The following is a 62,757-nucleotide window of genomic DNA, read 5'->3' as shown; positions in this document are numbered from 1 at the left end:
AGTCGGGCCTCTGCTTATTCATTCCTCTCTTTTCATTTCTAGGTATGGGAATAGTATCCCATTAATTTCATTTGAGTAAAAGTTTCAATTTAGGTGCTTCACTGCCAATGTTTTGTTAATGGGTTTAGAGTTTGATTTGGCTCATATTATAGGATGATATTCAGGTTGTTAAGGTCTTTCTAAATGAAGGGGAAACAATAGGCAATTATGTCTCCTGCACCTATTTTTGTTTTATCCTTTTTCTTTTACAATCTAAAGACGGTCTTCCAATGGTTAGATTGTTTAACTAAAAATAGACTCTTCCCATATTCTTGTATTTGCTTACATCAAATGCTTCTGATATAGATTTTCAACATGCTATTTCCTTTGGTACAAGTAATTTATATAGTTGGAATGGATCTCCAATTTCAAAATACTATCGTTGCAAAAACTACACCTTTGATGATTGCTCCTGCCATTGTTTGTCTGCCTTTTAGAATTTTATGTGGCTTATTGGTTGGGGAGCATCGTTCTATGTTATGCCTTGATCCATAACAATATGTTGTCTCCAATGTTTAAATGCTTGAGAATTTTCATTCGTGGTTATTCCTGCTTATATAACTGTTATGTTTACTTGCTGCAAAAGTACTTGTTAATAGCATGCCTACAAGTGCCAGTGAGATTGTGAGAAGGCACATGTTTTATCTAAAATTCTTGCTTAAGATGCGATTTGTTAAGCATCAAATATACTAAAGCATGATTTCTAAAGCATAATCTTAGACACGACTAAGATTTCCAACTTGTATTTGAAACAAAACTTGTAGGTGGCATTCTCTATGGACCCAAAACCAGATTGTGTAGTTGAATATCAAGAAATTATTGCAATGAGAAATCACCTCCAAGGTACAATATCTCTATGTCTTAAAATGCAATACCATTTGAACCCAATCCTTCCTCCCTATGTTTTGTTTATCTATTGGACAATCCATGAATTTTGTAATGGAAGATTTTGTAGCCTAATGGATAAAGCACCAATTTAATTGGAGAATCAAGGTTCAGTTCCTAATAAAGTCATTTATTTTCTTTGCTCTTCTATGAAAATGGCATCTTGGTGTTTATCTGTATGTTCCGGGTTTCTTACAAAATATATTATTACATGAGAAAATGTCTTGAAATTTTATATATGTTGAAAGACATTAGCAAGCTTGAGTGACATTATTGTAATATTCTTAGGGTGAGGGCATACTTATAATTTATGTATCTTTTTATTTATAAATAAAGGTTAAGGGGGAGGGTTGAGGTATCTTCCACAACCTTTATTCTCCCCTCAATTCTCTCCTCTCACCTAGCCATCGTTCCCTTCTTCTTCCTCTTCTTCTTTTTCTTCTTGTCTTCTCTTTCTTCCCTTTCTTTTCATTATCTTATGTTGAAGACCTTATAGAATGGAATCAACATGATATCATAGTAGTGATTTCAAGATTCCAATTATTTGTTTGGAGGAGCTAAAAAATTTTTTTGAGGATGCCCGAATCGAAGGATGGTCACTTCTTTTGTTGTTGCTAATCTACTGCTCATATTTGTTACTTTTGTTCACTGCTACGCATACTCATTTGCTACCCAAGTTCCATTTTTTCCCATATCATATGCTCATCATCTGCTAATCTACTCATCTACTCACCTATTATCATGCACAGAAGTACTGCACGAATTATACTGCCATTTTCATACTCGGTTGTCCATGATTTCGGATGCCTTCCATTGGAAACGTTCTTGGCAACAAAATTGTTTACATTGTCAAGAATAATGACTCATCGTTCTGGTCGTTTAAATTGGAAAAGAAGAACTTGAAGTAACAGGGCACTTGGTTATTTCCAAGCTGACACCCAAAGATCCAAACTAGATCAGTAACCATTTTAGCTCCAAGCCTACCAGCCTTGATTCGGAATTACTTCTGTGGCATCTAGGTCTCGTTCTACAACTGTAGTCGGAACCATAGGTGGCCTTGCCATTGGTATTTTGTACTTTGTATTTTGTTGATGTTGTCGTCGGAGCTTACAATAGAGCTTTCTGTTTCTGCTTCCTGGCTCTACTCTCACAGTAGTTTACCACATGCATCTCCGCTCTATCATCAGTCATCAACTTGACCCCAGTTAAGGATCCAAGACAGTTGTTCCAATTGTGTTACACAGCTAAAGCCGATGCAAAGCTTCCATACTTGAACTATGATCTCCGCATATCTTGATTGTTGTGTGATTTGTAGTTTCTAGATTTTGTTTCAATTGCAACAACCATCTTGACTTCTGGATTTAGTAGTACTCTACGGCAGTATCTTGCTATCTTCGTCGCTACATATACCAGGAGAGTTTCCGAAAGTTGTTGATTCTTGCAGTTGTTGAACCAATCCCCTTGCTGCCAAATCGTATTCCTTTTTAGTAGTAGATTCTTGGTGGACATCTCCAGCTATTTTTGTTGTTGCTTCTCCGGTATCTACTGTTGCTGCTTGCTCACAATCTTTCCATTATCACGTAGCATCTTTGTAGTTGTCCCATAACGGGTATCTCCGATTGCTTGTTTACTGGTGTTGATGGGAAGATTTCATCTTAAGATGGAAGTCGTCATTATTTTACGATGTCGACTGGCTTTAGTGGATGATGTGAAATTTAATTACATCGGCTTTTATACCTCGCAAACATACGAATCGTTTATGTAATCTAGCGGGAAACGAGGGTCATATCCACAGGGAGGACTGAATCTTGTGTATTCTTCAATCAACTAGCCTAACCAAATATGATGAATTAATATGAATTAAACACTAATTATATCATAAATTATCAAGCAATAATCTGATTAACTACTTGCACAACAGGAAACGTCAACTCTGGATTTTACCGTGATTCGTGCCTCTCTCGAGCGCCACATAACCACGAATCCGGATTCTCAATCCTTGCGTCTAGCCCCTCTCGGGCGCCTAGAGTTAATGACAGAGATCGGATTACAATAGAATGCAGATAATCAATTTTCTATTGTGATGATGTTAAAATTATCAACTCTAGATTTTACCGTGATTCGTGCCTCTCTCGAGCGCCACGTAACCACGAATCCGATTTCTCAATCCTTGCGTCTAGCCCCTCTCGGGCGCATAAAGTGAAAAACAGAAATCAGATTAAAATACCAAAATCCAACCTAAATTACAATCCTACCCTAATTATCTAATTTAATCAAATATCCAGAAAACAAATATTCGATAAACATTAATTGTCAAATCAAATTTAATAAACATTCAAAACCTAAGTTCAAACTATAAGAAAATTAAATTAAAAAATGACGGATTACTCCCCTTCTCCTTCCTCTCGCTCGGGCAGCAAAGGCTCGTTCTCACAGGTGCTGCAATTTCCAGAAATTGATGGCTTCAGGTTGCAAGAGCGAGTGGCTAGAGGTAGAGACGACGCTGGCGAAGAAGGATAGAAACCCACAGATGGAGGTGGTGCGGCAGACGACGGAATGGAGCTGAAGTCCTCTAACGGACTCTCTCAAGTCTCGGTCGGAGTCGGAATAGTTCCGGAAATGGTCAGAAATGGGTAATCGACGCCAGAGGATGGCCGGAATGTGGAATCGGCACCGGAGGAGCGCTCTTGGGTCACCTCTCGGTCTGGCAAGTAAAAAATGGCAGCGTCGAACTCGTCGCGACGGAGACTCTCTCGAGCTCTCCTCGGTCTGTTCTCGGTTGTCGGATGGTAGTGGACGATGGTGACGAACGGCGTTCGGAGGGAGCCCTCTCTGGTCTTCCCTCCGAACGGTCGGCGGCTGGCGGGAGACTCTTTCGAGCTTTCCTCTCCTCCCGGTCGGCGGCCTCCCCTGTTTTCCCCCTCCAGCTCCCTTTTCTTTCAAAACGATTTTACCCTAAAAATCCATCTCCCTTTCACTAATGGCATTTTGGTAAATATCTCCTTCTCCACCAAACTTCTCCTGGAATTCCATAATTGAATCCATAAAAATCATTTCAGGAAAAAATATAAAAGCAATGAAATATAATTCAGGGAGAAAAATATGCAATTTAAGCAGTGATTAATGCCAAATTCAATAAATGTACGTTTCATGTGAAAACCAATAAATAACCACCTATAACACAATGATAAGGCTTATTCAATTATAATTAACCTAGTTCTCATATCAGAATCTGGCATCTATCACACCCCCAAACCTAAGTCTTTGCTAGTCCCTAGCAAAACAACAATAGAACCAAAATTAAGCTTAGGAAAACAAAATGCCACTTTCGTATGGAACACGATTGCATTTAGCGCATGCAACAAGCCGTTAAACCCCTACTTTATTATAGTGGACGAGTTGTGTATTGTGAGGGTTTGCATGGAATTTACCCACAAAATTCATCTAAATCAACAATATAAAAAGAAAACTGAAGAAAATCTACTCCTCATTAACATATGACTAACACTTAGTATCATAAAATATCTGAAAATCATTTGAAACCCTGCTCAATTTGAAAACCTGTGTAAAATATAGCACATTATCAATCCAAATACACTCATTGTTACTCCACCTGAACCAATGTGACCCATAAGCAATTACTTCAACAAAACAAAGAGGCAACAAATAACAATAAAATCCTGGTCACATCACAATTAAGAGAAAATAGTAGAATAAACCTATTGTCTGACAATCTCACAAAAGAAGTATACAAATTTCAATCTTGACCTGCAACTTCTTTCAACTTACAATTTATCATCAAAGTTAAGGAAACTCATTGCTTCCAGATTTAAACCCATTTTTCGCTATTACCAGCGCATTTTCGCTATTACCAGAGTAATTTTTGTTTCACTGAATACTTTTGGTATTACCACCATTTTGTATTCTTCTTCACTGCACATGCACTTATTTTTAAGTAACCGACTGTTCCGGTGCATGTCCCTGGGTTTGCCCAAGCTATTTCTGAGGTTATCTGTCTTTTGCAAGCAAGAGCATTTCCATTTGCATTCATACATTACAACAAAGAATTTCACTGAGATATAAAAAAGAATAAGATCAAATAGGCATACAAGACTATTCAGACTAACATAGATCAACACTAGATTTACATGTTCTTTTTTGCAACTAAGTTCCAAGTCTAATGCAATAGTAAGTTATCCCACTGAATTCTCATGGATCACAACAAATGATATCAAATTTCTAATAGGCATATTCTACACAGTTTTACACAAAATTTTAATTTTGAAACACATTTGAGCAACTTATTTTAACTCTACTAAAGTTAACCACATACTAAGAGGAGTAATTTGAAAACCACAAACAAAAATCAAAAGAAAATCATTGCTAAGACATAAAAGAGTCGTCCCCCCCCCCCCCCCCCCCCCCCCCCCCAAACCTAAACCTGACATTATCCTAAACGGGGAAAAGTTAAAACACTAGAATGACTACAAAAAAGAATAACAGCTAAAGAATAATAAAACTCATGAAAACCATATGCTCCATTGGCACACAAGAAGTAAAGCAAAGCCAAAACAGTGCAAGGAAAAAAGATATCAGCAAACACCCCCAAACCTAGAGCATGACACATCACCAAACAACCCAACTAACAATCACTAAAATATCTGATTTATTAGACGATTTATTGTTGGCCTTAACGTCGGTTTTGGTGCCAGTCTTCTCGTCTAGTAGCTACTAGTCCAGTTGACTCACAGCGTAGCTAGTGATACCCCAACAGAGTAAGGGTTAAGCTCCCTCAGGGCTCCTAAATCCAAGGTGGGACCATATGTTTTTGGTCATCAACAATAATACCGAAGAGTCAATAAAGATCCCCAGGAATGATACATAGTCTCCCTTGAAGAAGGTTTACTCGTATCAGTCGTACCCAGAGGTAATCATCCGTAGATAAAATCGTTATCTCACATCACACTTTGAAGAAATCTCCGTGTGATTGGCCATTGAAGGCAGTAGGAATCACTCGCTGAACACAAGTCCTTGAGTTACTCACCATAAGGTTTTAATTCAATACTTCAAGTTCGAACTGGTCAATCCCAGAACGGTTGTTTCAGTACAGACCTCTCAAACTAGGGACCAAAAGTCTGGTCATTGACTACCGGAACCATTTATGTTCTCAACCAGCAAGAGAGTACCCCGAGTCCATGACGGGGCCAGCATCGCCGGGGGACCTCCAATCAATCAAGACCAGAGTACACCAAAGGTTATCCCAATATGAATGAATAAGCCAAAAATAAAAATTGTAATGTACAAAGGGATAGAAACGTGGGGATTGCCCACAATGTGCTAAGTTTATAGTCGTAAACAAGACTTTGACGCACTCAAGATGAAAAGACAGGTTCCTCTAAGAAAATCACCATCACCTCCTCCGGTGTGGGGACATTCTCAAGATACGGTTGAGTCGTTGACTGTTAACGTTGAAGACCGACCCGTTGACCACCTGGATCTCAACCTAACTGGAAACAAATGCAATCGTGAGTTATAAAGTAAAACATTCTGCCCAACAGTAAAAGATTTGTGAAAAATAGATTTATCATATAAAAGTTTTGTTCGCTCCTTATACAATTTGGCATTCTCATAAGCATCATGACTTATCTCCTCCAACTTATTCAATTGCAATTTCCTCTCCTCACCTGTTTGAGCCAAATCAAAATTCAAAGCCTTATTGGCCTAATAAGCTCTATGCTCAAGCTCAACAGGTAGATAACATGTTTTGCCGAACACAAGGCGAAATGGAGACATCCCAATAAAAGTCATAAGTATATTGTTTTTTTTTTTTTTTTTTTTTTTTTTTTATTATTCCTAATCTATGACCATGGAGAACAAAGAAATACACTTAATACGTGCCTCCCCGGCAACGACGCTAAAAACTTGATGTAAAATTTAATTACATCGGCTTTTATACCCACAAGCGTACGTCGTTCATGTAATCTAGCAGGAAGCGAGGGTCATATCCACAGGGAGTACTGAATTTTGTGTATTCTTCAGTCAACTAACCTAACCAAACATGATGAATTAATCTAAACTAAACACTAATTATATCCTAAATTATCAAATAATAATCTGATTAACTACTTGCATAACAGGAAACGTCAACTCTGGATGTTACCGTGATTCATGCCTCTCGAGTGCCACGTAACCATGAATCCGGATTCTCAATCCTTGCGTCTAGCCCCTCTCGGGCACCTAGAGATAATGACAGAGATCGGATTACAATAAAATGCAGATAAGCAATTTCCTATTGTGATGATGCTAAAATTATCAACTTTGGATTTTACCGTGATTCGTGCCTCTCGAGCGCCACGTAACCACGAATCCGATTTCTCAATCTTTACGTCTAGCCCCTCTCGGGCGCATAGAGTGAAAGACAGAAATCGGATTAAAATACCAAAATCCAACCTAAATTACAATCCTACCCTAACTATCTAATTTAATCAAATATCCGGAAAACAAATATTCGATAAACATTAATTCTCCAAATCAAATTTAATAAACATTCAAAACCTAAGTTCAAACTATAGGAAAATTAAATTACAAAATGACGGATTACTCTCCTTCTCTTTCCTCTCGCTCGGGCAGCAAAGGCTCGTTCTCACGGGTGTTGTAATTTCCAGAAATTGATGGCTTCAGGTTGCAAGAGCGAGTGGCAGGAGGTAGAGACGACGCCGGCAAAGAAGGATAGAAACCCACGGATGGAGGTGGTGCGGCGAACGACGGAATGAAGCTGAAGTCCTCTAACCGGCTCTCTCGAGTATCGATCAGAGTCGGAATAGCTCCGAAAATGGTCGGAATAGCTCTGAAAATGGTCGGAAATGAGTAATCGACGCCGGATGATGGTTGGAATGCAGAATCGGCGTCGAAGGAGCCCTCTCAGGCCACCTCTCGACCTGGTGAGTAGAAAATGGCAGCGTCGAACTCGCCGCGACGGAGACTCTCTTGAGCTCTCCTCGGTCTGTTCTCGATTGCCAGATGGTGGTGGACAAAGGTGACGAACGGCGTTCGGAGGGAGCCCTCTCGGGTCTTCCCTCCGAACGGTCGGCGGTTGGCGGGAGACTCTCTCGAACTCTCCTCTCCTCCCGGTCGGTGGCCTCCCATGTTTTCCCCCTCTAGCTCCCTTTTCTTTCAAAACGATTTTACCCTAAAAATCTATCTCCCTTTCACTAATGGTATTTTGGTAAATATCTCCTTCTCCACCAAAATTCTCTTGAACACAATTGAATCCATAAAAAAAATTTCAGGAAAAAATAAACCCTAAAAGCATTGAAATATAATTCAGGAGAGAAAAATATGTAATTTAAGCAATGATTAATGCCAAATTCAATAAATGCACGTTTCATGTGAAAACCGATAAATAACCACCTATAACACAATTATAAGGGTTATTCAATTATAATTAACTTAGTTCTCATGTCAGAATCTGGCATCTATCAGTGGAAATCATTGATTTCATCAAGCAAGTTACCCTCTTTTGTGCTGGTTACAAGACATCATATTCTTCTTTTTTTCTTGGTGATAAGCTACTTTCTCTCTCTTTGAGAGTTTTTGGATGTACCTATTTTGTATATAACGTTTCCCCCACAAACTACTAAATTAGATCCCAGTGCAATTAAATGTATTTTTTTGGGGCACTCTCAGACTCAAAAAGGTTATATCTATTATAATCCACTTCTTTGAAAAATATTCATTTCTAGTGATGTCACATTCTTTGAGGACCAACCATTTTATGCCTCCACCGGTGTCCCACCTGGTTTTTCTACAATTAATGATTTCCCAAAACCTATTGTGCCCATTGATGACTCTACACTTCATGGGCATCTTGACACGCCCCCTAATGCACTAATCAATACCATACGTATGGAATCTCTAAATTCTTCTGAGGTAAGCTCTCTTTCTTCACCTCCTATATTTTGTCATTCATTTGATACTCGACCCATTTCGAAAAGAACCTCGGGCTTGCACCCGACCTTCTACCTCTTACCCTATTGCTCAATTTTTATCTACCCATCGAGTATCTTGTTGTCAGTTTCTTGCCTCCATTTTTTCTATTGTTATTTTTCACTCTTATCAGGAGGCCCTTCAAAATCCATGATATAAAATAGCCATGGATGAAAAAATGGCAGCTCTTTACAAGAATCAAACATGGCACCTTGTTTCATTACCAACTGGTAAAAAGCCAATAGGTTGTGAATGGGTCTTCATTGTTAAACAAAATCCGGATGGCACAATGGCCCGCCTTAAAGCCTCAGTTGTGGCTAAAGGCTATACCCAGTATTATGGGATTGATTATGAGAAAACTATTACCCCTATTGCCAAAGTCAACTCGGTGCATCTCTTATTATCTCTAGTTGCTAATTCTTGATGGTTTGTCTTTCAGTTAAGAGTAAAAAAAGTTTTCCTCAATGGTGATATTAAAGAGGAAATTTATATGCAACAACCACTTGGATATGTGGTTGAGGGGGAGTTAGTGTGTCATCTTATAAAATCATTACATCGTCTGAAACAATCTCCACGAGCCTAGCTTAACAAGTTTAGTCGAGTAATGATTCGTTTTGGGTTCACAATGTGCCTCGAGGACCATTTTGTATTTATCAAGCATACTGACAAAGGAGTTGTACTACTAGTTGTATATGTGTATCATATTATTCTGATGGGTAGTGACTCCGATAGCATCTGTCAAGTAAAATCCAATATATGCAATAAGTTCAAGACGAAAGATTTGGCATTTCTCAAGTATTTTCTTGGTATTGAGGTTCTTCAGTCTAAGCATGATATTATATTATCCCAACGAAAATATGTCCTTGACATGCTTGAAGAAATGGGAATTAGGGATTATAAAGTGAAAAAAAAACTTTTTCCTTAAACTCTCCTTCGCTCTCGAAGAAATTGAAAATACATTTTAATAGAAATAAGTTTCTAGGGACTATTAGTTTCTAATGTTTTTTGTAAACATTTTTCTAATTGAAAATTCTTATTAAAAAAATTATATAATTTTCTAAGTAAGATTTTCCTGCCAAGATGGGCTAGAAAACAGTATAAAAAATTTTTGAATAAGTATTTGATAATTGATGTTGTAATACTTTTAGCATAACACAATTTTCATTGCAATTTGTGTTTGACATTTTATTTGATTAAAAATTTATCTATAAGTATAGTAATATATTAGATTGATTATTAATTTTTATTTATTTCCCTAGAAGAGGCAATTAGAGGTCTATTTAACTTTTCTAAGAAAATTTTAAAATATTTCTTGTAATTTTCTAATAAGTCACTAATAGTAATAGGATTTTATTTAAAGGTTTTTTTGGAAATATGTATCATAGAAAAAACATTTCTAGAATATAAATTTTTAACCAAGGACACTAGGAGGCCATAGTAAATTTATGGTCAGATTCAAAAATTACAAAACAAGCTAGACAACATTTGGAGTAAAAAAAATTAATATTTTTGCGTTTTAATCCATTATTGAAATTCAATCCTGAACCTCCCCTATCATTCTTTTTTTAAAATATATGCATAATTTTATATATAATTTATTTGACATAAGCTCGAACTCAGTTAAAATTATTAGGCTCGAGTTCGATTACAATTAAGGTTCGAGGCTAGGGTAGGCTCGAGCTCGAGTTCAAAATATTTAAATCAAACTCGGTATGAACAATGTTCGGACTCACTTCTTCAAAAAAAAAACAATGTTCGGACTCAGCTGGATTCTACGCCACCCTTATACCCAATTTTATGTAAAATGTATGCATAATTTTATATATAATTTATTTGACATGTATTTTTTGAAAGTTTTAAATGTATATTGGAACTCGAACTAGAGACATGTATTTTTTGAAAAGTTTTAAATGAATTTTGAAGTTCGAGTTCGGCTTGAACTCTGTTAAAATTATTAGGCTCGAGCTCGATAACAATTTTAGGCTCAAGCTTAGGCTAGGCACGAGTTCGAGTTCGAAATATTTAAATAAAACTCGGCTCGAACATAGGTAGGTTCGGGCTCGGCTCGGCTCGATGCCACCCCTAACGGGAATGATGGGATATCGTCCCATTGACACCCCCATGGAGACAAATACAAAACTATGGGCTAGATCGGGAGAAAATGTTGATATGGGCAAGTACCCAGATGCTAGTTGTCAAACTTATCTATCTCACTATGACTAGACCAGATATTTCTTTTGTTGTCAGTATGGTCAATCAATATACGCATAAACCTCATATGTCTCATTAGTAAGCATTGGAAAGAATTCTCATGTACATAAAAAAGGCACTAAGACAAGGACGCTTATAAAGTATCATGGCCATTTCAAAATTAAAAGTTTTGCCGATGTAAGTTGGGTTAGATCACTAGATGATAGAAAAGCTACTTCAATATATTACACTCTAGTTGGATGCAACCTTGTTGCATGGAGGAATAAATAACAAAATGTGATTGTTAGGTCTAGTGAAGAAGCAGAATACAGAGTCATGACACATGCAGTAAGTGAACTGCTATGGATTAAGTCCCTTTTAACCGAAGTAGGATTCCATAAAGCCATATGGAACTCTATTGAGATAATCAACCAGCAATCTACATTACCTCTAACATAGTGTTTCATGCGAGAACTAAGTTAACCTACATGTTGTATATTATCTTCTATTATTCTTGACATTTTGTCCTTTTTTTCTTAGGCAAAGTGTCAGGCAACAACCAAGCACTCATGTGCAGCCTCGTTTGGACCACTGTCATTTGGCCATAAAAGTTGAACCTATTGGTTCTATCCAAGAGGATTACCATCCTTCCAGGTGTAATGAAACATCTTCTTTAACTCGTGAAATAGAAAAGTCATTTTCAACTCGTGGAATAGCAAAGTCATTTTCTGCATGCACTGGTAAGGCACTCATGAGCTTGTCAAGAAATGGGGATGAGAATAATTTGGCCATGGGTTCAAATTCTCACCAAGTTGTAAAAACCAAAATTAACAAGATAGATAAATTCATTTTTTCCAACTAAATTAGTCTTACAAGTCATTTGTGTCAAAAATCCTTGTAAATAACTACCCTTTGGAGGTTGAACAACAAAAATACAAGAAACAATATGTAAAAAAAAAAAAAACAACCCTATGGTTTAAAGCTCAAACCAATATCACCAAATAGTTGGCTAAGAAAATTAAAAGAGTTTAATACACAATAAGAATAATATGACTCTGCTGGGATTTGAACCCAGATCTCTAGTTGACTGGTGCCATATCGTTAGGCTACAGAGTCTTCTCAATATAATTGAAACAATACAACTGGTATACAAGTCAACACAGCTAGTTATATATACACCTAACACCTCAAGACATTTGCAAAGAAAATGGTCATCTCTAAGCCTTGTAAAAGTATCAGACACTTGTGAAAAAAATAAGTACTGCAAATCATAGCAATTCTAAGAAAATCTATTTATTATCCTAAGAAAAACATAAACCTAGACCTAGCAAGAATATCAACATAAGCAAAAAAATCATAAAGCAATTTTAGAATTATTCATAAGTATATGATGTAAAAGCTTACTTTCTCAATCTTATGCAATAAGCTCCCATTTCACCGGGGTTTCCATTGGCCTCAAACCTGCACATACACGATGAAAAGCCAGATAAAAGTCTAGACCCTGCAATAGCATTAGATACTTGTGATAAAATTAAGTATTGTCAATCAGCTGCTTTAAAATAGCTTCAGTTCCCAAGGCGATAGCTAACTCTTCCTAAAGCTCATTTTGCTGAAGAATTCTATTATGCGATCATAAAATTGTGAATTTAATATATTAACACTCTACATAATGAAACCCAAAATCTGAAGTACTTGAAGTAGTACCTTCTTATTCTCCTTGCTGGGAACCGCACTTTGAAATAAGGTCTTCTAATTCATTTATGATGGCTGCATAGCAAAAGCTAATTTGGTCCTGATAACATTTAGGCAGTCCAAATAAGAGTACTGATGACCATTAACAGGTTTCTTCACTATTAAATTCTCATAGATCTTGCATGTACACAATTAAAATTTTTGAACCCCCCAAGGTTTTATTCCAATAGATAGTGGACCTGACAGAAATTCAAATAGCAATGAAACATGAAATGTATCAGGAATTTAAGTTATTTTCACAAAAATAAGATTCAGGGACCCATACCAAGCTATTGCTCTTCTCTATTAGATCCTTGTTTTTCCAATTAAAGCATCCTAAATGGGTATACGCTTGAATAAAGAATAACAGTTTTAAAATAAAAATATATTTAAATTGCATTAAAACATTAATAGTAGCTAATATTCACATTAATTAAAGAGTTTTAAAACACTAATCAATAAATATTTACGCGTTAAAACACATTAATCAGAACAATACATGAAAATATCTGTTTAATAAAGAATACGTTATAATTTTCAATTCATTAAATGACATTTTAAAGAATTATTTTTTTGAAAAAAATGATTCCAAGTCGGTTCAATGTGGTCCAACTCGGTTCGTGACTCGGTAAGAGCACAAAACAGCCCTGAGTCAGATCCTTGATTACTTAAATATAGAACGAAGTCAGTTCCACCCGGAAAGTTAAAAACCTGACTGAACTTGACCAGTCCTAAATCCATGCTGTGCGATTCCATAATCTGCCTCATGAATGCTAAAATAAAAGATCATACAAGCGTCCTGCACTGAGTTACTCAACCTGACAATGGAACTACCATGGTTGCCACTATTCTGTAAAGATCTACAGAAATTCAAGTTCTATTGCCTGTGTCCCTAAATAAAATTGATTAAAACATGCAATCCAACTTGAGCTTTTGGCATAAGAAATCACTGTAAAAGAGTTTGTTATAGAGGTTCCATTGTTTCATTCTGTTCAAATATAGAAAATTTAACATCAAAGTAGCAAATAACTTGAACAACATAGTTAGCAAGAGCAACAAAGACTACTCACTCACTATCTACCAAAAACAATTTAGTAGCATGAACACCAAAAGTATACATAAGAGAAACTACAAGCTTTAGAAAATTTAACATCAAAGTAGCAAATAACTTGAACAACATAGTTAGCAAGAATAACAAAGACTACTAACTCACTATCTACCAAAAAAACAATTTAGTGGGCATGGTTACAGCCACCAAAAGTATACTGAAGCCAAACTACAAGCTGCAGAGGGGCCGAAGAAGAAATATACAACTGATACCTAGGAGGTGAAAGGATGCCTATTTCGACCAATATTTTGCCCACCCATCCCCCTCTAAGATCACATTGACAGACCCACCCATCCCCGCTCAATGATCATATCCTTGGAAGACCCATCCTACTCTATGATAATATCCTTAAAAGACCCACCACTTGGGACCATTGGCAACACATGCTCCTGATGTGGTACAATCACATCCAACAAGTATGGGCCTGGTGTCTCCAACATTGTTCTTATTGCATCTCTCACCTCACTCATCCTTGTAATCCTGGCAGCAGGAATATCACAAGCCTCTGCAAATTTCAACAGATTTGGAAATATTTTGGACTCGTTCTCTGGGTTACCCAAGTATGTGTGACCACGGTTAGATTTATAGAACCGGTCCTCCCACTGGACAACCATACCCAAATGTTGATTGTTCAAAACCATAATCTTGACAGGGAGATTTTCCACCCGGACTGTTGCCAATTCTTGGACATTCATGAGGAAACTTCCATCACCATCAATATCCACTACCGTGGTCCCAGGAGCTGCCACAGCAGCCCCAATAGCAGCAGGTAAACCAAAACCCATTGCCCCAAGCCCACTTGAGGTCGCCCATTGGCGAGGACCCTTAAATCCATACCACTGTGCAGCCCACATTTGATGTTGCCCTACTCCTGTGGTTATAATTGCCACGCCATTAGTCAACTCATCCAACACCTTTATTGCATACTGTGGTGGAATTGCTTCACCAAATGTCTTAAACCACAATGGGCACTTCTTTTTCTGGTCCATTAGCTCCTCTATCCAAGTTGAAAAGTCAAGCTTTCCCATTGACTCAATTCTCTCTTCCAATAAATTATTCATCTGGTCCAATGAGACTTTCAAATCAGCACAAACTGAGATATGGGGCTGTTTGTTTTTCCCAATCTCTGCAGGGTCAATATCAATGTGAACAATCTTTGCCCTGCTGGCAAATTCTTCTAGTTTTCCGGTCACCCGATCATCAAATCGAACCCCAAATGCAAGAAGCAAGTCTGCCTCATGCACTGCATAATTCGCATACACAGTCCCATGCATTCCAAGCATTCTTAGTGAAAGAGGGTCGTTCAGAGGATATGTACCAAGACCCATTAACGTGCTTGCAACAGGAATTCCAGTGAGTTCGACAAATTTACGAAGTTCAGTACTCGAATTCAAGCATCCACCACCAACATAGAGAACAGGCTTCTTAGACTCAAAAATAAATCGCAGGATTTGGTCCAAGTAAGAGTCCAGAGGAGGTTTGGGGAGACGAGAGAAATACCCGTGAAGCTCCATTGGTTTGTCCCAAGTGGGTACAACCAGTTGTTGTTGAATGTCCTTTGGAATGTCTATGAGGACCGGGCCTGGCCGGCCTGACACTGCAAGGAAGAAAGCTTCTTGCACTATCCTGGGAATATCTTCCACATCAAGCACTAAGTAATTGTGCTTAGTAATGGTGCGCGTGACTTCAACAATTGGTGTTTCTTGGAAGGCATCAGTCCCAATCATGCGGCGCGGCACCTGGCCTGTTATAGCAACCAATGGCACACTGTCGAGTAGTGCATCAGCAAGGCCAGATACAAGGTTGGTGGCTCCAGGGCCTGAAGTAGCAATGCATACCCCTGGCCTACCCGATACACGAGCATATCCCTCGGCAGCAAAGATCTCACCTTGCTCGTGACGGCAGAGAATGTTTCGGACTGTGGGGGACCTTGTCAGGGCTTGATGGATCTCCATTGTGGCTCCTCCAGGGTAGGCATACACGTCAGTGACTCCAGCACGTTCAAGGGCCTCAACAAGGACATCAGCACCCTTTCGTGGCTCATCCGGTGCAAAACGTGAAATGAATTTCCCGTTTGCTACCGGGATGGAGGAGGTGGAGGTGGCAGTTGCTGCATTGAGCGGCTTCGAGGAATCCAGAAGCCTATTAGTGATGGAGAATGCTGTCGGTCTGGATGGCCTACGGAATTTCCCAGTGGTTGCAAGGCGTGTTTTTTGGAAGGAGTTCAGGTTTTTTCCTGAACGGAGGAAAGGAGTGGAGGGCCTTGACACCCCAAAACTAGTTGTAGCTGTCGCCATCAAAGAGGCAACTTCTCAGGTTCTTCAGTTTTGAGTTTTACGTCTCGATTGTGAGGTGTGGAAGGAAGACACCTAAACAAAGAAAGAAAGAAAAAAAAAACAAGTTAAGAACATGCGTAAGTAATTACGATAAAATTGATTTCTAGGAGATGCACAAGGTTTCAAAACAACTATCGAAGGAGCAGTTACACTATCAATCAACTTTTTTATTTCCTCTAACAGGGAAGACCAAAATCGCGAGTAATTTCAAAAAGAAAGAAAAACCAAAAAAGAAAGTAAAATTTTTTAGCAATAAAAAGACTAATACTGGAAATCCTCCCCTGCCCACTCTACATAGGCACTCGTCATCAACGTCGCTAGACAAATGAAAGAAATAATACTCATCTGCAACATCACTAGACAAATGAAAGAAATACTTGACGGAAAACACAAGTCTGAGGCAGAATCGGATGCCCTTCCTGCAATTAAAAATAGCCCTGAATGGCTATCTCAGACCAAACGAATTATCACAACCATTGAAAACGAACACCAGCCTGAGACAAAATCAAAAGTTCTTTCCTCCCCTACGAAACAGACGCATGCACAGCAGCTCCGAGTTGAACTACCCATTGCTCACAAGGCAGGGTTTTAAATAATCGTAATAATAATAATAATAACAATGCGTTTTCCGCATTCTAAATTTATAAAAGAGAAAAAGAAGAAGACAATGGTGAAGGACCGATCCCATTTTTTCAGCAAGAGAAACTGAGAAAATGTACTACGAAACAAAGGGAGGACAATCATGTTGGCGTGAGTTCCTCCCGAGGAGGACTTCTTCCTCCGGAGCGGTCTTCCAGATCCGTAAAAACAGAGGAAGAAGTCCTCTGTAACAACGGCTTCGGAAATTGTATGAAATCAATTGAATAAGAGAGAAAGATTTTACAAAAAATCTACAAATCACACCCAAAACAGAACCTTACGCTGCAGATCCAGATTCCAGTCAGCGACGACCTCGAGACAAGTGAAGTAGATCTCGATTCAGCTCCCTCTTTCAGGTTGAGTGGAAAGGTGGCCCTATAGATCTCTCTCACTCGGGAGCAGAGGGCAAAGCCAGCTAGAGTAAACCTTGGGGCCGCCGATTAGGGTTCGTCCGTCCAAAAAAATCAGAGAGAGAGAGGATAGAGATTCAGATATTTATAGTAATTTGGCCTTTTCTTGCTGGCGTGAGTCGAGCCGAGCCGAGCTCGAACATCCATAAGTTCGAGATGTGCTTAATCGAGCCTAAAATTGTAATTTCTCTCTCCGGCAGGCGAACGACGGGAGAGAGGAAGGGAAGACATCCACTCGCGTCCCATCATGATCTACGACCACCAGCTGTACTGTGGACTGGTCCAGCCGCCGACGACCACCCATTGTTTATCTTTGAACTTCACTTTCACCTTCCATTTGGATCTACATAGTATTCTCACATGTGGTTTGGTTTTCCGCGTATTTCTAGATTAAAAACCTGTGGTTATAAAACGAGAAGACAGGCTTTCCACCTCACGGAGTCGGCCTGTCTCTTCTGTTAATGGATCAGGAACAGAGAACGAAACGGAGCTTAGAAATCCTTTTGACAGACAAGTGGAAGTAGAGAGAGGATTGAGAACGACGTCGTCGAGGTACGCAATGGTTATACCTTCTGCAACCCACACACAGGGGTGGCTTCGAACGGCTTCGAACCGAGCCGGTTCGCGAGCCGGCTCGGTTCGGCTCGGTTCAATTCATCATTTATCGAGCTCGGCTCGTTTACCTTAACGAGCCGAGGTCGACCGAATATGCTAGGTTCAGTTCGTCGGCTCGAAAGCCGGCTCGAAATGAGTCAGATCGGTATGAATCGGATCACGAGCGAGCGAGCGGGGGAGCGGGAGTGGGAGTGAGAGCGAGGCGGGGAAAATTTTTTCCTCCCCCCTCTTCACCGCCGACCCCTCCCATCGGTTGTTGTCGCTGCCTCTACCGCCGTCGTAGCTGTTCGACGGCGTCTATACCGCCGTCGTGGCTGCTCGTCGGCCGCCTCTGTGGTCGTCCGTTCGATTTCTTCCTCTCCTCGCCGTCGCCGCCGACTCCGTTGTGGCCGTCATCCCCGACGATAGGTCCTCCACGGCACCGTAACCCCCTTCCCTCCACGTCGTTTCAACGGAAAACCAGAACAGGGGAGAAATCTCCCCCTTCCTCGCGAGAAGATGATCTCGCACGTGCGAGATCATAAAATAAAAAAATAAAAAAAACTTTTTCCACTGGAAAAAATTAAAAATAAATTTTATAGAAATAATTTTCTATAAACTATTAGTGTCTCATATTTTTTAAAATATTTTTCTAATTGAAATTTTTTATTAAAAATCATATAATTTTTTAAGTAAGATTTTTCGTACCAAGATGGGGTAGAAAACTGTATAGAAAATTTTTGAATAAGTATTTAACAGTTGATGTTGTAATACTTTTAGCATGAAGCAATTTTCATTGCAATTTTGTGTTTGATATTTTATTTAATTAAAAATTTATCGATAAGTATAATAATATATTAGATTGATTATTAATTTTTATTTATTTCCCTAGAAGGGACAATAAAAGGTCCATTTAACTTTCCTAAGAAAATTTTAAAATATTTCATGTAATTTTCTAATAAGTCACTAATAGTAATAAGATTTTATTTAAAGGTTTTTTTGGAAATATGTATCATAGGAAAAATATTTTTAGTTTTTCCTAGAATATAAATTTTTATCTAGGGGTAAATTATGGCCAGATTCAAAAATTACAAAACAAGCTAGACAACAATTGGAGAAAAAAATATTAATATTGGTGCATTTTAATCCATTATTGAAATTCAATCCTAAACCTCCCCTATCATTATATTTTTAAAAAATGTATGCATACTTTTATATATAATTTATTCAAAGTCACCCCTACGTGCGAGATCATAAACAAGGAAAAAAACTCTGTCCCTTCCTCATGGCTCTTAAATAAATTGAAAAGATATTTTAGTAGAAATACGTTTCTAGAGACTATTAGTGGTTTTTTCAATAAATGTTGAAAAGACATTTTTAATAGAAATATAGGGACCATTAGTGCCTCATATTTTTTCAAAATATTTTTATAATAATAAATTATTTTTAAAAAATCATATAATTTTCCAAGTTAGATTTTCTTGCCAAGATGGGTTAGAAAACCATATAGAAAAATTTTGAATAAGTATTTAACAGTTGATGATATAATACTTTGAGCATGAGGCAATTTTCATAGCAATTTTGTGTTTGACATTTTATGTGATTAAAAATTTATCGATAAGTATAATAATATATTAGATTAATTATTAATTTTTATTTATTTCCTTAGAAAAGGCAATAAGAGGTCCATTTAACTTTCCTAAGAAAAAATTAAAATATTTCTTGTAATTTTCTAGTAAGTCTGTAATAGTAATAGGATTTTATTTAAAGGATTTATAGTTTTTATTTGGGTGATTGTAAATTGATAGTGATATTTTATTTAATTTTGTTGTGTTTGATTATTGTATGGAGTTTATTTATAATGTTATGCAGTGTATGGAGTGTTTAGATTATTTTATGGAGTGTATAAACAATTTCATGAAGTGTTTATGGAATGTATAGACAATTTTATGGAGTGTTTATGCAGGTATTATATATATTGATTATGCCCAATTTTAAGTAGAGGTCGTGTTGAATTTTATACAAGTATTATATATATATAGATTATGCTAAATTTTAAGTAGAGGTTATGCCCAATCTTATACATCTTATATATATAAGTTATGCCCAATTTTATGTAAAATGTATGCATAATTTTATATACATTTTATTCGAATATATTTTTTGAAAAGTTTTAAATGTATGTTGCGGCTCGAACTCGTTGGGCTCGAGCTCGATAACAATTTTAGGCTTGAGACGAGGCTCGGCTCGAACATAAGCAGGTTCGGGCTCGGCTCGGCTCGATGCCACCCCTACACACACCCAACAACAATCATTATGTGTTTGATAAAATAATTTACTATATTAATCACGAATTAATTTTAATTAATTGCTTAAATGATATATTAAAAATAAGAAATAAAGTTATTTTGATATTTTTAATGTATCCAATTATAGTTATTTATTTTTTTCAAGTATAAATTATTATATATTTAGTTAATAATTATTTATAATTTTTTTTAATGTAATTTATTTGGAAAAATAATTAATTTTTTTTATCATTGTTTACGTATAGTAAGTAAATAACACAATAAGAAATTTAATCCTTAATTATAAAAAAAATTATTTTACTTAACTCAAAAAAAAACTTTCATAAAGTTATATTTAATTTAGCAGTATTTTTAGTATTTTAAATAAAAGTCAAACTTATCTTATCCAATTAAATTTATTAAAAATAAAATAATTATGAATTTATTTCAAAAATTATATCAACCTTAAATTCGTGTAATTAAACTCCAAATTTATATGTAGATTTATATTCAATATAAGTAATATATTTTAATTTATAAATTATTTATTTGAAATTTTAAATAAGTTTAAATATATATTTATAAAGTGAAGTAACCAATAATTAAAAATGTTAAAAAACGCTCTATTATGTAGGGGTGGCATGGTTAGTGAATAAAGAGAACTTTTGTAGAGATGACATGAAATTGTAATTATACAAGTCGGTGTATGTCTTCTTACGTCTTTTTCTTTTTAATGCATATAGCCCTAAGGGCATTGTAATTATTATAAATACTTTCACACAATTATAAATATAACCTCAAAGCATGGGGTAGAGCACTCAAGCATCTTCCTTTTGGCTCAAAATTGTCCTTACATCTCTTTCTTTTCCTTTTCTTTCTCTCTCTTGGTTTCTTCTCTCCTCTCTTCCAAGAATTGGAGTTCCTCTCTTCTCTCCTTCCTTTAAGATCTCTTGTGTTTACGTGTTGGCCCTAGAAATCAACATGGTATCAGAGTGGGAAAATATCTGAGATGGAAAAGGAGAAGAAGATGGAGAAAAAGGGAGAAAGAAAAAAAAATAAAAATAAGAGGAGTTTCTCGTTCCCTTTAGTTTCTTTCCCAATTCTTATTTTTATTGGTTTTCTAACCTCTTTTACCATAAGTTTTATATATCAAATATACCGATAGAAATATCTTTGAGTCTAGTTTTCAACTCAAAAATAATTGTTGTAACTAGATTTTCTAGAAAGAAAAATTGATATCTAAAGTAGCAAAGGTTAAGTAGCAGAAAAGTTGCGTGTTACAGCAGCAAGCCTCAACTTTCTGAATGGTTTGTACCAACATGACTGAGAATTCATACTGAGAATTCATATTGAGAATTGTATCTCAAAAGAAATTTATGTGAGTCTACTTTCTATCCCAAAAACCATTTCTCAATCTGTTTTTTCAAGAGAACGATATCTACATTGGAATAATCAAATGTCATGTTGGTATCCTATTGGATGCGCAAATTAGAATTTAAGCAAATTTTTTTGTTTCACTTTTTGAGTTGCTAATGTTGGTTTAGTTTCCTATTTTTTTTCAAACTCTAGTCAAGATTTTACCAACTTGAGTAACTTTCCTTCATTAAGTCTTTTTTCTTTGATCTCACATTACATTAGTTTCTTTAAAAAAAGTTTTTCCCTATATGAGCTTAGTTTCCTTTTTAAAAGTTTGAAATTTTGAATTAGAAAGTTTTGTTGCCCTATTTTAAATTCCAAATATCAGCAACTTAAATCTCCCATATTCCAGAATTTATCTCCTGAATATTTACTTTCCAAATTGGTCAAGTTGTGTAAAAAAAAGTAATTGCCTTATATGAGAAATTTATTTTTAGAAAGTTTCTATTATTATGTTCCTTCTGAAATTTTTTCTTATTGGAGACATTTTTTAAAGTTTCTTCAATCATCATGTTCATAGAGGAACATTTTTTATCTCCATCTTGAGTCAAACTTGGTCACCCCCCAAAAGACATACTTGGTCAAATTTGATAAGTTAATTCAATTCTAACATTATAGTCTCCCCAAGTTTTAAAAAAAAATAAAAAAAAATACTCGCGTTCTAAATTCATTTGAAGTATGAATGTTGCATAGTCACCTCCTTCCAGTTCAAGTTGTTTTCCTCTAGTATTTCTTTAGTTTATCATCTTGTATTTACATTACTTCAAAACACTGCCTAGACCCAATATCTAAAAAGTATAGTAGTGTGCCCAAAATTTAGTTTGAATCAAGTTTTTTATTCTTCATCCAAGAGGTGATTTGTGTTTTAGCTACCCTTAAAAAGTGAATAGTCTCTTTGTTGTACCCTAATGTTGGGTAGTTTTTTGCCACTAAATTTGAGCAGAGTGTGTTTCAAACTGACTATTTTTTTACTGGTGTATGGAGCTTTATCGAATGGCTAGAAGTATTTTTTTCCTCTCACCGTTATGTTGTGCAAGTTGGGTATCTTGATAAAGAACAAATATATCCCCGACTTGAGGGGGAATAGTACAAAAAGAAATACAAGAAAGAGGTAGCCAACAATGAAAAATTTCATATATTGTGGTAATCAAGTTTTATGTGGCTAGAATATCCAAGGGGGAAACAAAATGAGAACAAGATGAAGACTACAAGCAAGATGTGAACAAGAAGAAAATGAATCAAAGCAAGACAATTAAATTTTCTTTTTCAAGCCATACAAGATCAAAATATATTTTCAAACATACAAGTTTTTTTACCAAGATTATTTGCATAATGAAATTACAAACACCAATTTGAGGGGAAGAGTTAAAAGACGCCCACGTGTAAGGGTGACATGGCTAGTAAATAAGGAAAACTTCTATAGAGATGTCATAGAATTATAATTATGCAAGTTGGTGTATATCCTCTTGTGTCCTTTTCCTTTTGAAGCATATAACCCTAAGGGCATTATAGTAATTATAAACACCTTCACATAACTATAAATACAACCTCAAAGCATGGGGTTCAACATTGAAGCCTCTTCTTCTTCGCTCAAATCCGTCCTTACACCTCTCTCTTTTTTTCACTTTTTTTTCTCTCCCTTCGTTTCTTATCTGCTCTCTTCTAAGAGTTGGAGTTCTTCTCTTCTCTCTTTTCCTTGAAATCTCTTGTATTTATGTGTTAGCCCTAGAAATCAACAAAACCAGTACCCCCTCTTTTCATAGAATGAATTCCTTAAGCGCATTCTATAAGGTTATACTAATACAAAAATACACATTCTATTGCACTTTCTATTCGATGTACTAATTCAAAAGTTTAGATTTCTAGGAAAAGTAGATCTTTGGAATTGACTTCCACTTTTCTTTCCTTGAGGGCATGTTTGGAACCCACGTAAAAGAAAAGAAAAATATATAGAAAGTTATTTTCTATTATTTGGCAGCAAAGAATCATTGAGAGAAAAGAAAACCACTCTCTTTTAGTTAATAAATTTTTCCCACAAATGATGGAATTTGGGGAGAAAAAAAAATTTTATCATAAAAAATTTAAAATATTACTAATTTTCTTTTCTTTTTCATTTTTCACATGTATCTAAACAAGAAAAAAATATATTTCTCTTCCATATTCTTTGTCATTTTCCATGGGCATCTAAACAACAGAAAAAAAATTCTTCTTTTTATTTTCTTCTCTTTCGCTTTTTCTTCTCTTCTTTTTTATTTTCTCTCCACTTTCAGTATTTCAAACACAACCTAAGTGATCTACTTTTTTTGTTAAGCAAATTCATTAGTAATAAATAAATTTAAATATTTCTTGTTACATGGGTAGGAAGTCAATGACTAATATCATTTGTCTGGTGCTATAGTGACTAAGAAGCAAATCCAAAGGGGTCAGAGGGGCCATTGCCAACATCCCCCACCTGCTCCTCAAATTTTGTGATGAATAGGAACAATTTAACTATTTCTAGAAAAATAATCCCTAGTTTTTTTACTCCCTTGTTTTTTTTTATGCAAAGAAATGCACATATCATAATTTTCTATTTCGACCCTCCATTTTTTTTTTTTGGATGCGGATGAATAAAAATTAAGTTAGTGGTTTTTAGGAAAAAAAAAACTCATTATTTGATGCATAGAACCTATAATTGAGTTACTAATAAATCCTTTACATATAATGATATACACCTTTGGCTCTATAATGGTCCCCCTTACAAAACATTTCTGCATTCTCCAAAAGCATTTTGTACATTACCAGCAATTGATCACAATATAGGCAGAGTTGTTTTTTAACCTGGCTCCTCCTTACACCATTAAATGTGCATACATGAGAAAATATATAAATCAGGAACTGGATGGCTATTCTTGTCTACACCTACCTGATACCAAAAACAATGGCATATAAAGTTCTAATTCTTCTCCCAGTCACAGTTGTTCATGCCTAAAAAGAATAACTATGTATCTAATACATGGAAAGTTTATGAGAACAGTTGGGCCACAGACAATATAAGAGTTCAATGAGAAAGCCTAGGCTCCCTCTGGCTGGAGAAATGGGTTGGCAATCTCATCAGTCCCATCAGTAGGGGATACAAGCATCACAGCAGTCCCTCTGCAGACCTAAAACAAGAAGAAATCAAGTAATTAGCGGAAATAATAAAGCCGCTGAACCAAGTACTTCTGAACCCTGGGACATTCAATCTGTAAAATATGGAACTTAAAAAGTCATTGACTCACGAGGGCTCAATAACATCATATTTGAAAATTGAAAGATCCAGTGGTAAATGGAAGAAGCAGTTTTCTGATTAATCAAAACGCATCAAAAGTGCCAACCGCTCTGAATCAAGTTTATAACATGTTGCTAGAATCGGACTAGAGCATAGCCAATCCGACAGAATTCAAAAACTGAAACTTGTTTTGAAATCACAAAAACAGAAGGGGGAGGAAGTTCAAACTGACTTGGCTGGTATCAGAAATTAAACCAGTGACCCATTAAACCAGCAATTATATTTGAAATCACCATCCCCTCGGCACTCTTGCCAGTCCTTTTTTATAATGAAAAATATGCATATATATACATACATCATTTATAAAATCAACAGTTCAATGAATGATTGAACAGGAACCAGCCACAGTTCCAGTTCGAAGCCTAAACCCAACTTTGCAATATTAGTTTATAGAAAAGCAATAGTAGATGGTATACAGATTAGACTAACAGCTCAACGGATTAAAGTGCACTGTAAATTGTAAAAAATCTTAAAGTTTGGACCATCCCATGCTATCTAACAGGAGTTTATTACATGTTTGCTTGTTAATCTGCTCCATGTATAACAAAAATTCCAGGCAGCTGACACAGGATCCCTCATACAACTCCTTTATGGAAGCTAGATTAAGTTAAGCTTGTAAATTTTTGCTGTTTTACATGTATTCAATTATTAGTGGTATATTAGGTATATAAGATCATAAATTGGGTTATGTTATGGAAGGTATACAAGTACAAATGAATATGATATATAAATCGTAAAGGTTTGTATACATTATACACAAGCTTTAATAAAAGAGGGGAGCACTAAAGACAAACTTTAAACAGGCTATCATACCGAAGCTCCGTACTCTATAACTTGGACCATACTCACTAGTCCCCCGTCCGAACCTATATATGTAAAAACTCGGGGAAGAGATAAAAATCCAACTACGTCAGCCAGTTTTTATGATTCAACTAGTGAACCATATGTCAACATGCTCACGACCACACTGAGCCTCCTCCTCCCTCTCTTCAATTGTGCAAACAAGGAAACATCATCTCCTTTTACAACCAGACAGGGAGAACTGAGAAGGGGCCCTGGTCCTCCCAACCAGCATGCAGATGTTGCATGCAAAAGTACCACATACAGGTAAAAAGGATGGTGGATCCTCTTCTACCAGCCAAAAGGGAGGGGTATAACAAGGAGAGCCCGGAGGTGGGGGCCTTCTAAGTGGCTAGTCATTTTGGGAATTGGACACCACTGAAGGTGTGGTGAAGTATTAAGCTGCCAGCACCACTTGGTGAAAAGGGCCCAGTTTGTCTCCCTTATACACCAAATACCCAAACCACCAGCCTTCTTGGATTTACATATGTCCAACCACTTGACAAAGTGATTTTAAACCCATCTGTGGAACCTCTCCAGGGGAAGTTGTGCATTAGTTTTCCAATAGTGTTGGCAACGCTGTCTGCACAGTGCAGAAACAATAGATAGTAGAGACAGGATGCCAACGAAACAGGATTATACGAGTGTCAAGTGACCCACCATAGATATTAGCTGCCTCTTCCAAAAAGAGAGGTGCCTTTGGAGTTTCTCAAGAACTGGATTCCCTGGGGATTTTTCAACTCTTCTAGTAATAAGGGAACAACCAGATAAGAGCTTGGTAGAGAGCCAGTTGTGCACCCGAGTCTAGCCACCGTAGAATCAACCTCTGGGGTGGAAATATAAAGCCAAATAAAGTAGACTTCTGCCAGTTGATTTACTATCCCAAGATCAATTCAAAGACATTCAGGAGGACCTTTATACACAAGATTTTATCCAATTCCTTCCCCAAAAATCAGAGTGTCATCAACGAATTGCACAAAAGGATTGGCCAAACTTCCATTTGAGAAGAGGGTGATAAGCCAATTCAACTCAAAAGTTGTTTTGAAGAGACCAGAGAGACCATCAATAACATTAAAGAGGATAGGAGAAATAGGATCCCCTTGAGGCAACCCTCATGATCCATAGAGAAAACCATAAGCAGTCTCATCGATAAGTAGCTGATGAAACACAATTCCTAATCCAATACCTTGCTCCTACCCTAGTTGGATAGCATATACCATAGAGTAAAGGTAACTCCAGCTAACTTAATCAAAAGCTTTCTCATAGTGAAGCTTTAACAAAATTTAAAAGCCTATCTTCTCTAGTGAAGTAGTCAATTACCTCATAAAAGATCATAACAGCATCCATAATGAAGGGCCTTTTCATGAATGAACTCCTCTTTGATAATAATGTGGGGAAGGACTAACTTCCACCTATTTGCCAAGATTCGCAAAATGATATTATAGGCACTAGAGACTAAACTGATCAGGACCTCGAAAAGAGAGAACGTATTTGTTCCTTTGAGTTTCTCTCTCATTCGCGGAGCGAAGAAAGTCTGCAGTGACTCTCTAAACATTCCTTCTTTGGGACTAATGTAATAAGAATGCATCCAGATTTCCATAAGTGATGTCCTGCCTATAGAAGTCTCTCAGCATGCTCTTGATAGCAATGAAGTGCTAGGAAGCTCCAAAAAGTCCCCATTAAAGTCATTGGGGCACCCTATCTAAAAGCATGTGAGTGACTGCCATCTCTATTTCTGCCAAAAAAAAATGGCTTCTGAAGGCCATGTGGCTGAGTAAAGATAGTCATTTGAGGGGAGGTGGTTAAGAGTGGGTCCAGTAGAGCATTGTTCCATGTAAAGACTTGTGTAAAAGCTTATAATCTCATTAGTAATCGACGACCTACCAGAAGTCAGCTCACCTCCAATTTCAGGGAGTTGACTCAGTTAGATTGAGGACAGACAGAAGCTACTGATTGGAAGAAGCGGGTGTTGCCATCCCATTCCTTTAACCAATGATGCCTGGCTCGTAGCTTTTGAAGAATTCTGTCATTTTTTTTTATAATGGCGAAATTTCATTAAACCAAGAAACAACTACAAGCAAACAAGGGCGGGGGGATCTCGAAACAATGAGAGATTGGAGGGGGATCCCATCATTGGCAAGAGAATCCGCCAAAGAATTGGTAGTGCATGGCACATGAGACCACCTACAAGAAAAAACAGAAGAGATATCCATAATATCACGAAAAGCAGACCGGTGGTGCCAAGAGGGCTTAGGAAAGAGGGAGGAACACCATGAGATTACAACTTTGGAGTCCCCTTCAATGACAAGAGGTTGGGAGAGGTGCTCACAAAAAAGAATCAAGCCTTGGCAGAGGGCCCAAAGTTCGGTGGTGGTGGAGTCCTACGTACCAAGGGGGTATGAGTAAGAGAGAAGGGCGGTGTCGTCCGAACCGCGAAAAATCTCATTGAGACCTACTAGCCCAAGGTTGCCGAGGGAGCTGCCGTTGAAGTTGAGCTTGATGAAACCTGGAGGTGGGGGGAGTCCACTCACAGACAATCAGATGGGAAGCAGGGGCCGACATCTGAGAAATGAAGCGCCAATTATTACGAAAGGGGAGGCTACCAAGGTGACCAAATTCCTTCTTAGTCAAAACCCAAGAGGAGATCAAGCCAGAGATGCTTGTTGCCACCTCATCAACAGAAGCAAATTTAAATTGGAACCGAAGGTTATTCCTTTCTCTCTAGAGGCCCTAGGGGAGGTGGGTCATTCAAACAGACGGAGAATCTTTCCCAAACAGGGGATGCGGAAGCCAAGGAGCTGCTGACAAAGGAAAGCAAGGTCAATGGGAATACATAACTGGATGCCAATAAGGCAAACCTCCAAGCGAAGTTGGAGTGAAGGAGAACATGCGTAACACTCTCATTGAAAAACCCACATAGCGGGCAACAAACATCCGGCCCAGTGTTGTTGCAACTTATGAGGTTGTCAATAGTCAAGATCCTGTTGCGGATGACACTCCAAATGAACAATCTGACTTTCAGGAGTGCAGAGAGACGCCAAGCAAGGCTCGTGAGGTGCTATCCAAGAGAAGAGATCCAGCCCAAGAGGTAGAGGTAAGCCGAAGCTACAGAGAACTTCCCAACAATGGCGTGCATCCTAATAATCTTATCTTCAGTCTGAGAACGTACGGAGATAGAACTCAAGTCCGCTAAGAGGTAGCAGGTATCCGCTACTTCAATGTCATTGAAGCCCCTTGTGAGATGAAGATTCCAGTAGTTCTTATGTTCCCAAGAATTCGCCACAGATATGAAAAGGTTGCGGCTGAGAGCAGCAATTGAGGTAAAGGAGCTCTGAAGGGGGCCAGGACCCTACCACCAATCACCCAAAATCTGATGAGTTGGCCATTACCAACAAGATATCAGACAGGAGTATTGAATTATGTGAATAAGGGTATTTTACTATTTTTATTTTTTTCAGATTGTCTCTCTAGGGTAGTAAGCTCAGATGTTTATATGAGCTTTACATTCCAACTTTCATTACACTCTGAGGTCTATGTAGGGATATATAAGGATTTTAGTGTAGAGTGGCATTTTTTTATTTTTTGCTTTATTTGCATTTTAAGTATTAATAGAGAAAAGCTGACCTCCAAGCCTCTTGAAGTACGTGCATATTGCCGCACACTTCTCTCATCTCTCTTCTCTTTTCTATCTTCTTCCATCTCTCTCTTCTCCTTAATCTCTCAATTTAACGATATCACTACCACATTTTTCCTGACTTGGATCCTAAGCTTGGATCAATGATTTCATTGTCATCATGCAGGATGCTTCTTGCATCATGACAGATGGTCCAGTCGCACAAGACCTGAAGTGGCAGTCACAGAAAGATCAATGCGGACCAGTCCATAGTGTGGCCAAGCCATTTTGCATGTAAATGTAGTAAACAATGTCAGCTAAAGCATATTCATTATATTTGCACAAGGCTCACGTTGTGCACAAACTAATATCTAAGTAAGTAGGACCAAAGAACTAGTTTCATCTAAAAAACCGGTTCTTATAGTGACAAGCAATCGGTACATTGAGAGATCACAAAGGCTTCCTCTCCCCCTCATCACATAAGCACCTTGGTTAGCAACATTGGAGGTGTTCCTAATATCCTAGAAGTCTAAAGGAGGTGTCAAGATGGGATGTTGATCACATGTCTGTGTTCAATATCAACTATCCCAACTTTTTCAATATAAGATTTGACTTAAAATCAAATGAAAACTACTTTTAATAAAGAACAACTGTCAAGAACATCAACCTCCAATATTGAGAAAGGCTATCCGAAATTGTAAAGACACCACCCTCATCTCTTAATCTGGGCTAATGGGGATTTTGGAGTCTACTTCAGCTGAGTTTCTCCCTCCTCTAGGGCCTTATTATTTTTCGTGATTTCATGACCGGCCTCCTTATCATTGAAGGTGAATCCAATGCGGTGATCTCCAGGTGCTCCTACCCCTTCTCCAAACCTCCTTGGAGCCATTGGTCAGCCTTTCATGATGTCAAGGACAATTCCTCTTTGTAAACTTGTTTTTGAACTCATGTACTGAGATTAGCTAAATCTTTAGCTGATTCTCTGGCCAAACAAGGTGCTTTCCTCCAATCGCTTGTTGTAAAGGGAACTCACCTCTAATTGTTTGTATATTCTCCTTTGATTAATAAAACTCCTCACTTTAAAAAAAAAAAAAAAAAACTGTCAACAAAAAGTAAAACAATTGTGACCTTAACAGTAGGCTTAAGTGCATAAATATTAAGGAGAAGAAAGGAAGCCTGCACAAGTGGAAGCCTAGGTTGAGTGAAGAAGGAACTAAAAGACTGTGACTGTAATAGTAGGCTTAAGTGCATAAACATTACGATGAAATCTCCAACTTCTTTTGCCTAAACAAGTGGAAGCCTAGGTTAGGTGAAGGAAAGGAATTTTATTATCTACGAGGAATTTTAAAGTATACGATCAAGAAGATATTAAAATTCAATAAGAAAGAATAGTAGCAGGAGTCTAGAGACAATAAGTATTTAAGTTATAGCAACATAGCAACTGGAAGAATATCAGACGTGTGAACGTCTTAAAAAGTAATACTAGAGCAGAAGAACTGTATATCTCAATCCATCTTTATTACTATGGCATTGGATAATTCAGAAACATAAGCACCAAAAATTGGTAGGAGAAAGTGTTCTCGACGGCTATGTTGATCTGGCTAAAGTCAAACTCTGCAATGAAAAAAAAAAACTCCGCATGCTCGCAAAAGAAAAATTTTTTTTACTACGGCTTTTGAAAAAGCTGAATGCAACTGCTAAGCAAACTGCTATCTCGGCAACAATCACCATTTTAGAAGTTGATTCCTACTGGAATACAATCAATCCAGACCGCTGCAATAAAAAATACACAAGAACTTACGTCCATCACCCGAAGGAAAGGAGATAAGCCAAATTACGGTTGACACAGAAAGAGAAGATTTATGTAAATCTCTATCAATTCCTATCAAGCTTTCTCAAGCGGCATGAAGAAGCCAGCTGCTCCTCAAGTTTAGGTTCGCTCCTTCCCGCCTCCCGTTACAGTAATTGCAGCACTTTTCTTTACCGATTTTGTAGTTTCAGAAAAGTCCCATAAGTGGAGGAAAATTACCAAATTGTCCCTATGAATTCGAAATGCTCGTATTTCAGACTGCAGTAGCATTGGCGAACGTGAAGACATTTCGAGCGCTTTCCGTGCTCGAGAGCAATAACTATGGCGATCTGCGTTGAAGCTCAAATCGAATTAGGATTTCCCTTCTGGATTGCAGATGTACGGAAGTTCGATCCAAACGCGCCTTTGTTCGTATCAGGAAACATTGAGAGAGAACTTCTCGCGAAGCAGGTGTGTTGTTCTACTTTTTTTCTTCTTGCGCTCCGATTTATCATTTTCGACCCTTCTCCTTTCCGGGATCGTTTTAATGTTTGTTTTTCTTCTTGACATTGAAAGTAAATATTTAGATTTAGGACTGGATTTGGACCTAATTAGCGTGTTATCCAATCTATTATCCTTCTGAAGATCTTTCACTTGTTTTTAAATATTGATTACACACGATCTTATAAAAAAAGATACATACGCACACTAAACCCCTTCTTGGGACAAAGGATCAGTACCAGCGTTCTCCTTCTTGGGAATGCTTCCTGTAGCCATTATCCTTCTTGTGGAGCAACAAAAGGTAAGATTCTTACCATATTCCTTCAGGTGCCTCAAATATTCATTTTGTTCCATTTTCCCGTGCTTGGCAAGTAAATTGATAATGCGATCTGCTTATCCACTGCTGTTTCCTCTCATCAGTTCATTGACATTTCGTGAACTAGTATTGGAAGGCTTGGTGTCAGTTGCATTCGGTAGGTCTAAGAAATAACGGTGCCCCTCTTTCTTAAACCACTGAACTTGATGTACTCTTGTTGCTATCCTTAGTAGGTCTTGCGAGAAAGGGAAAAGTTGGCAGCCACACGAAAGCCCTCTTCCTAGATAACGGTCATCAAAGGTGTTCTCACCTTTTCAACCAACAGTAACCATGAAACTTGTTGTGTCTTTGCTTAACAACTGGTAAAGAAATTCAGGAAGTTTTTCTCTATCATCTCTCCTTTTTTTTTTTTTTTTTTTTTGAAATTGTTCTTTATCACCTCTCTTCAGCAACTTGGAATGTTATATTTTGTTTAACCTCATGGGTCCTATGGGAAAATTTTGTGGAGTATGGGACATTTTCTCTGCTTGTGGGCTGTCTATTCTCTTGACATTGGAAGCTTTTGCCTGATAGCAGCTCATGATGTTCAGGGATCATCAGTCTTAATAAGCAGGAGATGATCACATTGATCGATTTTAGAAGCATGGAATTGATTTATCATTATAGTTAAGAATTCTCTCCGCACTCCATTTCATTTGTTTTCTTGTGATAGGCACTGCAAAGCATTTATGCTACAGAATACTATCATCAATGTGCAAAGTGTTGTGTTATCCCTCTTTATTGTCAGAAAAAATAATGGAAGAGGCCCTCTGGCATCCTAATAGCCTAGATGGATCAGATTGAATTGGAAGCAAGAAGTGTTATTGAATTTGACGTTGACATTCCCAATATACAAATGCAACTATAATATTCTTGTATGGAGATACGTGAAACCTCCTGCTTGCAGTTGATGTTTGATATCAAGGAAATTATCAAAAACTATCTTTTAGAATAAATTTGGACTCAGAATGCTATCTAGTCACATTTTTTCTTTATCTATGTGGAATCCTTCTATAATTTTATTGAAAAGAGAGTAAGGTTCTATTTTGGCAAGTATCCACAATGAAACTTTAGTGAAAAAGGACATACTTGTTTCTTTTGTTTTTGCACTAACGAGTTTTGTGTATTCCTTGTTACCAGTTTGCATTGGATCTAAATGAAGATGAAAAATGTCAAATTCAGAACATGGAAGATGTGGAAGGCAGGTAAGTCCTTGTGATTATTTTTCTGTCTTTTTTATATGATTTAATTAGTATTATATATGTGAACTTTGTAGATCCTTCCGAAACGAAATTGAGAATTGAGGACAGTTGTTCTTCATTCCATGTCTTGGTTTTAGCTATGTAGAAGACTTGTTATCTCCTTTTAACCCTAGTTCTCGGTGTGTCCAAGCAGTTATTTTTTGCACTTTGCTAGTTAACCTTTGGTATAGAGAACTTAGCTTTGCTTATCACTTTTTTTTCTTGCGATTTCTGGTAAGTTAATGGTGAAGATCTAAAGCAAGTCAAAATAACTAAGTGCTTTATTTTGTATTGCTGCCTCAGGAAGTGTATGTTTTTTGGCTTCTTCACTTGTTCTCTTAACTTTTAGTGAGACTGTATCTTTCAAACCTCAAACCATGTACCTTACACTCTGAACATGACTAGAACATGCTTCAAAATCCTAAAGAAGATTCAAAAACTCTGGTTTCTTCATTCTAACAAGACCTTCAGCAACCATCAAGCTTTTAGTTTTTCTCAAATTTAGAAGAATTTAGGAGGTGTTGCTGGCAAAGCTGCAGGGGGGCATCCAATATGAGGGTTATCCGCCTCTTTACAAGTTTAATTTTATAAAAGATATCAAACTTGTATATATCTTTCTACTTGGTGTTTTAATGATTTCTACCTTCACTGCACTAAATATCTGCTTATCTGGTTCTGGAATTTGCTCCTTGCTTTTTGTCCTTATGTTCTTCAAAAAATGGTAAGTTTATTGATGGGTTGCTTCATTCATGCATGACAGGATCTTAACTTGTCCCATTGCTGGTTGTGGTGCGCTATTGGATTCATTAGAGAACTTTGAAGACCATTACCATGCAAGGCACATGGCTTCCTGCTCTGTGTGCTTTAGAGTTTATCCCACATCTCGCTTGCTGAGTATTCATATTTCTGAAGCGCATGATTCTTTTTTTCAAGCAAAAGCTGCACGTGGCTTTGCAATGGTGATTCACATTTAATTTCTTCTATGACTCTCTTAATGCATATACATGGGAACGCACTCTAATATCTTAAAGTGACTGTTAGATAGGAAGCCTTTTATTTACTTCTTGAAGCAGACCCATTCAACAATTTAATGACAAGTATGTCATTTCAAAGAAAAAAATGCCATTTGAGATTTGGGTAAACCACTTTTAATTCTCAAAGAGAATACTCATAGTGGCAGTCACCTCTTCATGCTCTCAGAAATGATAAAGGGATTTCAATTCAGAGTAAAGACTAGTTAGTTGACATAGCCTAGGAACATCAAACATGTCAAAAATGACTTTTTGAGATTAAAGGAGAGTGGAAATTAATCATTAATGTAACCAGTACTTTAGATGTGGAATAGAGATCTTGTTAGAGCTAACAGGGCCTGTAAGATCAATAGTTAGCCTACTGGTTCCAACACTTGTATCTATTAGCCAAAGCAGAGGACCAAATATTCTTAGAATTCCCTTCCTTTTACATCTGCTTTTTCTTTTGGTAAGCCATTTCTTTTCTATCTAGGTAAGTCGAGTTCGTCGTATGTCTTCTTCAGGACTTATTCCTTTCTTCTCCATGGGACTTATAATTTCTGACTCTTTTAAATTATTTTGAAAATGCTCTCTTCTTTGATATGAAGTAGATAATATCAGTACTAATCTATGCATTTGAAAAAACAGTATGAATGCTTGGTGGAAGGCTGTGGAGCAAAGCTGAAGACGTATAAAAACCGACAACAGCATCTCATAGACAAGCACAAATTTCCTGCATCATTTGAATTCTTTAAGAAGACTCGCCCTTCCAAAAAGCAACGGCTAAAGCTCCAGCGAAAACATGTCCCTTGTGAAGAGAAAATGAAGGAAACAAAAGAAACAGATATGGAAGTTGACAAGAAGATTGATGATCTCGTGTCCAGAATCTCAAATTTAAGAACATCAGATTCTTCCCCATCCAAGGTTAGCTTTGGACGTCGCTCCACCCGTGGCTTTGCATTTGTAACCCCGACCGTCCAGCAGAAGCAAAACTAAACCGAATCATGTTGTTTACCACTGAAGTAATGTACTATCCTCATGCAATTTTTCTTCAGTCATGCATCTACAGCTCATAGCTCACGGGTCACTAATTAATCCATACATAGTTTATAACACTTGGATTCAGTCACAAGCGCCCTTGATAGCCGATCTGCTGATTGTTAAATTTGTTTTTGAATTTCATGCTTCTGATGGATTGGTTCACAATCTAGAGTTTGTTGTGAAACTCATCCTGGTGTTGAATAATTGCTGCTAAGGCACCTTTCAGAAAGAACAAAAAAAATATTGCTGTTGAGGCATTGAATAGCAACTTTATGAGTTTCTTTGCAACTGCTCTTGACAGCAAACAAAGGCCGTCGCTGGAGAATCTCAAAACTATATTTCACTTGCTAGTTTAACCTTAAAATGTACATTAAGTTTAAGAATACTAAAAAAAATGAGTTCCAACTTGGAAGCAACCAGAAAACAAATATGGGCATTCAAGAAGGGCTAATTGAATGTTTCCTCTACACTTGTAGATACAAAGGCTAATGAGGGCAAGTGATGTTCGAGAAGATTTAGCAGTGAGGCATCAGACTCGTCTGTAAATAACTTACGGGCTTTGAATCTGTTTTAGATACCACGCTGGGTTTGACATCAAGGCTTGAGGATGTCTTCCACTCACCCACCCACTCGAGGCATCTAGAATTCATATTACTGGTGCTGAACTCGAGATCTTTTGCCCTCAAGGCCTCACACCTACAGGATCAAAATTACCCGTTAGTATTAGATGGAATGACTATTCTAATGCAGTGTTACCCACAACTCATGAAAGTAGTAAAATTGAAAATCCATCAACTCCATGCCCACATCTCTGTTCCAAATCATATGAAGTCAAAATGTAAGGGTTGCACTTAATATTACAAAAGCTCTAACAATCCAAGAAAAGACTAAAGAAACAGGTATAGCCATGCACGGATGGAAGAAGGCAATCCATGTGAGCACTGGAATATCCATGGTGCTCCTTGAGGAAACGAAGAAAATTATACCCTGGACTTTTAAATGTACATTCATTCTGTTTATATCAGGTTAATGGTGTTATCATGGGTGTCGGATATAGTATTTATGAACATAAATGATAAATGCAAAGCAATTCATACCACATGTTTCATGGAATCTCCCCCTTAGAAAAGAAAAGAAAAGAAAATGAAAATTTGACCATTATTATTCCCAAAAACAGTTAGTGAATATGAGATCATCAAATTCTCCTTTTCACTAACTATTTTTGGGAAGAATAATAGTCAAATTCTCGTTTTATTTTATTTTCTTTTATTTTCCATAGGGTTCCAAACAGACCCTAAAAGAATACATGCAATGAAACATTTAGCAGGTGAGCTAAAAACTCCATAAACTCATAATAGAGTGGAACTCTGACCATGCCAGCCTAATATAAGACAAAACTATAGCCAGAATTCCAAGAGGGTTTCTGATTGCCTATTATGAATAAAAAAGTATTTGGCTTGTCTGAGAGGGCATAAGTCAAACAGCTCAGGAGGCCAACAGCCTACCTATTCAGCAAATTACCAGAAAGCAGCTACCACAAAGCCCACCACTTTTTGTTGGAGCTTTTATTTGAGGATCCAACATGATCTTCCTGCTTCCTGTTTGAGATTCCCCGACTCAGGGATTCTAATCTCTTCCTACAGGAATCTTACGATGAGAAGTTGATAGTCGTTAAATAAACTGAAACAAAAATTAGCAGTAGCAATTCTGGTGGAAAAATCATCAAGAACATGCAGTTGCCAAAATATTCATCATATGAAATTTACTTAGTATCTTCGAGGCGTCCGTGTAAACTCCAACGCCGGCGAAAACCCTCCATCCCTTCAATACCACTTGCAAGAATCATCTGCCTACAGCAAGGAAAAGTTTAAGAAATGAATATCCAAAGGGTTTGTTGAGGCTGCATGGAGGCTTTGTGGTAAAACGAAGAAATACTACACTAAATCTTTATAGAGAAAGAAACAATGAAAATACCAGCGTGTGTTCAACAAACTTTAATGCCCAAGCCTCCAAAAACTCCTGTGCATTCACACATGCTGGGTTACAACATAGAGAAATGGTAAAAAATTACCTCTCTAACGAAGTTGCTTCTGATTGAAGTTGACCAGCTCTTTCCTTTGCTTCATCTAAGGGCATTGATAAACCCAATTTATGTTCACTGTCTATCAGCCTTTGTCTCAGCTCCTTATCCTGAATCCAGTTTTGTAAAATCCAATTTTGAAGCAAGTCATATAGTTCATCAATTGAATCAGGTAAACTTGAGGAATAGAGCAAAGAATGACCACGTCAATTCAAAACAGAGACAAGATGAAGAACAACTGAAGTAATTATCAGACCCGTCTCTCTGCACATTGCCGATATAATGCAATCTCATCTTGACAGAAGGGCTCAATATCGTTCATTTGCAAACCTAAATCATGAACTTCAAAATTAAACTTTTTATCCCATGTTACAGAAAACCAAATAAATTAATAAATAATAAATAAAGATCCTCCCTTGCAAAGCTACTCTACAGTTATTCAAAACCTATCCTGTAGTGGATTTTCTGCATGACGCTTATCAAGGTCAGAGAAATATGAGGATAACAGTTTTGCTTATTCCAAGGGAACAAAGCACATCATTTAATCACAAAAAAAAAAAAAAAAATTAAATGAAAAAAGTTAGTCGGAGTAGTTCATACTTGAATGAGCAGGCTCACCAAAAAAAAAAAAAACTTACACAGAAAGAGATTCCTTAAAATCCCATCGCATAAATCAACACCTTGAAGGATGTGAGACGCAATTTCAGGAGGAATGAGAGGAGATGGTGGACCAATCATAAGATCATCACCCACCAGAATGGTTTCTTCCATGCTTGGCTGTGAATCCACTAAAATCCAAACAGGAAATGAAATGAAATGTTACACTGATGTGCAATGTTTTTTCCTTGAATTATATAAGCAATTACTTAACCATGAAATTGAAAAGCATAATTCAAAAAGACAGTTCAAGTTGACAATTTCAGAAAATTTCTAAGCCTAGACAACCAATTAAAGCTTCTGCAAGATATACAATAATTCATTTTAGTAATTTTTTTTCTTTACCAACTTCAAATTGAAGATTAATAAACCAAAATTTTAAAATTCCAAAATCTTATCATAAAAACTCAGCAGAGATCTATCTAAAAATTAATAATAAAAACAAAAAAATTAAAAATAATAGAAATGGCATCATCCTGCACAAGAAAATTGTGATCCTCCATGGTGCTTTTGGGAAATCTTTGAAGAAATTCCGGACATCTTGGTCTCCCATTGACCTGTTTAATTTTCTTTGGTAAAAAGACATCTTTGAAGAAATTCCGGACATCTTGCTCTCCCATTGACCTGTTTAATTTTCTTTGGTAAAAAGAACTACTAATTGTATTGCTGACACACTAGCCAGAGAAGAGGCTGATCATCAACCCCTCTGTTTTCTTTTTTGTGCCCCAAAATCCACATCACAACACCCTAAAAAAAACGTAAACATTGCAACCTTGTCCCTCACGTTTTTTTATTGAAAGGGGCCTCTCATTATACCTTGCTTAAAGTGAAAATCACCGCTATTCACAAACAAACATTCAGCAAAAATAAAATGTCACCAATGAACAAAAAAGATGAGTCTCACATACCATCCATGGTTTCCAATGAACAAGCAGTTCCACAACTACTCACAAATTATTGACCAATGCTAATCTGCGATCTCAACCTGCAAACCACACAAAAATTATCACGCAGAATATCTCTCAATTCATTAAATATACTATTTTTAATAAACAATGAGCTAACATCTAAGCTCCATAGTTTAACCAAACAGAAGATGCTACAGAAAGCAGATTAAACATTTTCAAGTCTCCAGAAGAAAGTTCATTGTGGTGTATCTATCATCATACTGATTACAAGCACAAAAATCTTGCTGATCATACAATACTGCATTCTAGGATATAAGAACCAGCGTTAGCTCATCAAGCTCTGATAAAATGCTAGGATACATGACACCATGCCCTTTCTTGATATTTTTCTAAAGCTCTAAGACTCCTGCATCTTGATCAGATAGGCAGAGCATTAGTTCTGAGCATAAGGAATGGACAATTGCCAGTGAGACAATACTTACTTCCAAGCACCTTGATGTAGTTCTTTGTTCAGCATGCAGTAGTAGTTAACGTTCCATTATTTTCTGCCCCTACATTTTAAAAAATTTAAGTACAGCAGAATCCTGTATCAAAACTTCAATTTTATTTTTTAATAAAAACAAGAGGTTCAAACAATCATTCATCGCTAGTATGATCAAAAGTTAAGCCTTCAGTTTTCAAAATAAAATGTCAAAACCTAAATTAGGAACAGAGACAATTTCATTGAAAACTTGGTAATGCATAAGAAACAACCATTACAAGACTGTAACTGTTCCTTCCTACAGAAAGACAACCAAATGCTCAACTTAAATTAGTCCGTGCCCAAAAGCAGACCACCCTTGCATTCCATTCATTCACATTCAAAATTAATTTCATAAAGCCTATGTTAACATGAGAATATTGAACAAAAAATCTTTACTAGAGAGACAGGAGAAAACCTGAATCAAGTCACTGGAGTCACTTGTTACACTATATTCATATATTTAAAACTAATTGTGGCTGGAGAAGGTAAAGGCTTTGCAACACACAGAACAACAGCCATTCCGCATTACTAGAAAGCCTGCGCACTGATGAGGTGAAAAGTTGTCCAGGAAATAAAATCAATGATCTAGGATATAACACAAACTTCATTAACAAACAGAGAGGTAGAAATCAATCAATGCTTCGTTAAACAAAGTAAACTAAACATGAAATATTAGATTTTCAGTAAGAGGATGCAGACATTGCAGGACTTGGGCCTGCAAATGATTCAATGACATGAGCAGGTTTACAGTGACATAAGAGATACTAGGCCAATGGTGGAAAGAACCGACACTGAAGATAATTCAATTAAAACAGAGAGAGACAGAGAGAGAGAGAGATGGAAAAAGGTGAAAATAGGACAGAAAAAACAGGTGAAGGGAGATGAGAGAAAGGAGGGAAAATTCAGCTCCCCAGTCACATCAATTAAAGAGAGGGAAGGACACTCAGCAGGTTTGGTGCAGAGTGCAGACAAGTGGAGGTTTTTTATCCCATAATGTGGCACTCTCTAAATCGTAGGAGCTAAAATATCAAGATTAATATTAAAGTAAAATAGAGGTATAAGGGTAATTTTCAAAGATAGCCAAAATTTTGCATGAACCAGAAAACAGATGAAATTTTTAATGTATGTGATCTTGAGGAATTTTTTGACAGAATTTTGCATGAACCAAAAAATTAATTATGTATTAACCTTGACAAATTTTGAGAAAAAACATGGTAGACTGTTAGAACAGTACTAGGAAGACAATAATGTAGTTGATATAAGATTAAAAAAAGTACGAAAAATGCGGAGTAGCATAATAGGAAGAGAGCAAGTTTATAAGAGAGAAATAAATAGACCTGCCAATCTTGTTAAGTGGAGAACAATGTAGTAATCAGAACAATGTATACCTTCAGAGCCTCCAAACTCTCTTGAGGGAGTAATTATTTCAACAGAATCAGCCATAGGCACAAATAACAATGAACTAATAGCCTTACCACAACTATATACCTGTGCAGACTATGTGGGCCCCACTTCTTAGAATTATGGTTTGATCAAAAGCTCATGTATAAACCAACAAAACACATCAAGCATGGAATGAGTTTAACTTCAGCCTAAAAGCACCAAAACCGAGGATGACATCAGCCTTCCTGGAGATGATGTAGGCACCAGGTACAGGGTCGAGTTCTACACACACTATAGATGGGACAATCCTAAGTAAAAAGAGCCTTTGGGGGCACTAATCAGACATAGGACTACTCAATAGGCAATAGGAACCATCAACCATAGGGTTATAGCAGAAAAAGAACACAAAAAAACTATATTTTAATCTCAGTCAATGTAAAAACTTAAAAACCCTTTCTTCAAGAAGATGCTGGATTCAAAGGAGGAAGGAGGAGCGCTTCACATGCTTAAAACTAATACCTTATCACTCTGATGCCATGTAAAATAATGAGAAAAAGAGGTATGAGGGAAGAGAGAGAAGAAAAGAGGACTGGAAAAGAGTGTAGAGGTTGCTCTTGAAGGGGATCAAAACTCGACCCCCTTTTTCTTATTCACTTGAGATAAGAGACAATGATATATTTGCACCTCTTCCATATACCTCCTTATAACTGTAGTTAAAAAATACACTCCCAAACAATGTAAAAACTGGACCATAGACACACCTAAACTTACTGAACACGGTAACACTCATGCTAAAATGTATATATCACGTAAAATGATCAAACTGCCCCTTACGCAACAGTTAACAGTCTTTTTTTTATAAACCAATAATATGAAGAATGTGAATTTTCCATAGTTGTAAACAAAAAGATTGTTGGTTGGATGCCTTGCGCCTAGATATTGAATGATAGAGGGAAGCAAAATAAATACTAGAATGACAAATAGTTTCATCAAAATACTTTTTTTGTGCAGAATAACCTAGCACCAGTAATCCATTATTGCTCATAAGAAAGAAACTGAACCAAAGATAAACAGTAACCAACAAAAGGGTTAAACCCTCTTGCATGGGATTCTATGAGTATTGCAAAAATACTCATGTAAATGAGTAACCCAAAAGAGGATGCCATATCACCCATAAAGTGCTTTTTGAAATTTAAACACTTTAATGTGACGCTTCAAATTAAATTTCAAAAAACACTTTCAGGGCGATACGGCATCCTCTTATTGGTTAACTCATTTACATGAGTATTTTTGCAATACTTATAAAATCCGGGTCCCTACTGCAGACTTGAAGCTGATAGGAGATGTAAAATTTTAAATGTAAATAAAAACTAGCATAAGTTTCCCCTGAGTTAAACTACTCCTACATGAGCTAAAAGTCAGGCTATCAATAAAATGGTATCATTCGGAAGACAATCAAGATTTGCTATTATAATGAAGATTACCAATTTGCAGCCCTCCTCGAAGCCTGCACACAGAGAATTTATATCAATAGTTCTGACCAAAACAGCTAGGTGATCGATAGCGTATACGCAACCGGGAGGAGCACTAAAAAGAGCCACCAGAAAGTAGCACCTGAGCCGGACATAAACAGTCACACAAATACTACAAGAGAAGAGATACGAAACCTGAATGAGAATGGAAAAACTAAAATATCCAAAAAAGGAATTTTACATATGGACACCACCAAGCGACGAATTATGCGCAACATGCAAAATGGAAATGGTAGAAGACGCCTCCTCGTGTTTGATTTGGGGTGGAAACAATGAAAATGGGAAGAGGAGAATGACCAAAAAGAGAAGAAAAGTACCTGTTCTCCCAACCAGCACAAAATCGAGCGGACTGACTGAATGGACTATGAAGGGAAGAGCGAAAGGAAAATTAGATTTAGATGTTTTTACAGTAGCATTTATTTCAGTGCTATTTTAGTAAATATATGAGTTAAAAGCTGTTAATGAAACTGTGGCCGTCCGATGTGAAATAACTTGTCCAAATTAATAAAAATTAAAATTTTAAAATAATTTTATTTTATTTTTTAAATATATAAAAATAAAATACTTAAACAAATTTTTTTATTTTTTAAATATATAAAAATAAAATGCTTAAACAATTTTTTTATTTTTTAAATATATAAAAATAAAATACTTAAAAAAATTTTATTTTTATAATATCCAAATGGTTAATCAAATTGTTTCTTTTTAATATCTAAATTCTCACTCTTAAAATATTAATTAAATATAATATTAAAATCATAAATTTATGTAAACAAAAAAAGGGTATTTTATTATACAAACTTATAAGATGGTTGTATTTAACTAAACTAAAATATATTTTAACCTTTTTAAAATTAATAAATAAATTAAATAAATTAAAATTATTTATTTAATTAAATATATAAAAATGACTAAAAAGATCCTTAATTTTATAATATCCAAATGTTAGTCAAATCATTACTTTTACAGTATCTAAATTCTCACTCCTAAAATAGTCATTAAATATAATATTAAAATAAAGAATTTATATAAATAAAAAAGGGCATTTTATTATATAAAATTACATTAATAGATTTAAATTTTATTTTAGATTTTTATTTGATTAAACTAAAATAAATTTAAACTTTTAAATTAATAAATGATTTTAAAATTTATTTATTTAAATATATAAAACTAAATTATTAAATGAATACTTACTTATATAATATCCAAATACTTAATCAATTTTTTTATTTTTTAATATCTAAATTATCACTCTTAAATTAGAAATCAAATATATTATTAAAATCATTAATTTATATAAATAAAAAATATAATATTTTATTATATAAAATTACTCCGATTGACTTAATTTTTGTAAGATAATTTTATTTAACTATTTTTTAATTAACTAAGATAACTTTCAATTTGTTTAAATTAATAAATAATTAAAAATTAAATTGAGATTTTTTATTTTAATTAAATATATAAAATTAAATACTTAGATAAATGCTTAATTTTATAATATCCAAATGCAAGAGTGAGAAAGCGAATAAGCGCACCAGTTAAAGTGATGCCTCTACTCCCGTATGCTCTTCGTGTTACCTGCTTGCATCTTCATCCTTTTCGTGTTAACCCGCTTGCTCCTCTTCTTTACATTGTTCATCATCATATTGCTCCTCTTCATCATCTCCATATATCTGCATCTTTGTCTTCTTCATGCTACTCTTCCCACTCCTCTTATTGTGGTACCACTACTTCATGCTCCTCTACATATGGCCACCCATATTCCCCATGTTTGTCCTCAGCATCATGTGATGGCTATTGCAGTAGGGACCGGCTCTGGCTTGCCTCCTAGGCAGAGGAGTACCTATAGTGTACCAATGAACAACCCTTCTAGCCTCTAGACATTGGCCTACAACCTTCTACAAAACAAATACAACCTTATCCTTAAAAAAGAATACAAGTAAAGTAAGGGAATATATAACTAAATATACATTCTTATAAATTATTTTTTGATACAGAAAATATGCTACTATGTTACTTACAAATAAGGTACTAGGTTAAAGATTGATAACCAACTATGTTATAATTTAACATAGATCTATGTTACAACTAGGTTATATTGGGACAATTTCAATGTAATGGTTTAACCTAGACTTATCCTACTATTAGGTTTTGAAAAATCTTAGATTTGGGTGAAAAAATAAGATAAATAAGGAGAAGAAGAGCTTCAAGAGGAGCAACAATTTTTGCCTTGGAGTGTGTGCCTAAAAAGGGACAATTTCTATGTAAGTGATTTTTACATGAAAGATAAAAATGTCATTCAAGACATAAACTTACGTATCTCCTAGAATGCACCTCTAAAAAGTATGAGAATTGAACCATAGGCATATAAATACATTGCCTACCTAACGGTTATCATTTAAGATAAAATATAATATATAAAATAACCAAAATAACCCCTAAATTGATATGTTAACACTCCCCTTCAAGTTAGAGAATCGATATTGTTAGAGTTTGTGATTTGGGTTAAGTACTTGGTTTTTCGCTCCCTAATAAATCGGTCTTTTGGGTTGTATTGGCTAGGTGTTTGACATGGTATCAGAGTTGGGCACGACATTCCGAGTTCGAATCCCGAAGGACAGCAATACATAACCCGAGAATGGTGGGTGTTAGAGTTTGTAGTTTGGGTTAGGTACCTGGTTTTTCGCTTCCTAACAGATCGGTATTTTGGGTTGTATTGGCTAGGCGTTTGACAGATATAAAATAACATGAGTTTGTCACAGAAGGATAGATGTCCACATATTCCCAATGGCTTGGTAAACACATCTCCCAACTAGTTTGAAGACTTCACATATGGAGTTACCACATTTCCTTGTATAATTGCATCTCTAACAAAATGGCATCAACCTCTATATGTTTAGTTTTCTCATGGAATATAAGGTTGCTTGTAATAAAAATGGTTGTCTGGTTATCACATTTCATGAGCATAGGAACTAGTCACTGGAAACAAAATTCAAGAAGAATACACTTAATCGACATAAGCTCACTAACCGTGTGATGCTCAATATTCAACCTCTGCACTAGATTTAGCCACAAGTGTCTATTTTTTACTTTTCCAGCTTACCAAGTTACCTCCAACAAAACAACAATAGCCTGACGTAGACCGTTTGTCCATCTTACACCCAACATAATCAGCATCAAAATATCTAAGTGTATCAATCTGTCCGTTTTGAGTATACAACATACATTTTCTAGGTGTTCCCTTCAAATACTGTAAAATCCGTTGAGCAACTTGTAAATGTACTTTCTACGGTGAAATATTTGGCCAAGTAACTATAACATAAATCAAATTACCTATCAAACGTCATAGTGAGTTCTATTTTTTAGAGCAGGACCCTATGTGTCATGAATATTATGGTTGACTTCTATGGGAATATATACTGGTATAGCACCCAACAAAATATACTCTTGTAGTATATCTAATATATATTTCTTCTGGGAGAGAACCATACATCGTTTGTTGTGGGCAACTTCAATGTTGAGAAAGTATTTGAGGGGGCCTAAGTAATTCATTTGAAAATGTGTAGCCAAGTACTATTTAACTTCTATAATACCTTCAAGATCATGCTTACTCAATACAATATTATTTACATAGACCACCAAAACAACTACACCAATCTTCCTCTTAAGTATGAACTCAAAATGATAACAATGGCTATGGAACCCAACTTGCATTATTACTATAGTGCTAAATTTCTCAAACCACAACCTAGGACTCTGTTTAAATATATATATATATATATATATATAGATATAGATATAGATATAGCCTTTTGTAGCTTATATAACCTAGGACTCTGTTTAAATATCTATATATATATATATATATATATATATATATATATATATATATATATAGCCTTTTGTAGCTTATATACCTACCCTATCTCCCTTTGAGGTTGTTCCATATAAACTTCTTCATATAAATCTCTATACAAGGACTTTTAAACATCAACCTGAAAAGAAGGTCAACCTTTATTAATTGCTATAGAGATTAAGAAACTATCGAAGCAAGTCGGGCCATATGAGAGAATTTCTCAAACACATCAACATTGAAGGTTTGTGTATATTTCTTTGCTACCAGTCGAGCCTTGTGTCGTTCAATAGATTCATCAACATTATATTTTACAATATAAACCCAAAGACACCTCACAATAATAGCTTCTGTCGAAGGATCACATAGACGCCAAGTTCCCCGAGATAGCAAAGCACTCATCTCATCCTCCATAACTTGTTTACACTATGAATAACACAAAGCATCCTACACCGAACGGGGACAAAAAGTCAAGAGAAACATATTTAAAGACAGGATGGAAAGTGCAAGATTGTTTACCTTTCGTTATATAGGCTTATTTATTGGAGGCATTGTAGCAGCACAATGATGGTGGCTATAGACACGAAAAGGCGGAGAGGAAGTTGATGGAGCTTGTACATACAAAATAGAAATTGGAACTGGACTACTTGAGGAAGACTCAAAAGAACCAGGAATAACACTAGGGGACTCAAAATAAGGAGCACGCTCAAAGAAGGTCACATCAGTTGACACATGTCTTCCAGTGAACAGGGTCATAACTTTTGTACCTTTTTTTGTCAACAATAGTACCCTAGAAAGACACATTTGACTGGCAGGTGACAACTTATCAACTAAAGCTCCAAAAATGTGAACAAAACAAGTAAAGCGAAAAACATGAGGTACCACATCAAATAGTTTACAATGTAGTTTTAGAACTTATGAAGGAACCTGGCCATTTAAAACAAAGGAGGGCATGCAATTAATTAAAAAATAAGAAGTTAAAATAGCATTCCCCCAAAATGACTTAGGAATGTTCTTGTGTAGTAATAGTGTCCGAGTAACCTCAAAAAATATGTATGTTTTTACATTCGTCCACACCATTTTGTTGAGGAGTATAAGGACAAGGCGTTTGATGGGTAATACTAAGGGAGGCACAAAAAGTTGAAAACTTATGATTAAGATATTTTAATCCATTATAAGCACGAAGCACATGAACACAAACACCAAATTGATTTTTTATTTAACTAAAAAAAATCAGGAATACATCAAAGACATTTGATTTCTCCCATAGGAGATACACCAGAGTTTCTCAACTAAATTCATCAATAAATGACACAAAATACTTAAAACCAAATGGACTATGAATTTAACATGGACTTCATACATCAGAATGAATTAACTCAAACAATTTGATGCTACAATTAAAACTAACTAGGAAACTGAACCGATGATGTTTTCCCAACTGACACGACTCACAATCAAATGAGATATTTGTTAGTAATGAAGGAAAAAATTGATATAGCTTAACTGGAAACGGATGTCCCAAGCGTAGATGTCATAAGTAGGATGAATTTGTTAGTAGAAAGTACCATAGCTTGAGAAATAAATACATCATCCAACATATAGAGTCCTCCTTTCTCATATCCAAAACCAATTGTCTTCTTCATCTGCAAATCCTAGAAAATACAAGTAGTAGGATAAACAGTTACATAATAGTTTAAAGATTTAGTTATATTACTCACAGACAAGAGATTAACTAGAAACTTAGGAACAAAGAGTTTAAGGATATTTGTGGGGTAGTGTGAACAGTACCCTCCCCCTGAATGGGAGAGGTGGACCTATCAGCCAAAGTAACTCTATAATATGAACAAGATGGATTAATGGGCTGAAAGAAAGAAGACATACCTGACATGTGGGTAGAGACTCCTAAATCAATTATCCATGAAGGAGATTGGGACACATTCAATGCAATCATATATGCACTCGCCATTGTGACACTTGTTGAGGATGAAGGATGAGTCTCTACAGTCAGAGAAGTAGCAGATGATGTAGTCAATTGGCCCATTCGTTGTACTAACTATTGAATTTCTTCATAAGAGCCAATGTGAGAAGAGTTGTCTTGTTTTGTGACTATAAGAGTTGGCCCATGCAGGTTTACCAATTTCTCCCAACATTTTTCAGAAATATGGTTTGACTTAAATGAACACATTTTTTATCTCCCCTATCATTCCGACTATGGCCATGGGTAGACAACGAGAAACTTCTAGCTCTATTATTACATCAAAAAACTTACTATCATATTTGCTAATAGAGGGTAGGCGGTTAAGAGAAATTGCATATGAGAGATTTCTACCTGAGTCATTTCTACTCACTACTACACCTTCAACCTAAAGAGGTCTGCTCTAGGGTAGTCACATCCTCATTGACCAACAACTAAACTCGAATGACATCATACTCAGATCCCAAACCATCTCAAAATCAAGTCACTTAAATCTGATTTTTTTCTCACTAATGTCATCAACGTTCATAGTAAATGGATGGAATGTATTGATTTCCTATAGTACCCCTCTCATCTTTGTGAAGTAATATGTCACCAATCTAATGCCACACTTCATGTTAAAGTATAGCACATACAACTCATAGATTCTTAACAAGTTACTTTCTTGAGATAAAATAGATGTTAAGGTAGTCGACATCGCCTTAGAAGTAGTACAACTCAAAATTTGGTCACTAAATCATGACTCAATAATGTTGACCAACTAGTTCATCACTAAATTGTCTTCAACCACCCAATCGTTAGTAATAGGTATAGAAGAATCATCTATTATGTATTATGTATTACGTATTCGGCCATCCTTATGACCCTCAAATACATCAAAATTGATCGTGACTAATTGACATAATTCAATCCATTTAACCGGATCGTAGTTATCTTAATAGGTTGAGAGAATTTCACATCGGAACCCTTATTAATCCTCTAGAAAATAACTTGCGTGTTAGATTCAGCTATTAAACACCACATACTACTGCAATTCAGTGTAACAATGCGTTAACCAATCAAATAGAAACCTTTTTCCCCAAAAGTCTATGCATGCACAATCAAGTGGGTCTCACAACTGATCCAATTAGTGCAATCCAACGATAATCCCAATCAATTTCCAATGAATAATAATCAACCTCAATAAGCAAGATCAAACATTGAAGAATAAACAACTCAATGACATAAAATTTGGGTGACACATATAAAATTGAGGATGACACAAGAAAGGTAGAAGGAGACAGACAATAGTGAAGAAATTTCTCAAATTAGGATCATTAAATGACTCAAAACCCCAATAATCTTTCAAGTAAGAGTAGTAGTCATGACCCAAGAAACAAAAAATGAAATTTTTACCTATTAATCCAAAAATATCGGAAGATCCCCTAAAAAGGTTGTTAAAGATTGAGAGAAATCTACCCAACAAGTGATTTACCACTCTGATGCCTTGAAAAATTAGAGACTTGGATGAGAAAAGAAGATAAATTACGAGAAGAAGAGGTTGGAGAGGAGCAACAGTTTGCTGCCTTAGAGTACATGCCTAAAAAAGCACACCCCTCTTCTTTTAATTAGGGTTTATGTTATTTTTACATAAAAGATAAAAATACCCCTCAAAACATAAACTTACATATCTCCTAAAATGCACCTCTATAATGAATGAAAATTGAACCATAGGCATATAAAGACACTACCTACCTCACAAACATCATATAGGATAAAAACATAATACATAAAATAACTAAAATGCCCTTGAATTGATTAGGTTTCAACTAACAATACTCATGAGTACAGATTTTGATTTCAAAGCTGACAATCTGAACTCTTAAAGTTACTTTCCAAAAATCAAAATTGTCATATTTACTTTCAATTTCTAATTACAATTCAGCTATCTGAGTACTAGCATCCAATCTATCATAAAACCCACGCAAAAACTAAGAAAAACATTGTAGAGATACACTAAATAAACTATTTTCAATAATGCACTAAACATTCATTGACAATAGTGACCTTCTACATAAAATATTTTACAATGTTACTTACATGCAATGTACTAAATCAAATTATCATTAGGTACTATGTTATCAAATGAATTTGTACCATGTTAAGTAATCATTGTTACGATGTTGTGAAGGGTCCTTCCACCGTTACATCTGAATTCTCAACTATCTATTGTTGCATTGGTCTACCTAGAGACTATTTTCCTATAACTCCCTTAAAATTAATTGACATGTGTGACCTCTTCTATGAAACAAATATGTTACTACATTATGTTATCAATTGACGTGGTACTGTAATATTACTAACTAACATACGTAAAATATCGCTAGATAATTTCCATTATGTTATGATAGTACTTTAGCACACCCTAAAATTTTGGTGACCAAACAGAAAAATAATGAGTGAAAACAACCATCAACACCAAAGAAAACTTATATGTATCTAGAAACTATTTTCATATAACTCATATAACATTCATTGACATATGTGACCTTCTCTATAGAACAAAGGCTCCATTACATCATGAGACTTTTTAAGTCACCCTTAGTGGTCAAACTAATTAATAATAAGTTGGAGCCATTGTTGGAATATGTTGGTAGTTTATGTTAAGACTTGGCTTTCCGCACCTTAATCAACTAGTATTTTCGGGTTATATTGGTTAGGTACTTACATGGTATCAGAGCAGGTTTCGCACGTCCCGCCTTCGAATCCCAGAAAGCCACAAAGAATTTGAGAATACAAGATATGCTAAACAATGTGGTATATAACCACATCGATATCTAATGGTTTAGTATCACCACTTCATAATTCAATACGGGATCATGCTTAAAAAATCACAATTGTCTCTTAGAATCACCATATACGGTTTAAAGTTTGTACTTATGTAATTTTAGTTATTAAATTACGTATTTTTTTAATCAAGACTCGCAAGGAGCTTCAACATATCATCACATGCAAAGCTTAACTTTGTATTAACAAAGTATCAACTAATTTTGACACAGCAAATGACAAATCTCACACTCTCACCACCATCAAATAAAGCATTAAACTCCTAATTAATAGGTTATCCATATTATCCACTTATCCTAAACCCAAGTTTCTCATTCTTCCAACCATGACAATATACACCTTAGCAACAATTCACATAAAATTTTGAAACAAATAACAAAAAGAAGAAAAAACTAAAACAAAATTTTCAAATCTAAAGCAACGAATCCGCACTATCAAGTAAAAAGCAAATGCCATAAAAAATATTCCAAACTGACTCAGAGTATTAGTTTATATTTTTAGTCAGTTTGGATTTGGGAATTCGAACATCTTCAAAGGGTCTCTTTGGAACCCTAGAAAATAAAAGAAAATAAGAATTTGACCATTATTTTTACTAAAAAATAGTTAGTAGAAATAAGATAATGATTAAATTCTATTTTTCACTAACTATTTTTGGGAATAATATTGGTTAAATTCTAATTTTTTCTTTTTCAGAAATGTCTTTTCAATTATTTTTATGATTAATTTATAAAGTTTAAAAATTAAAAAAAAAAATCCTCCCAAGCATTTAATAAAAGAGAGTACCGACTCCCGACTCTTAGTTCTAGACCTCAACGTCTTCGTCAATCTTCAGATCGGAACTAGGGCTTTTTCGTTTTCTTCGGATCCATCTCTGCCAATGGATGCCATTGATTCTGTCGTCGATCCGTTGCGAGAATTCGCCAAGGACAGCTTTCGCCTTGTTAAGAGGTGCCACAAGCCTGATCGCAAAGGTAAATCTTGAATTTCATGAATTATGACGATTTGAGTTGTAACCTGATTTTCTTGTTTCACTTCACCGTGGTAGAGTTCACGAAGGTTGCGCTTCGGACGGCGATAGGCTTCGTGGTTATGGGATTCGTGGGGTTTTTCGTCAAGCTGATCTTCATTCCGATCAATAACATTATTGTCGGATCTGGTTAACTGAACAAGTATGCGACCTGTCCGTTCATCCTTACTAACAGGTATGCGTTCATGCTGGAAACTTTCCAATTATTCATGTGTTTCTTTATTCCTACGGAGGAGGAAATATGACTACATGCCGGGAGTTGTACTATATCTTCTCATCCTGGTTACCTGTTCATCTCGCGATTGTGACGTGCTAGCAGGAATATTGAACAATCTGGACGACGAGAGTCGGATTGGGAAATACCTAAAATTAGTCTATGCTGAAGATGTAGAGATGGATAATTTAGATCCTTACTATCAGTGTTGGCACGGTTGAGCATCCAGGACAAGGCCACCTGAGTAATGGATCTAGAATTTCCTGAAGACAGGGCTTTATGATGGAGGCGTTCTCACTTCTTAATTGCGAAAGTCTCCAACTTTTCACAGTGAAATCGATTTTACCTTGGAACTGTAGAAAACTGTGATGTCAATTACCGGACTCCCTGGGTGCCAGGGTTATAATTCTCTCGTTTTTAAACACATGCTGCTGTTACAGTTTAACCCTCTCTTTTTATACGTTTCTAGTGCTTAATATATTCACTTGCTTCATCTAGAAGACAGTAAACTACATTCTTTGCCTTAATTCAAATAATAATAATAATAATAATTATACTGGAATTTTTTAAACCCATAAGCTTTACAGGCTGATCCACCATTACTACTGTTTAACCGACAATGTCAGTTTACTGAGCAATATATAGCAGCATTTACCATGCTGGATGTTGCCTACTTACGCACCCTAACAAGATTGTTTTAGCTAGTGGTAAACTCTGGTACTGTCTTTCTAGACCAACTCATCTTATACAATTGCAAGCAGTTCCGGTTGATGGAACTGTTTCTGATTCTCCTAAATTAGTGAAGGAAGAAGACTTTTATTCATTGATGTGGTCTTTCACAGAGTTCCGTGAGGCTTGGTTTTTCTTGTTGGGAATTTTATAATTTGTTATTGCTCTTAGCGTCAACTTTTTTTCCAATTCAAAATGAAATCCAAAAAATATAAAAAATTATATCTTGGATATAACTGTTAATATTGTGTAAATATGAGTTCTGCTATTTGCCATAGGTCCAAAGTTGTGTGGTGGCTGGATTGTTAAAATTGTAGTGGATGAAAGTAGAAGCTAATTGTATTGGAGTCTGGACTGCTATTTCTCTTCTAAAAACTTATATTTATCATTTAGAAAAGAATTTTACTTCCAAGGAATAGTGTTGTTTGTTTATTACCAGTTCCCTATAAAAAATTCCACTTCTCATTTTGTTCTTTTACTATGTTGCTAATGATGAAATTGTGGAAAGAAGCATTGCTTATTATTGGTATTATCTAAGCTTTGTGAGATCCATCTTCCATACATATATTTTATTTGATTTATTTTTTTTAGGCTTCACACAATATTCTCTTGGACTTATATCATGTGGTCACAAATAGTAAACTTTCTTTTTTTAACAAAGGTGGTTTTCAACTATGAATGAGAACTTGGTCAAACTAGGTATATTGATGGATAGTATGTATAAGAAATGGTTCCTCGGTTCTGAGTCTTTCCTTGGGCAGCTAAAATTCCTAGATCTCACGTTAGTCAGATCTTTATCTTGTTCTAGGGTCTCTAATATCTTACAACTCACCCAAGATGCAAGTTAGACACATGTTATCTTTGATACTGTGGTGTGTCCAATTGACTCGATAGCAATGAGGCTAAAAAATGTGCAACTATGATTGTCATAGATGAAGTTATAGGTTTTATAGCATCTTAAGTCCAGTGCAAAGCCTGCTGTATTGTGGTTAAATAGAAGTGCTTCAAAGTACCTCGCAAAATATTAATTTGTTCAGTGACTGATCAGGTTTTCTTCCTACAGTTATTTGGTTATTTAACCATCTGGCCTAACTTCACTCATTTATGATGCAGACATGGATGTATTTGGAAGGTGAACTGGTGGAACCGCTTGGTGGAATTTGCCTACTACAGTACCCATTGTTAGGAAAGAAAATTTTGTTCTTTTGCTTTATTTATCCTGTATGAACTGAGCAAAATCCACTGATTTTTTTCAACTGTATTCCTTGTTTACATAATTAGTTTATGCAGAGCAGAATTTTTATTTTCATTTCTGCTTCTTCTTCTTCTGATTTAGTTTTTACTTATCCATATATCTTGATTCATTTTGTGCAACAAAATGGGTGGTTTAAAGCTCTCTCAATGAAGTAGCTTGAATACAGATGGTTAAGATGTAGAGAATCTATCAAGGGGCGTTATTGGAGGCATATCGTGAAGAACACATCTTTGTACATGTTCCTATATCTGTTAGTGCAAATGGTGACTGTTGCGCAGATTCTTGAAACAGTAGTAAGCCTTACGAGAATTCAATATTGCGACCCCAAATAAACGTCTTTCAAGTAGAACTAGCAAGCAAAAGTTAATATTTTAACAGCGCTGCATCATGTTACGTTAGTGCAAATATATTGGATTAGCAACAAGTGCCATCTCCTGGGGTGGGCTGCACCTTTCTTCCAAAATGGGATCCCTTCAGTCGCCTCTTTTTCTTCTGATTTTCTATGGTCTAGTTCCATGCACAAGTGTCCCTTCAGCTTTTGCATCCTAAAACCACTTGTTCCCCAATGATTCAAGAGCAAACAATTGCCATGAACTAGGCCAGACCACCCCTTCAATGACAAACCAAGTGTGAAAAGACGATGCACATAGTAAGGAGACTATCCGGGAAGATAAAAAGGGAGAAGCCACTAACAAGCATTATCTTCCACAACAGTCTGTAAAACATTAAACAAAAATTAGCAGCAGATGTGGGACAGAGAACCAAGAAATAGAAGGCCACTGAGGCTACTTACCCTTGTCTCCTAGACCCATTGGGGTAAATCAGGCTACAGCTGTTACACAAGGGTGAAATGCAGTCCCGCATGCAATCCACTGCCGCTTTCTACCCCGTGGAAGCATGCATCCAGGCACCTTCCGCCACTCCCTGCTTGATACATCATAGGTGACCAAGCGGTTCATCTTTCTTGACCTCAGAGACAACATGAGCAAACCCTTGTTACCCAAACATGTCATTCTCACGTGCTTTCCGTAAAACTCCAAGCACCATATATTTGGCATTCTGTCAACCTCCTTCCACAAGAGAGTCATCTTCTGCAACTCCCATATGCATACACAAGTAGCTGCGTTCTTACTTAACAGCCCCACAAGCATTATCTGCCCTTTCGACTCTGCAAGTGTGTAGTCAGTAAGATGTGGAGGCGGTGGGATGGCAAATTCCTTCCAAACCCTAGTGGCCATGTTGTAGGATATGATACCATCAGGATCTGAACGCATGACATAGAGAGTCCCACCAACGGAAACAGCTTGTGATTTGAAGTTCAAACAGAGTGGAAGCCTTATGTTGGATGGCATGCTTCCAGGGCGTGTCCAGCAGTTTCTCTCTGAGTCATAGACTTCATGTTCCCCATTACATCCCAACCACATGATCTTGTATCCACTGCTGGTTGAATTTCCATTAAGAGTCATACCCACAGCCACACGGAACCACACACGAACGGACCTCGCTGGTAGCTCTCTAAACGACTGAGTCAAAGGGTTACAAACATAAAAGTTTCTATGGCCAATGTCCAAGAAACAGACAAGACCACCAGCTGAGGCCACAGGGAGAATAATTACTTTTGCAGGCAAAGAAGGGATCTTTGGGTGGTGCCATTTTTTGAGAGAGGGGTCATACATTGCTCCACTGTTGACATTTTCATGGGTGATGGTGTAGAACCAGGGATGGGCTTGTGGAATCTCTTCACAGTGTTGAGAGAAACTCTTTGAGCTCAGCAAAGAGTTCCATTTCCGGCAAACAGATTGAAATCGGAAAAATGTGGCAATTGGAAGTCTTGCAATTACAGCTTCGAAAAGGTCCTCCGGCAATTCTTTCCAAATTTGCTGCTCCATTTCACCTGAACTACTGGTGGTGGGCATTTTCTCTCGGGTGGCCCTATCTCTTCGAGACTTCTTGGCAGGAGGAGACTTCACAGCTTCCACCATTTTTAAATTGCTTGATCTTCCGCCCCCCACTATGAGGCTGCAGTAACCATCATACACAGAGGTTTCACCAAGATTGAGAAAACACCATCTATTCATAGACAACACATGGTTAGTACAATAGATAACATTATAGTATGCATTCTTTTATGCTTATAAGCCCAGCATCTTAATTTTTTTTCCGTACTAATTAATTTAAAATCCACTTAATACTGAGAACACGCAGCATATTACAACTATAAGCACATCAGAAGTATACTGGTTTTCATTTGCATTCTTCTTGTTTTATTGATTTATGCAAGTGACAAATATGAGATATTACCCAGATGGTGCTACTAGAAAACGTCAATATGTACATGAACACAGTAAGTTGCTCACCAATGTAAGACAGCAAGTACTCTACTTAAACACTATCCCTACAGGCCAACCTGCTAAACCATCCAAGCAAAAGGTTGACAGTAACTTAGAAACAAAAAAGAATCTACATCAATTTGTTACCCTTTGATTCTGCTGAATTACTTTCACCATTTATTCTGACCACAAATAAGGTTGAAGGGGACAAAGATGTCAGATGAAGCTAATCCACAACCCTCTCTTTCACAATATGGGCATGTGGACCAGCAAAAAATGTTAAGAAGGAACCCTAGATATCCAACACACGTGGAAAAGTATTAGAATAGGGGTCTTGATTCTGCACTTGTCTGATTTCTTGTTCCTTTTTTAACCAAAACAGTGAACAATGGCATTGTAATAAGCGAAACAAAATATAGAAGGGACCTATGGGAGCATAAATTCGTGAGAGAGAAAAAAAAAACAGACCAACAGCAGACTGGCTAATGAAACCCTAATGAGCTTAAGACCAGGAAGGATGGTTCACAGTTTGGCATGTTGAGCCAGCATTTCCAAAAGAAGCAGATCATTCTCCCACCACCAGTTGGCCCTAGGATGCCTTTTGAGGTAGCAGTAAAGGATCATCCAGCTTTGAGCCAAACCATATCTTAACTCAGAGGAGGTAATATCTCAGAAAAGATTTTGGGGGAGTTTATGCACAGAGCAAGTAGATCTCCTAGGAAAAGAAAATGGAAGTCCAATGAACAGCTACCTCCTTTCTCAAGAAAATGTGGTTTTTTGTATTAGTGCATATAAATGAAATTACTATTAGAAAGGGTGGGGACACTTGAATATTCAAATCTAAGGTTGAGGTGCAAGATGACATAATCTTACTTCAGCTTAATTAAACATTCTCCAGAGAATTTTAACTTCGAAATTTTGGATGAAATTTCAATTTATTCTCATTCCATACATAAACAAGGTGATTCACTAGCTCTAGTAATTTAGATCCACCAGAACTCTTCACATGCAATAATGCATTTTCTTTCTATGCACTAACAGGGCTTTGCGGAGAAGCCTCCACTATGTACACCAACAGAGAATTCACTTTCCCTCCCAACATTCCCCATGCACTAACAGGGCTTTTCGGAGAAGCCTGCACTCTGTGCTAGCCTAGTAGAGAACATAAAGAAAGATTTTCCAGTCACTTTTCCACTTGTCCTAGATTTCCATTCAAGGTATAATTATTTCTTTCTTTCAAATGGCCCAAGAAACGGCCACTAAAGACAAATATCAAAAGGATCCAGACATATTTAGCAGGAGGCATAACATTTTTTTTAATTTTCTTTTCCTTTTATTTATTTATTTGTTTAAATTAAGGGGGGAGAGGGGGGAGAGTGGGCAGGAGAGAACAAGTGGACTTCTTATTCTTTTAACATATTTGGTTTGAAGTACGGCAAGAACTGTAGCAACACCACAACGCAAGCAATGCAAAACAAAACAAGTCTACAAATAGAAGCTAAAGGCTTAACAAAAAAATACTAGACAATAATGAACTAGAAAAAACATGCTTAGCAGATGACTAAATCCAACATGTCCACTAATCCTAATCCACTGGCAATCATTGATTGGAAAAAAGGCTTGGGTGAGTTTCATGACAAACAGAACAGAAAACTAAAGACCAGCACCTTTCTTTAGAAAGAAGAAGAAAAAAGCACTTGACTTAAGGCTATCTCAATGAAACTTCAAAGATACCACAGTTAATGTGCTTCTGGAATTTGAGTTTGATCATATACCGGAAAATTCTAGAGGAAACTGAAGAAATTATTTAAACAGACCCATTTATAACATACCAAATAATTATAGAAAAGTGGATTCGAACTTCGAGAATGCCAAGCAGAGGTTTTTAATAAGTTGAATCTTAAGATGGAATCAGAAAAAAGAAGTTATGAGTACAATGTAGCGATTTTGAGCAAACTCGACCAGAAATTTTGTATTACACTCCTAGACCTGGAGCAAAGACTGGACCCCCAATAAGTAAACAAATTGTAAAATTTGAAATTTTCAACCCTTACCTGAATTTTACCCTCTAAAGTGCTGGATATAGGGATAAAATGAAATGACTAATCTGAACAGATATTAGTACCTTGCCTTGCAAGAAGCATAATATCAATTGAATCCTCCACCTTTTCTAACTGACTACATTGCCTTCGTCTTCAAGTAGTACAAGTAAGAATCCTCATTCTTATTTTATTTAGGAAGGAAAAGTTCAATAGCATATACATGGTTCCAGATTAAATTATTTAGAATGCACAAAACTCCAAAAAATATTGCATCTAACATGAGTCTCACAAAAGTACAAACTACTGTACTTGGCCTGGAGTGGTCATTTTGGATGCAAATCAGACACTTGTCTGGGACTCGGCCAGATCGAAGATGACTAACCTGAGATGCATGTTAATTCACTGGGTTGACCATGGGCCAAATAGTTAAGGGCACACAGCATTACTTCAACATGTATGAATTTTATATTGACAATGAAACTACAAGCACTACTCAATAGCCCATAAAGCAGTTAAAAATTGTGAAGGATGGGAAAGGACAGCAAGAAAAATGAGAAACAAAATAAAATAGGAAATCATGGATCTTGATAAAATTGAACCACTGAATCTACAAAGTGAGGCCTTGCAGAGATGAAGCAAGTGAATGAAACATAAACTATTCAACTTTGACCGACTCAAAAGTTCAGAAAAACAAACTAGCCACATTCTAATAGTCTGGAGTTTCTCAAAAGCCAAAAAGTTTCAAAAGTCTGATTTCCTTTACTAATGAACTTAAAAACAGCAGTAAAAGAATTAAATTTGAAAAAGAAAATGACAATTGAACCAAGTGGCTCTGAAAAGCAAGTAATTGACTTCTTAAGGACAAATTACCGTGTCTTAGACTTACAAACATAAGTCAGAAGGCGTTTTAGTTGAGAACATTCATCACAGATATTGAAGCATGAACCCCCTGCAATTCAGGCTTAAATTTAGTTCAGTAATACCATTCTGAGGTTCAGATAGTCTCCATTAATTAGCCCATTCTAGCTCGATTTATTAATTAACCTGACAGAAGACTTGTACTGCTCTGAACCATAACCATTTTCCAACTAATCAATTTGTTCTTCACTTCGAAGGACACCTAAGCCCTGATTCCATGGTACAATGCCCCCCGTCCTGACTAATCAATTAACATTTCCATCTAAGTTTTCTCCATCTCTAACCACAATTCCCTTAGCCTTATATTCCCCCTACCTCTTAGACTTTTCACTTTCAACTTTTAAGGAGATTACAGAGGCAACCAATATATACTAGGAACAACGTAAATAATGATATGATATAAATTATATTACACAAAATGAGAAACTAAATAGCTTCTATACACCATTCTCACACCTACAAATTTTGGATTAACAGCTTATAGTATGTTACTGGATCGTCACTTCAACATCACCCGACAGCTTGAAAGCCATGGCAACAAAACGATAGTTCTCACTACCAGATTTATCTTCCTATGAATGATTTCAAAGCATCAATCAACTCAACAACGCATTGTGTCCGGTAAAGTTGGAAGGGGCGGTATATGCTTAGGACTGAGAGAAAATATCTCTCTTTTGTCCCTCCTGACTGCCCAAAAAATCAAACAAAATAGAAGAAGTGGTTCTTGTCAGGAGAGTTGTGTAGCATCAGAGACATCTTTATCTGAGAAGGAAGCTTCGTTGCTAAAAGCTAGGTACCAGTACCAATACCAACACTAAGATAAGAGCTCTTTTGAGGAACAAATACTGCTAAACTTATCATAAGCAACGGCGGAAAAGCAGCAACAGATATACACCATAAATCACATAATAATGCAATGAAATCAAATATATTCCATAAAATGAAAAAAAAACACATAGCTTCTATAGAACATTCTCACTCCTCCCAGCCTTGCCATCCAACCCTCAACACCTCACGCTTAAAAAATTAACAGACTGTGAACCATTTCACTAAGCCTGCATCCACGACAACTTTCCTCCAAAAGAAGCCACTGAACGCCCCTCTAGATTGCAAAGATAAATTAATTGCTACAATTACACAGTGTGAGGCAAGAGAACTCCAATCTGAAGGCTCAAATAAGAATAGGACAGGTAAAGATCTCATATCTCCTTCTGAAGTTCCTCTTCAAAGCAAAGCAGTTCAGGTTGTTCAGATCCCTTTGTAAATTGCAGTAGGAAATCAATATTGAGAGGGAAGTGAATATGGACATGCGCTCACAAAATCTGTTCTTATTTTTGCATTTATGTCTCCCATCAAAATGGTTCCTCACCACAGTCCAACTGCTGCTCGGTTATTTCACATCAATTATGAGCAAGAAGAGTTCAACACCTCATAGTCTTTTTCCTTTTTCTCAGTGTTGATAAATAGATAACTTCCATAGTAAGGAAAAATAATTTGATTCTTTTGGTGCCTATGAAAAAATTGAATTGTAATGCAAAAAGAATAAAAATTATCATCTGGACATTTCAGTAAGTTTCTCTGAACTGGAGAAGGGAAACATAAAAAGCTTCGTGCACACAAAAAAATTCACTACCATGAAAACAAAAGACAAATGCCCATCCGAGCATCATTCTATACTAATACCATTTCACTCCAATAATGGAGAACTAAAACCAAAACCTGAAGTTTGAACTTCTCCAGCCCCAAATTTGAGGCAAAAAAAGTTTCAATTAATGTCCACAGAACAACTTCCTAATTCAAACCACAAATCAAATCTCTAATTAGGCTGGAGCAACATAAAGAGCATAAACTCTTTAGAAATAATAAATGATTGTAAACATCAATCTACGAATGGTCAACTGATTATTGACGGAAATTTACATCATATACACGGGCAAATAAAAAAACCTTAACTTTTGTCAACAACAATCAACAGCGCCAAAGACTAAATATTCTAGAACGGTCAGACAGCAAGCCAGAATTCCAGAGGAGGAAACACAAAGAGTTAAATGGATAACAGAAAAGATTGGTTATGCGAGCTAATAAGATTCTAACAATGACACCACACCCTGGTTACAATTCCAAATACGCCGCCAATTCGATATCACTACGCCGTAAAATGCTTCTACTCTGCTATTCAAATAAATAAATAAATAAATAAATGAAGAAAATGCTTCTACTCTCTTACAAAGCCAAAAGGCCAACAAATTCATAGGAAGCCTCTTTCCTACATAAAGAAGAAAAGAGGAGGAAAAAAGTCAGTTTACTGGATCATTGACTTAAAAATCGGCACAAATAGTCCACCACAAAACCTACGTGGTAAAGCAACAGCTGCAAAAACGGAAACCGTACCAAATCCACCAAAAAAAAAAAAAAAATGCACAAACTGAGAAACCAAAAGCGCAAACAAGGCCCGGAGAGAGAAAGAGAAGCTACCTCTGGTCTTGATGGTGGTGATATGGAGGCGAGCCGTACAGTTCCCAGAGCTCCTGAATCTGTCCAATGAGTTGTCTGAGCATCGCCACCCCCTCCATTCATTCATTCCTTCCCACCCACCCTCCAATCCTCTCTACCCTCCATTCTCTCTCTCTCTCTCTCTCGCAGTCTCGCCTCTTCCTTTCCTCTTCGCTCTCTCAATTTCCTCCCTCGCACTCTGGCGCTCTCATTTCCCCCATTCGCCTTTTTCCACGTCATCGATGAAGGAGTAATTATTGTTATATTGACCAGCTGAGCAAATGCGCATTTTAATTAAATAAATTACGGATACACCATTGGTAGGTTGTTTGTCTCTAACTGCCCCTTGAGATTCCTTAATGTTGGAGTTTGTCCCCTCGCGGTGCCTTGGGGCTTCGGGCACTGTGTTCGTTTTTAATGCCCCCATTGTTTTCTCTATTTTCTGAAATGCCATTATTATTTTCTTTGCTTTTATTGATGGACGAAATTATAGGAATATGAGCGTGTATTTTTAAAAAGGGGAAACCGTAACAGGAGGAACGGAACCTAAACAGCTCAGCGGCCCAGATTCCATCTTCGCAGGTGTGATTGAGCGTCGAATCTTACGTTTTCCGACGAGGGTAGTTTAAAGTAGAACAATGACTGGCGGGTCCATTAAATCAAAAGCGGAGTGGGCCCAAC

At 36.4% G+C, this 62,757-nt stretch overlaps 5 protein-coding genes across 9 annotated transcripts; 2 read left to right on the top strand and 3 right to left on the bottom strand.

The window, feature by feature from the left end:
• Positions 1–13,944: 13,944 nt before the first annotated feature.
• LOC137962454 (acetolactate synthase 3, chloroplastic-like) lies at positions 13,945–17,362 on the bottom strand. The gene is made up of 2 exons (XM_068809324.1): positions 17,196–17,362; positions 13,945–16,308 (listed from the first exon to the last, which is right to left on the bottom strand). Exon 2 carries the CDS (start codon positions 16,234–16,236, stop codon positions 14,269–14,271), a length of 1,968 nt encoding a protein of 655 aa, XP_068665425.1. The 5' UTR covers positions 16,237–16,308; positions 17,196–17,362; the 3' UTR covers positions 13,945–14,268.
• Positions 17,363–31,487: 14,125 nt separating this feature from the next.
• LOC137962121 (uncharacterized) lies at positions 31,488–35,339 on the top strand. Its single transcript, XM_068808839.1, has 4 exons — positions 31,488–31,645; positions 33,171–33,235; positions 34,032–34,230; positions 34,930–35,339. Exons 1-4 carry the CDS (start codon positions 31,517–31,519, stop codon positions 35,275–35,277), a joined length of 741 nt encoding a protein of 246 aa, XP_068664940.1. The 5' UTR covers positions 31,488–31,516; the 3' UTR covers positions 35,278–35,339.
• A 275-nt stretch (positions 35,340–35,614) lies between these two features.
• LOC137962122 (uncharacterized) lies at positions 35,615–42,775 on the bottom strand. Of its 4 annotated transcripts, XM_068808840.1 has the most exons (10): positions 42,723–42,775; positions 42,358–42,517; positions 39,450–39,518; positions 38,968–39,044; positions 38,041–38,190; positions 37,659–37,732; positions 37,394–37,512; positions 37,089–37,172; positions 36,828–36,959; positions 35,616–36,018 (listed from the first exon to the last, which is right to left on the bottom strand). In XM_068808840.1, exons 4-9 carry the CDS (start codon positions 38,972–38,974, stop codon positions 36,854–36,856), a joined length of 540 nt encoding a protein of 179 aa, XP_068664941.1. In that variant the 5' UTR covers positions 38,975–39,044; positions 39,450–39,518; positions 42,358–42,517; positions 42,723–42,775; the 3' UTR covers positions 35,616–36,018; positions 36,828–36,853. The 4 variants fall into 4 exon arrangements, with proteins under 4 accessions (XP_068664945.1, XP_068664941.1, XP_068664944.1 ...); XM_068808844.1 differs by having other exon boundaries at positions 35,615–36,018; positions 36,844–36,959; positions 42,358–42,758; XM_068808843.1 differs by adding an exon at positions 39,906–40,027 and having other exon boundaries at positions 38,968–39,518; positions 42,358–42,755.
• Positions 42,776–51,883: 9,108 nt separating this feature from the next.
• Positions 51,884–54,347, top strand: LOC137963707 (protein transport protein Sec61 subunit gamma). The gene is made up of 3 exons (XM_068810877.1): positions 51,884–52,039; positions 52,114–52,270; positions 54,152–54,347. The coding sequence occupies exons 1-2, from the start codon at positions 51,946–51,948 to the stop codon at positions 52,227–52,229; spliced, it is 210 nt and encodes a 69-aa protein (XP_068666978.1). The 5' UTR covers positions 51,884–51,945; the 3' UTR covers positions 52,230–52,270; positions 54,152–54,347.
• A 240-nt stretch (positions 54,348–54,587) lies between these two features.
• On the bottom strand, positions 54,588–62,288 carry LOC137963890 (F-box only protein 6-like). Of its 2 annotated transcripts, XM_068811118.1 has the most exons (3): positions 62,059–62,288; positions 55,087–56,363; positions 54,588–55,008 (listed from the first exon to the last, which is right to left on the bottom strand). In XM_068811118.1, the coding sequence occupies exons 1-2, from the start codon at positions 62,154–62,156 to the stop codon at positions 55,115–55,117; spliced, it is 1,347 nt and encodes a 448-aa protein (XP_068667219.1). In that variant the 5' UTR covers positions 62,157–62,288; the 3' UTR covers positions 54,588–55,008; positions 55,087–55,114. The 2 variants fall into 2 exon arrangements, with proteins under 2 accessions (XP_068667219.1, XP_068667218.1); XM_068811117.1 differs by having other exon boundaries at positions 54,588–56,363.
• Between the last annotated feature and the right edge of the window lie 469 nt (positions 62,289–62,757).

Source organism: Aristolochia californica, unplaced genomic scaffold, assembly GCF_029961685.1.
Source record: "Aristolochia californica isolate CCGP_79_NKW_82.1479 unplaced genomic scaffold, dmAriCali1.0.hap1 SCAF_4, whole genome shotgun sequence".
NCBI classification, from domain to species: Eukaryota; Viridiplantae; Streptophyta; class Magnoliopsida; order Piperales; family Aristolochiaceae; genus Aristolochia; species Aristolochia californica.
Note: the sequence above shows the minus strand (reverse complement) of the source record. Positions and strands in the feature narration are given on the sequence as shown.

What these genes read in the sequence shown, in the direction of transcription:
- LOC137962122 (XM_068808840.1), bottom strand. An exon ending in TTTAAGGAATCTCTTTCTGT is followed by an intron (nt 37,733 to 38,040) that starts GTAAGTTTTTTT and finishes TTCATGATTTAG; the next exon opens with GTTTGCAAATGAACGATATT. An exon ending in GAAGCAACTTCGTTAGAGAG is followed by an intron (nt 37,173 to 37,393) that starts GTAATTTTTTAC and finishes TCCTTGCTGTAG; the next exon opens with GCAGATGATTCTTGCAAGTG.
- LOC137963890 (XM_068811117.1), bottom strand. Translation starts at nt 62,156, where the DNA reads ATGGAGGGGGTGGCGATGCTCAGACAACTCATTGGACAGATTCAGGAG. An exon ending in CACCACCATCAAGACCAGAG is followed by an intron (nt 56,364 to 62,058) that starts GTAGCTTCTCTT and finishes GTCTATGAATAG; the next exon opens with ATGGTGTTTTCTCAATCTTG.
- LOC137962454 (XM_068809324.1), bottom strand. Translation starts at nt 16,236, where the DNA reads ATGGCGACAGCTACAACTAGTTTTGGGGTGTCAAGGCCCTCCACTCCT.
- LOC137962121 (XM_068808839.1), top strand. Translation starts at nt 31,517, where the DNA reads ATGGCGATCTGCGTTGAAGCTCAAATCGAATTAGGATTTCCCTTCTGG. An exon ending in GAGAACTTCTCGCGAAGCAG is followed by an intron (nt 31,646 to 33,170) that starts GTGTGTTGTTCT and finishes CCTTGTTACCAG; the next exon opens with TTTGCATTGGATCTAAATGA. An exon ending in ATGGAAGATGTGGAAGGCAG is followed by an intron (nt 33,236 to 34,031) that starts GTAAGTCCTTGT and finishes CATGCATGACAG; the next exon opens with GATCTTAACTTGTCCCATTG.
- LOC137963707 (XM_068810877.1), top strand. Translation starts at nt 51,946, where the DNA reads ATGGATGCCATTGATTCTGTCGTCGATCCGTTGCGAGAATTCGCCAAG. An exon ending in CCACAAGCCTGATCGCAAAG is followed by an intron (nt 52,040 to 52,113) that starts GTAAATCTTGAA and finishes TCACCGTGGTAG; the next exon opens with AGTTCACGAAGGTTGCGCTT.